The 70,969-nt window shown below is 47.5% G+C and overlaps 2 protein-coding genes across 9 annotated transcripts; both read right to left on the bottom strand.

Moving 5' to 3' along the window:
• Nucleotides 1-8,093: 8,093 nt before the first annotated feature.
• Nucleotides 8,094-37,370, bottom strand: USP18 (ubiquitin specific peptidase 18). 7 transcript variants are annotated; one of them, XM_059934957.1, is made up of 11 exons: nt 37,314-37,370; nt 25,860-25,967; nt 24,612-24,708; nt 22,998-23,143; nt 17,701-17,780; nt 17,292-17,438; nt 16,839-16,934; nt 16,236-16,403; nt 11,412-11,543; nt 10,898-10,947; nt 8,102-9,029 (listed from the first exon to the last, which is right to left on the bottom strand). In XM_059934957.1, the coding sequence occupies exons 2-11, from the start codon at nt 25,861-25,863 to the stop codon at nt 8,984-8,986; spliced, it is 966 nt and encodes a 321-aa protein (XP_059790940.1). In that variant the 5' UTR covers nt 25,864-25,967; nt 37,314-37,370; the 3' UTR covers nt 8,102-8,983. The 7 variants fall into 7 exon arrangements, with proteins under 7 accessions (XP_059790947.1, XP_059790941.1, XP_059790940.1 ...); XM_059934958.1 differs by lacking the exon at nt 11,412-11,543 and having other exon boundaries at nt 8,099-9,029; XM_059934963.1 differs by lacking the exons at nt 25,860-25,967; nt 37,314-37,370 and adding an exon at nt 23,353-23,542 and having other exon boundaries at nt 24,612-24,686.
• Nucleotides 37,371-51,200: 13,830 nt separating this feature from the next.
• Nucleotides 51,201-67,708, bottom strand: TUBA8 (tubulin alpha 8). Of its 2 annotated transcripts, XM_059934966.1 has the most exons (5): nt 67,549-67,692; nt 58,025-58,247; nt 56,431-56,579; nt 54,394-55,074; nt 51,201-51,512 (listed from the first exon to the last, which is right to left on the bottom strand). In XM_059934966.1, exons 1-5 carry the CDS (start codon nt 67,549-67,551, stop codon nt 51,219-51,221), a joined length of 1,350 nt encoding a protein of 449 aa, XP_059790949.1. In that variant the 5' UTR covers nt 67,552-67,692; the 3' UTR covers nt 51,201-51,218. The 2 variants fall into 2 exon arrangements, with proteins under 2 accessions (XP_059790949.1, XP_059790948.1); XM_059934965.1 differs by lacking the exon at nt 58,025-58,247 and having other exon boundaries at nt 67,549-67,708.
• Between the last annotated feature and the right edge of the window lie 3,261 nt (nt 67,709-70,969).

Raw genomic sequence — 70,969 nt, forward strand, 5'->3', positions numbered from 1 at the left:
TGTCCACACAGGACTGGGGCTTCGGGGCCAGAATGTGGCAGGAAAGCCCCCAAGCCTCCCAAAGGGTGGGGAAGTGGGCAGTGACACTTGTGGCCCTTGACTTTTCCCCGTTACGATGCAGAGTGGAGCGCTGCCCCTCACCGCCCGCTGCCCTGGTGTGAAGCTGATGCAGCCAGTGGCCAGTGCTCGGAAAAGCCCGCTTATTCTGAGGAATTGCTGTTGTTCCTGATGGCGCTAGTGTTTTCATGCCAGTCGTGAGGCAGGTCTCTGACCTGCGGGGACAGGCACCCACAGAAACTGGACGCAGGCCCAGCACACATATTCTCCATGAGAAAGCTGACCTCTGCCTCGTGGACATCAGGAGGAGGCACGCTCGCTCCTGCTGGGGCGGAAGGCGCTGGGGCAGCACAAGCCAGGATGGCTTTTATGAGCTGTGGCCGCGAAGGAGGAGAGATGGGGGCCCCAGGCAGGCAGAGCATAAGAACAAAGGCCTGGGGCCTAAGAGGCAAAGGTGGTGAGAGGAACGCAGTCCGTCTGCCTGGGGGAGACTGGATAAGGCTCAGCGGGCCATTCCCAGTGGTGCCCTCCGGACTAGAGGGTGATGATGATCCGGCCGGGCCTTCTGTGCTGGCAAAGCTGTTTTCAACTCCAGCGAAGATCACAAGCATAGGGTAGACATGAGCCTGCCCACCCAAAAGGTGGGAACACAGAGGCCCAGGAGGATGGTGCGTGGGCAGTGCGGGGCTCTAGAGACTGGAGGCCGTTGGGGGGGCGCGGCGGGGGCTGTAGAAGCTGAGGTTCCCCGCTGCCAGGATCTGGCCAGGGCCGGCTGCAAAGCCAGTGGGCTGCTTGCTCCCTGACTGCCTTTCAGAGCAGCTCCTGCCTGCCAGCCAGGCTTCAAAACTCCCAGGCCAGAGCTGAGGGACTCTCCAACTCAGCAAGTAGGTGTCATTCAGTACGCCATCTATGATCGGCCATCCCTGGCAGCCTGAATGCCAAGCTAAGAAGGAGTCCAAAGCTGTATATGTGCTCAGCATTGAAGAGTGCTGCAATCCGTTAGTAATGTCTGTGGTGGAAGAGAAAGGGGAGACCTGTGTTATGCATGCCAACCATTTGTCATTCCCCGTGCAGCCTTTATTTTGCTTACGGGGAAACAGGCCCAGGGGGAGGAATGCCCTCATCCAGTTTCTGGTCCTTCCACTTCCTGAACCAACCTCCCCAAAGACCTCTGGGTCCCACTGTGACAAAGTGAAAATAAGGAACTGTGTGACAGGGAAATCGTACTGGATCTGTCTGGATCCACACATTGCTCCTCCTCTATAAAGGAAAATAAAACAACAAGCACCTGCGAACGCACCACTCAACTCCAGAACTAGAAGTTTCTCAATGGTTTGAATCTGTGTGTTTGCACCACTATCCTGAATTTTGCATTTCTCTTCTGGGTTTACTATATATGTCTATCCAATATACTGTTTTGTTTGTTCTTGAGTTTGATAAAAATGGTACACTCGATGTGGACTGCTAAGATTTCATTTTTTACTTGGTGTGTTCCTCTTTGGGTTGCTCCTGTTTGGGATTCTCTGTGCCTCTTGGACCTGAATGTCTGTTTCCTTTCCCAAGTTAGAGAACTTTTCAGCTATTACCGCTTCAAATAAGTTCTCTGCCCCTTTCTGTCTCTCTTCTTCTGGGACCCCTTTAATGTCAATAATAGTACACTTGATGTTATCCCAAAGGTCTCTTAAACTGTCATTTTTTTAAACATCTTTATTGGAGTATAATTGCTTTACAATGGTGTCTTAGTTTCTGCTGTATAACAAGGTGAATCAGCTATACGTTTACATATATCCGCATATCCCCTCCCTCTTGCGTCTCCCTCCCACCCTGCCTATCCCACCCCTCTAGGTGGTCACAAAGCACCAACCTGATCTCCCTGTGCTATGCAGCTCCTTCCCACCAGCCATCCATTCTACATTTGGTAGTGTATATATGTCAATGCTACTCTCTTGCTTCGTCCCAGCTTACCCTTCCCCCTCCCCCTGTCCTCAAGTCCATTTTCTACGTCTGTGTCTTTATTACTGTCCTGCCCCTAGGTTCTCCAGAACCATCTTTTTTTTATTGACTCCACATGTATGTGTTAGCATACGGTATTTGTTTTTCTCTTTCTGACTTACTTCACTCTGTAGGACAGACTCTAGGTCCATCCACCTCACTACAAATAACTCAATTTCGTTTCTTTTTATGGCTGAGTAATATTCCATTGTATATATATGCCACAACTTCTTTATCCATTCATCTATCGATGGACACTTAGGTTGCTTCCATGTCCTGGCTATCATAAATAGTGCTGCAATGAATATTGTGGTACATGACTCTTTCTGAATTATGGTTTTCTCAAGGTATATGCCCAGTAGTGAGATTGCTAGATCATATGGTAGTTCTATTTTTAGTTTTTTAAGGAACCTCCATACTGTTCTCCATAGTGGCTGTATCAATTTACATTCCCACCAACAGTGCAAGAGGGTTCGCTTTTCTCCATACCCTCTCCAGTATTTACTGTTTACAGATTTTTTGATGATGGCCATTCTGGCTCGTGTGAGGTGATACCGCATTGTAGTTTTGATTTGCATTTCTCTAATGATTAGTGATGTTGAGCATCCTTTCACTTGTTTGTTGGCAATCTGTATATCTTCTTTAGAGAAATGTCTGTTGAGGTCTTCTGCCCGTTTTTGGATTGGGTTGTTTGATTTTTTGATATTGAGCTGCATGAGTTGCTTGTATATTTTGGAGATTAATCCTTTGTCGGTTGCTTCGTTAAACTGTCATTTTTAAAATTTATTTTTTCTGTGCAGCTTGGGTGACTCCCACTACTGTCTTCCAGCTCACTTATCCATTCCTCTGTATCATCTAATTTGCTGTTGTTTCCTTCGAGTGTATTTCCTATTTCAGTCATTGTAATCTTCAACTCTGTTTGCTTCTTCTTCTCTTTGTTAAACTTCTCATTGTGTGCATCCAGTCTCCTCCCGAGTTCATTAAGCATCTTTATGATCACTACTTTGAACTCTATTGGGTAGATTGCTTATCTCCACTTCACTTAGTTCTGGGTTTTATCTTGTTGCATTGTTTGGAACATATTCCTTTGTTGCCTCATTTTGCCTAATTCTCTGTATGTATTAGTTAGGTTGGTTATGCTTCCCTATTATGGAGAAGCAGCCTTATATAGGAGACACCCTATGGGGCCCAGCAGCACTCTCTTCTGGTCACCAGTAATAGAGCTATATGATCTATGGGTGCCCCTGTGTGGGCTGAGTGGGGCCTCTGTTGTGTTGGGGCCTACTCTTGTGGGCACTCTGGTAGGCAGGACTTGTCCCTGGCCTGGGTGGCTGCCAAGCCCTGCCTTGTGGCAGGACTAGCTATGGGGCCTGGGGGGCCTGGGGCTGGTGCCGGCCCACTGGTGGGTGGGACAAGGCATGGCTTCTCTGCCCTATTCTTTAAATATTTATTTATTTATTTGGTTGCACTGGGTGTTAGTTGCAGCAGGTGGGCTCCTTAGTTGTGGCTCCAGGGCTCCTTAGCTGTGGCACATGGGCTCCTTAGTTGCAGCATGCGTGTGGGATCTAGTTCCCTGACCAGGGATTGAACCTGGGCCCCCTCCATTGGGAGAGCAGGGTTTTATCCACTGTGCCCTATTCTTTAAAGTAGTCCTTTTTTTTTTTTTTTTTGGCCACGCTGCATGGCCTGCAGGATCCCAATTCCCTGACCAGGGATCAAACCCGCACCCTCAGCAATGAAAGCACAGAGTCCCAACCACTGGACCACCGGGGAATTCCTTAAAGTAGTCCTTTTAAGAAAAAAAAAAAAAAACAAGGGGATGAAGGTACTGGGTGTACGTGCTGAAGAGGTCTGGGGCAACAGACAGCAGGGGTATATGGGGGTAAAATTACAGTAGACCCCAACCCCTCAAAACAAGAACACAGCCAAGTTCACACCAGGTTTGGGCACCAGGCATCACTGTGAATTTTTGATTTTTGGACAAATGGATATATGGATGAATATGTAGCTCTTTAGAGAAGAAACAAAATAGTTAGAAATCAGCTACTTCTAGAAATTCAGTCAGTTGATTCCTTTTCCTTCTCCTTGAATCCAGGACATTAAAAATTATCTGTTATCGCTGTTCCTCTTAATTCGGAGTCCATATGTAACTTCTCCCACCTCCTGCTGCTCTTCTGTCTCTGTGTCCCACTCCTTGCTACCCTCGCTTCCAAGATAATTCTACCACCTGTGCTCTTCATCACTTTTCCTCTTGTCTCCTCCAAGTCCCTCGTTTCAGTAATTAGAGTCCATTTTCTTCCTTCTTCTATTCCTCCTTTTTAAGGGGTCCTTACCTTGTTACAAACTGACTATGGTTCTCCCTCCTATAAAAGTATTCCTTTGACACTATTTCCATCGAATGTAATAAAAATAACAGGATTTTTATTCAAAAGGGTAAAGGGTGATATTTTGATGGTATTTGACCAGAGACTCAAGAATATCTGCATCCAGCTCAATATCAAAAAAACAAACAACCCAATCCAAAAATGGGCAGAAGACCTCAATAGACATTTCTCCAAAGAAGATATACAGATTGCCAACAAACACATGAAAGGATGCTCAACATCACTAATCATTAGAGAAATGCAAATCAAAACTACAATGGGGTATCACCTCACACCAGTCAGAATGGCCATCATCAAAAAATCTATAAACAATTAATACTGGAGAGGGTGTGGAGAAAAGGGAACCCTCTTGCACTGTTGCTGGGAATGTAAATTGATACAGCCACTATGGAGAACAGTATGGAGGTTCCTTAAAAAACTAAAAATAGAACTACCATACGACCCAGCAATCCCACTACTGGGCATATACCCTGAGAAAACCATAATTCAAAAGGAGTCATGTAGCACAATGTTCATTGCAGCTCTATTTACAATAGCCAGGACATGGAAGAAACCTAAGTGTCCATCGATAGATGAATGGATAAAGAAGTTGTGGCATATATATACAACGGAATATTACTCAGCCATAAAAAGAAACGAAATTGAGTTATTTGTAGTGAGGTAGATGGACCTAGAGTCTGTCCTACAGAGTGAAGTAAGTCAGAAAGAGAAAAACAAATACCGTATGCTAACACATATATATAAGGAATCAAAAAAAATGGTTCTGGAGAACCTTGGGTCAGGACAAGAATAAAGACGCAGATGTAGAGAATGGACTTGAGGACACAGGGAGGGGGAAGGGTAAGCTGGAACAAAGTGAGTTGAGTGGCATGGACTTATATATACTACCAAATGTAAAATAGATAGCTAGTGGGAAGCAGCCGCATAGCACAGGGAGATCAGCTCAGTGCTTTGTGACCACCTAGAGGGGTGGGATAGGGAGGGCCGGAGGGAGATGCAAGAGGGAGGAGATATGGGGATATATGTATATGTATAGCTGATTCACTTTGTTATAAAGCAGAAATTAACACACCATCGTAAAGCAATTATACTCCAGTTAAGATGTTAAAAAAAATAGAATATAAAAAATTTAAATAAATAAATAAAATTGTTCCCTTGATTAAAAATAAATAAATAAATAAAAGAATATCTGCATCCAGCCAGTTCTCTTCAAGGAAACCAGAAGAGATTTATATAAAGTATACAAAGCAAGCAAGGTAACATTTCACTACGAGCTGGAGCTTTGACCCCAAATGCCAGTACCGAACTCCAGTGGCTAAGCCAAGCTAAGTGGAGGACTCATTTTTCCAATATCAGACAGGCCTCTGTATCCTCTGTTCAAAGAAGATCACAAGCCACTCTGTTATTTCCACCCTGAAGTCCAATCAAGGTCTTATCTATCAGAGCCAAAGGAAAGAAAGAGAGAAAAACAGAGCAAGTTTGCCCCAAACCTGGTATGAAAGGACAGAACTCCCAGATGGGAACCACCTCCAACATCTTACCTAACCATGGAATTGTCCAAAAAGACTGTATTCACATGCACACCAGCTTTTCACTCCCCACAGTTACTCCACCCACTAGCAGATATAACTAGGTAGAAATGTTACATTTCTGCAACCTAAAGTAATAATACTAACGAATAAATTAAAGTCAAGCAACAGACTGGGGAGAAATATTTGCCACATATGTAATAGATAAAATTATTATCCTGTATGAATCAATAACAAAAAAGTAAAATACTACAACAAGGACAAAGTATATAATAGGAAATTCATAGAAGAGATACAGATGGTTAATAAACATATGGAAAGATACTCAACTGTATTAATCTGTAAATTAAATCTGATCTAATTTAATCAATAATGAGATTTTTAAGGCTTCCCTTGTGGCGCAGTGCTTAAGAATCCGCCTGCCAACGCAGGGGACACGAGTTCGAGCCCTGGTCCGGGAAGATCCCACGTGCCGTGGAGCAACTAAGCCCGTGCACCACAGCTACTGAGCCTGTGCTCTAAAGCCCACAAGCCACAACAACTGAGTCCACGTGCCACGACTACTGAGCCCGTGTGCCACAACTACTGGGCCCGCAAGCCACAACTACTGAAGCCCGCGCACCTAGAGCCCATGCTCTGCAACGAGAAGCCACTGCAATGAGAAGCCCGCGCACCGCAACGAAGAGTAGCCCCCACTCGCTGCAACTAGAGAAAGCCCACGCGCAACAACAAAGACCCAACGCAGCCAAAGATAAATAAATAAATAAGTAAATAAATAAATTTATTTTTTAAAAATGAGATTTTTAAAAATCTATCAGACTGACAAAAATTAAAACTTAGTAAGTAATTGGTGTTAATTGGAGTCAACTTGGCAGTACCTACCACAGTTTTAGACACTCATGCCCTTTGATCCAGTACTTTCACCTCTCAGTACCTGCAGAATATTTACTCATGCACAAAAATACATCTAAAGGTGTTCATTCACTCTGCATTTTAAATAGTGAAAAAATGGGAATGCCCTCAATATTTACCAATATGGGAATGGAAAAAATATAGTATATCTATTTATGGGTTAAATGTAACAATTTAAAATATTATCCATCTGTATGCAGACTTGGAAATTTTCCTAAGACATTATTAAGTGAAAAAAAACGAGCAGAATAATTTGTACAGTAGAATTTATGATGTAAAAATTATTTGTATCTGTTATATACACGTATGCAAATGCCTAGAAAGAGGCCTAGAGGGATATACACATTTTACTACTCTGAATAGTATGCCCCTAAAATTCCTATCCACTTGGAATCTCAGAATGTGAACTTATTTGGAAATAGAGTCTTTGCAGATGTAATCAGCCAAGTGAAAACGAGGCCACGCCGGATTAGGATATGGGCCCTAAGTTGTGGCTGGTGTCCTTACACTAAAACACACAGGGAAGACGGACAAGGGAAGACGGAGGTAGAGACCAGAGTGACCCAGCGACACGCAAGAAATGACAGGTAGGGCCGTACCACCAGCCGCCAGGAGAGAGGCCAGCCAGACTCTCTTTCAACAGCCTCCAGAAGGAACCAGCCCTGTGGCACCTCGAGTTCACACTTCTGGCCTCCAGACTGTGAGAGAATAAAATTCCTCTTGTTTTTAGCCAAGCACTTTGTGATAATTTGTTACGGCAGTGCTGGGAAACGAATACACACCTGTTTAACAATGTTTACGTCTAAGGAAGAGGTTCTATCAATATATTTTACAGTGAGAATTTATTCTTGCATGGCTAATTTTTTGCCAATAAAAATAAAATAACAAACCACTCACATTTCACATTGGAAGTTTCGGCCCCTGCCACTTACCAAGTATGAAACCTGGAGCAGGTCGTTAAACATGTGAAGGACTCAGTCACTTCATCTGTAAGACGAGGGTGTCCACATACTCACCTCCCAGGTTGGTATGGAGTCTCCCGGGACCGCCCCTCACCGTCCACGTTCTTCCTCTAACGTGGCTCCAGAGACTGTGAACGCCCTTCCACCCGCTCTGCCATCCTGTCTCTAATCCATGTCGCCAGCCCTGGCAAATCCATTTTACGAAAACACCACTAACTGTTCCTTTCCTTTTTGAACCCTTTCCGAAAAAAAAAAGAAATTCCTCATTACTTATTAAATTAAACCCAAATTTCTGAGCCTAGATCAAGACCTTCTACATTCCGAGCCCCACTTCCCTTCCATCCAGGTGTGTGGATGATCTTTGGACCTTGAACCTTGCCCTTTCAAGCATGCCACTGGGTATGCTTCTCCCTGTAAACTAGCTGTCCTCACTCTAAGCCCCTTTTCAGCCTTCAGTCTTCTCCCATGACCCCAAAACAGGAGCAATTTCACTTTCCTTTGAATTCCTGTAGCATTAACCCTTAGTATAACCCCCATTAAACTAAAAACTCCTTTTGAGAGAAAGAACTTTATTCATTATTGTGTCTGGCACACCATCTCATGGAGAGTAGGTGATCAATACATATTTGCCAAATAAATGAATAACAATTACAAAGCACTTGAGTTTTATGTAATTGATACAGGTTCTAAAATTTTTTAAATTATAAACAGAAATGATATACAGCCAGTACCAACCAGTACAGTAACCTTAGCTGGAAAATATGGAAATAGTTCCCTACCACTGCCCCTTGCCACCTGACTGCCCCCTGCTACCAGTGCTGGCCTGGTCTCTACTGCCCTGGGAGCCCCTGGGCTCCGCAATCTCCCAGCTAAAGGACTACCCCTTGCACAGCAGGAGTACTCTGGACGTGATGCAGCCATGGGGCCAGGGTCCACTGGTGGAAGTATCCACTCTGACTGATCCAAACATGCACAGTGTCACTGTTAAATATTTTGATGATCATCACTGATTATAAATAAAGTTTAATTAAACAATTTCAAAACGGTGCCTCTCCTCACTGCAGAATATCTTAAAAGAGTCTGCAGATCCAGGAACAGAAAAGGAAAATGATACTCTGTAGGTCTCTGAAGGTTTAGGGTACATCCATTAGGACTCAATCTTCATGTAAACCAGAAGATATGCAGTTTCCCGCCTAGGAAGAAAACAATTGCAACAGTGTCACAGAAATGAAACATTCATAGTTAATTAATACATTATTAATTCACGATAGGACACCCGTCAGAAAACTTTCCAGGTTATTGGATCAAGTAAGTCTTCATATCCACCACCTCAGAGGGGACAAAACTGGTGACCTGGGAAAATAACTACTATTAAGCTGCTAGTTAACGTCTCAATCAGGGGTTGACAAACTATGAGCCCGTGAGCCAAATCCAACCCTGTTTTTGCAAATAAACATAACTGGAACAAAGCCATGTTTATTCACTCACATATCATCTGTGGCTGCTTTTGTGCTGCAGAGGCAGAGTTGAGGAGTTGCAACAGAGATTGTGTGTCCCAGAGGCTGAAACATTCACTCTCTGGCCTTTTACAGAGAAAGTCTGCCAAACCCTGTTCTAAATAATGGGTTATCGGGACCTCCCTGGTGGTCTAGTAGTTAAGAATCCACCTTCCACACAGCGGTTAAGAATCCGCCTGCCAGTGCAGGGGATACGGGTTCGAGCCCTGGTCTGGGAAGATCCCACATGCCATGGAGCAACTAAGCCCATGCACCACAACTACTGAAGCCTGCGTGCCTAGAGCCCGTGCTCCGCAACGAGAGGGCACCACGATGAGAAGTCCACGCACTGCAACAAAGAGCAGCCCCTGCTCGCCACAACTAGAGAAAGCCCACGGGCAGCAAGGAAGATCCAATGCAGCCAAAAATAAAAGTAATTAATTAAAAAAAAAAGAATCCGCTTTCCAATGCAGGGGACATGGGTTCGATCCCTGGTCAGGTAACTAAGATCCCACATGCCGCGGAGCAACTAAGCCTGCGCGCTGCAACTGCTGAGCCCGCGTGCTCTGGAGCCTGCATGCCACAACTAGAAAGAAGCCCGTGCGCTGCAATGAAAATCCCTCGTGCCACAACTAAGATGCCACGCAGCCAAATAAATAAATAAATATTTTTAAAAATAATAATAATAATGGGGGATCACTGACAACCAAAAGGTGACAAAGAGTGGGCATCTAAGGGAGATGCTTAGAAGAAAAGGAAGAGAAGACGAAAGGTACAAGGTGGAGGCGGGGAGGATTTCAAGCACGAATTTCACCTAATTCATTAGTTTCCAAGTGAAGGCCTGCGTGTGCAGCTGGGGTCATCTCGCACATCATACTTAGTGTACAATGTCACCTCTAAGCCAGAAGCTTAGCAGGAAAGACTTACAAAGTCTCTGCTTTACCTTCACCCAGTTTTTTTCTCTCCAGCTTCCCCTCTGTAGTTATTGATTTTTAACAATTTAGTTATCGTTATTTACTACATGCAAGCCACTGTACCAGACAAAGAAGGAGGAAAAGAGTGATCCTTGCCTCCAAAGAGTTCACGGTTAATGTGAAAGAATGTTATGCAGGCGAACAATTACAGAGCAGTGGGATCCTTGCTGTAAAGGAGGTGAGCTCCAAATGCAGGGAAAGCATCTGAGAAGCTCCTACAAACCTGCCCGGATGCTGCTGGGAAGGCTTTACAGAGCAGGCGGGCACGAGCGGACGTACCGAAGCACGAGAGGGGCTTTGCCGCAGTGACAAATTAGGAAAAGGCAGCACAGGCCGGGAACAGCATGCGCAAAGCCACAGACAGCGTGATATTCGGGAGCCACTTATACTTTAGTACTGTTGGAGTCTAAACTGCAGGAAGAGCAGTGTGGTGGGTGGTACTGAAAGATGAGGCTGAGCAGTATTCACTAGGGGGCCATCCAAAGGCGAGTGGCAGCTGAGTCCGTGAGCGCTTCATAGAGCAGCTAGCGCCCTATGCTGCTCAGGGTGTGTGAGCGCGTTGGGACCCCACCACCCCAGTGCTTCTCTCACCAGCGGTAGCTGTGATCTCCATAGGTACACTGGACGTCTTCCCAGGACACCTGGAAGCACACAGACAGACAAGGTGAAGCGGCCCTCCCTCACTCACCCAGACAAACCCACCCCCGTTACGCCCGTGACCTGGATCACCTAGTGACAGGTGCCATGTGTATGAAGTCTCTTTAGTACACTGTCCCTCTGTTTAAACTTGGTGTTGCCAAGCCAAGATTTTCTAACTCCTTCTGACTCTTCTTGCTTTCAGTAAGCTTCCCCCAGAGCACGAGGCTGCAGGGCACTGAGCCTAGAATCCCAAAAACCTAGACACTGAGCTAAGTGGAGTAGCAGAGCGCTGTAAACCAGACAGGGGCTCCATGAAGAAAAGGGCTTCAAACCCCACGAAAGGCCCCCCACACAGAGAACAGGACCACAGGGTGTCTGGGCCTTGAGGGCCCATCTAGTCCTGGCTCAGAACTTATTAGAGATGGAGAATCCAGGGCAAGAGGCAATTCTGGAGGATGTTTCTCACCCAGCAAACATTGGAGTCGTTGAAGCAGAACCATTTTCCATTCACAGAACTCCGGACATAAGCACAGTAGTGACCGAAGTCAGCCTTCCCCACATGGGCAATCACAGCGAAGAGTTCATACTGTCCCCCATGCTGAAGGACACAAGGACAAAGAGACCCCCATCATCCCTCCTCTTCTGACCCTCGTCTAGAAGGAGGAAACTATTTCATCGCGCCTTTGCTTATTCAGTGCCTTTCTCTGCCAGGCACTGGTGCTTCCAGGGCACTAGAAAACCGTCTTTGACCACAAGGCTCACAGCTAATTATGCCAGAGCTGTAATGCCATGTTTTATACCAGATGCATTTGGAGGTAAATTTGGGAAGAACCACTTTTTGCCCCAAAAAGGAGAAGGAATGACCAGCTGAGGAAAGCTCCCAGAGAAGACGTGCTTGAACTGATCCTGAAGGGCCATCATGGCACACGCGTGATGGGGTATGGACCAGGAACTGCGGAGGCCCGGTGGGAACAGAACAGTGCACCCGGAAACGCAGCTGGGGGTGCTGGGAGCCATGGGATTAACGTCCACAAAGGCCCAGTCAGGAATCAGAACTTTATCCCGAGCAGGGAGAGCCGTCGGAAGGCTTTACGCAGGGGAGCAACGTCATCGGATTTGTGTTTGAGAAACACTGAAATAACGTGGCGCGAAAAACGGACTGAGAGTTCAAGTGAGGCAGCGCCAACGAGACAAGTCAGGGAACCACAAGGGCACGAGGAAGAAGTGGTGAGAGCCCAGCCATTACTACCGGGAGCAGTCCCTAAATGATAATAAGCATTAATAACACGGCAATTACTAGCTGACTGCCAGCACCCGGCTCAGTCTTCACATGCATTGTTACATTTAACATCCACAGCAAACCTGTAAACTGGGTGCCAGCATAAATCCTACCTGGCAGACGTGGAATCTGAGCTCAGGGAGCAGAGTAATTTACGCAAGGGTCAGAGCTTACAAAGAGAAGAGGCGGGACTTCAACCCGGGCCCGCCCGGCTTCGAAGCCCAAGCTCTCGACCCCTATACTGAGTAAGTGAGGGCAAACGTAGAGACGAGAGGACAGATTTGTGCAAAGTTAAGGAAAAATAATAAGTTCCTTTGCAACTGATGGATATGGGAGTGGGGGAGCAAGTAGGGGGCACTACAAGGATGAACCCCAGATTTTTGGCTTGGAAATTAGGAAGACGCTGCTGCTATAAAGTCACACATGGAACAGAGGTGTTTGGGGATGAAGACAGTGCATTTGGGGACCGTGTGACAACACTGAGTAGGAGGTGGACACACCGTTTGGAGGTCAAGAGTGAGACCTGGGCAGGAGACAGGGGTTGGAAGTCTTCAGTTTGAGGTGATTGAAACCATGAGAATTAATGAGATGACATTCAACAAATGGGAAGAAAAAGGAATGTAATTAAAACTAAATACCAATAAAAATGGGCAGTAAAGGATCCAGCAATGGAGAAAGAAACCCCAGGTGAGAGGCCTAGAGTAGGCAGATTTTGAAGGAGAATAGGATCAATAACAGAATATCACAAAAAGATCAAGTAAGGGAAAGACCAAAAAGTATTCACTAGGTTTGGCAGTAAGTCTTTCTACTCCCTCAAATCTTAGCAAGTCAAGATAAGAGAGAATTCTCTGTGAAAAGAGACCAGTGGCAAGACAAAGAGTTTTCACTGACTGTGAGCAAGATCTCCACATGAGTCGGGAAAACTGTACTTGTTTTCTCAACACAGTCAAATAATATCCCTAACCTGAGACTTTGAAACAGGATCGTGAAAGGGACAGGATGAGGGTAGGACAAACGAAGCTTAGTCCCCCAAAAGGGAGGGCTAAAATCATTCTCTATTCTCATGTGGGGATGTTACACTGGATTTTTTTTTTTACATCTTTATTGGAGTATAACTGCTTTACAATGGTGTGTTAGTTGCTGCTGTATAACAAAGTGAATCAGCTATACATATACATATATCCCCATATCCCCTCCCTCTTGCATCTCCCTCCCACCCTCCCTATCCCACCCCTCTAGGTGGTCACAAAGCACCAAGCTGATCTCCCTGTGCTATGCGGCTGCTTCCCACTAGCTATCTATTTTACATTTGGTAGTGTATATATGTCCATGCCACTCTCTCACTTCGTCCCAGCTCACCCTTTCCCCTCCCCGTGTCCTCAAGTCCATTCTCTACGTCTGCCTCTTTATTCCTGTCCTGCCCCTAGGTTCATCAGAACCTTTTTTTTTTTTTTAGATTCCATATATATATGTGTTAGCATATGGTATTTGATTTTCTCTTTCTGACTTACTTCACTCTGTATGACAAGACCCTAGGTCCATCCACCTCACTACAAATAACTCAATTTCATTTCTTTTTATGGCTGAGTAATATTCCACTGTATATACGTGCCCCATCTTCTTTATCCATTCATCTGTCGATGGACACTTAGCTTGCTTCCATGTCCTGGCTATTATAAATAGTGCTTCAATGAACACTGTGGTACATGACTCTTTTTGAATTATGGTTTTCTCAGGGTATTTGCCCAGCAGTGGGATTGCCGGGTCATATGGTAGTTCTATTTTTAGCTTTTTTTTTTAAAATTATTTATTTATTTATTTATTTTTGGCTGCGTTGGGTCTTCATTTCTGTGCGAGGGCTTTCTCTAGTTGCGGCGAGCAGGGGCCACTCTTCATCGCGGTGCGCGGGCCTCTTACTGTCGCGGCCTCTCTTGTTGCGGAGCACAGGCTCCAGACGCGCAGGCTCAGTAGTTGTGGCTCACGGGCCCAGTTGCTCCGCGGCATGTGGGATCTTCCCAGACCAGGGCTCGAACCTGTGTCCCCTGCATTGGCAGGCAGATTCTCAACCACTGCGCCACCAGGGAAGCCCCCTATTTTTAGCTTTTTAAGGAACCTCCATACTGTTCTCCATAGTGGCTGTATCAGTTTACATTCCCACCAACAGTGCAAGAGGGTTCCCTTTCCTCCACACCCTCTCCAGCATTTGTTGTTTGTAGATTTTTTGATGATGGCCATTCTGACTGGTGTGAGGTGATACCCCATTGTGGTTTTGATTTGCATTTCTCTAATGATTAGTGATGTTGAGCATCCTTTCATGTATTTGTTGGCAATCTGTATATCTTCTTTGGAGAAATGTCTATTTAGGTCTTCTGCCCATTTTTTGATTGGGTTGTTTGTTTTTTTGATATTGAGCTGCATGAGCTGCCTGTATATTTTAGAGATTAATCCTTTGTCAGTTGCTTCATTTGCAAATATTTTCTCCCATTCTGAGGGTTGTCTTTTTGTCTTGTTTATGGTTTCCTTTGCTGTGCAAAAAGTGCGGGGCAATCTCTGGATCTAACTCTCAGTTCACAAGAAATACCAGGGCTAGAGGAATATGTCAAATAAGACCTGCCAGCCAATTCTGGATATACATTAAAAAAAACCTCCAACCAAATAAATTTCAAGGAAAAGAAAAGGAGGGGAAACATCAAAGAAACTTAATCTGAAGAAGAAAGAAAGGCAAGGGGGAGGGAGGAGGGAAAACAAAGGTAAGCAAATACAAGTGTAGACTTTACTTGGCTCTATATTCAAACAAAGCAAACAACTTACAGGACAGTCAGGGAAATCCAAATATTTACCAGCTATTAGAGGATATTAAAGAATCATAAGATGGAATTGGTCATGTTTAGAAAAAGAGTGCTTATTCTTTAGAGAGACATAATGAAATGCTTACAAATGACATGTATGGTGTCTGGGATTTGCGTCAAAATCATCCAGTAGAGGTTTGGAGAAAGAAGAGGATGGGGTGTAGGTAAAGCAAGACTGGCCATGAGTTTGGGTAACTGTTTAAGCCGTTGGTGGATGTGGAGATTCATTATATAATTCCTCACAAGTCTTTTCAAGAGGAAAAAAATTTTAAGATACATTTCATTAGGTAGGCTGTGCAAGTGGAAATAAGGAAACTAGAAGGAAAGAAACTGAGAATCCTATGAAATGTACATGCCCTGAACAGGGAAGGAGCCACTATAACACGTTGTCAGGCCTCAATTTTTAAAAAACCATGGTTCTAGAGCATGGATAGTAAACAGCCCAGTGGAACAAAACAGAAAGTCCAAAAATGGACTTATGTATGGGAATAAATGTAGCATTTTAAACCTATGGAGAAAAGACATTTATGTCACTTTTTTCTCAGAATTTCCCAACAATTTATTAGCTCAAGACAACTGAATCCAACTTTACTCTGAATCAGTTTGGCCCAACGTGCTGGCTGCTTTCTTATTATCCCCAAGGTAAGCATAAGCTGCCTGAAGTAGAACGTTAGGCTGAGGCTCTATTTAGAACCCAGGGTGCCGTGGTTACCTGTGGCTACATAAGCACTGCACATCCTATTTAAAAGGAAGGTTCTGACTTATGGGTTCCTTCCCTCATTGCTGTGAGGTAGATGAGTGCAAATCCAATCATCAGAAATAAAGTCTTTTGAATCTTAAAGGAAATGCAACTGCCAACAGCAAATGTTGGTGGCAATGTGAGGCTAACAGCCCATCGCTGTTATTCGAGAGACTCAGGTTCCCATCATTAAACTCCTTTTTAGAGAAACAAGTGTTTCTCGAGTGTATGAATATGTTTCTATGAATCATACCAAGCCGTTGGTGAGCGTCCCTCCGTGTCCTGAGCTCGGCCACCAGAGGAAAGAAGGATGCTCAAAATGCATCTCCGGTGATCTTGATGCCAATCAGCTCGGGGGAGGGAAGACAAACAAAGGACGGGCTGTCTTACGTGGTGGGTGGAAGGGACACGAGGGGCCCTCACCTGCTCCTCAGCAGCGCAGGGCTCGCCCTCCATCTCAAGGAGCTTATTTAGATCCAAGTTCTGGGGGAAACACAGTGAGTGGCAGATTTTTTCTGTCCGCAGATTTTTGCTGGAGAAACGCATGAGGTGGATGGTCAATGTCTGGGGCAGGTGGGTCAGCGTCAAGACCTGGAAAAAGCAAAGTCACCGTGGAGACGAGTCCCAGGCACTTGAAACAGGTCGATTCCGAGAAACACCAGGGCCGACGGTATGTTCTTCTTCCAAAAAAGAAGGGAGCGGAATGGAATCACACGGTAAGGGTCCCACCTGCTGGATCTGCTGGGCCTCCCACAGAAGGCTCAAGAAGCCCAGGGCTCCACCCAGGAACCCAGAAGAACTACGGGGTCTGCTCCCCTCCCAGGGGAGTCTGGCCCTGAGGGGAAAACAGCCCCCGCTCTTGTGCCTTCCCCCGTCCGTCTCAGTGATGGGGTCCGAGGAGCGTATCCACAGCCCTGGAAGTCACAAGCCCCAGGATCCCCAGCCTGAAGGGATTCCCTCCCTCAGCAGGAGGCCCCCAAGGGGAACCCCAGACGGGCCAGAAGCATTCGGTTTGGGAGCAAGTACCTGCTTCCAGCAGGTCTTCTTCTCACAGTTCCCACAGAAGCACTTGTCCGCGCTGGACAGCTCCCTGGGCTGGAAGAAACAGCGGAGGGCGTCCTCCTGTCCCAGGGGAGCAAGGGAAAGGCAGGGTTATTTCCTTCTGGGTACAACCCCTCACCCTGCCAATGAGCTTAAGCTTCTCTCCTGGTTTTCCCCAGGTCCCCTAACATCCAGCCCAGCGTGGTACATGTGCCAGGGTCTCAGGAAAGACCTACGTTTTGGAGGAAGCAGTGAGGATAAGGGGCCGTAGGAAGAGAAACGTTTTTTCCCCCCGCAAATGAAAGGAGAACTTAGCCAGAGCCATGCAAAGGAAACGGAAATGATTTTTTAAAAGCCAAGGGTGGATTAAAGAAGCAAGGGGGCACCAGCAGCGTTGGGCTGTGCGGGAACAGCAAACTCCCCACAAGGACCCCTCACCAGTGTTTTCAGGGGCTTTGAATCCATGTCGAAAAGAGAGACGGGGAGGGTCAGCATGCTGCTGCTTCTGTCACTCTCCACGGTACATCCAAGGCAAACGAGGGACTCCCTCACGCGCATGGCATAGAGGCCCTGCAGCCTCGCTACCTGCAAAAGGGAGGGGGAGGAGGATGAAGGTGCAGAGAAAGCCGCGAGTAAGCAGGTCCGGCCAAGCTCCAGCGCAGCGGCCGCCGCACACAGCTCCAGAAGGGCAGCCGCTCTCCGCTCGCTCACAAAGGCGTAGAGAAATCACAGCAACTGCACTATGCAATCGTGATAAGCATTTTACATGCATTTCCCCTTTCAATCCTCTCTACACGTCACACAGACAGCATGCTCACCTTCTGAGCTCTCTCGTTCTAGGACTTACCAAGTCCACATCTGTGATTTGGTCTTTAATCAGGTTCCAGACTGTGAGGTAGAGCTGGGCAGCATCATGCTGGACAAACACTGGCCAAAGAGAAAAGCAACGCCCAGGGTGAGGACCCAGGGACACCTGTCATGCCCTCCTGCCCCAGCTACCTAGATGCATGCGAACACTCGTCACGTTGTCTTTCCCCGCTTTCAGGCTAAGTTTCCACAGGATGTTCGGTCATAAAAATGAAAGATCAGCTTGGTATTGATTTTGAGAACTCCTTTTAAAACTCAAAGTCCAGCCCCACCGCATCACACAAGTCTTCTGTCCTCTGAGTTGCCACCCACCCCTGCTGGCCTCCGCTGGGGAATCCAGCTACACAAAACCAATAGTCAGCGGTGGATTCTCTCCTATGTCCCTGCCAAGCCTCCAACTGGACTCCTGTGGCCACTGACTTCTCTATGCCTCTCCATATTTTCTTTATTCACTCCCCTAAAAATTGAGCAGTTTCCCAACACTAATACCTGACCCAGGTCTTCCCCAAAGGTGTCCGGGAGAACAAGAAGGGAAATAACCTTCTCAGTGTTAGAGGGTGCTGGCGGAGAGGAAGCAGGAATAGGCCATGAATCCTACACACGTGAACATCAGGCTACAAGCGGTGCACAGGGGTGAATGAATCCATGTTCCCGAGTCGCAAAGACGTTGCAAGAAAAGGTATTAAACATTCATATCCGCTTTCTCAACACAATTTCCTTCGTGATACTTATCACAATCTGTACTTAATGTTTTGGGGTTGTATTTTGTTTTGGTCTGTGTCTCTCCTCTAAACTGTCAGCTCCATGGAGGCAAATACTCTGTCAGTCTAATTCCCTTACCAGCTCAGTAACTGGCACATAATAGGTGAACATTACATATTTGTTGAATGGTTAATTAATCCACATTCCAAGCTAATAATCCCAAACCGTAGACAAGCAGGCTGGTAGCAGGCTGCACTGATGCAGTCTCCAGGGAATTATTTTCAGAAGGCTGCCCACCACACAGGACATAAAGGGAGTCGCGTCAGCTTGCCACGTAGAGCCACCTTGCCGCACCTGACCATCCCAGAACCAGGAATCCCGATTCATCTAAGAAATACAGGGATGCTTGCCCAACCCATAACTTCCTTCACACCTGCTACGTGCAAGGCATTGCACAGGCCAGAGAAAGTTCCTGTCCCCAAGAAACCTATAGTCTAGTGGGAGGCAAGTATCCATGTACTCACAATTCAAAGAAGAATAAGGCCACCAGGCCTTCCCTGGTGGCGCAGTGGTTAAGAATCCGCCTGCCAATGCAGGGAACATGGGTTCGAGCCCTGGTCTGGGAAGATCCCACATGCCGTGGAGCAACTTAGCCTGTGCGCCACAACTACTGAGCCCACGTGCCACAACTACTGAAGCCTGCATGCCTAGAGCCCGTGCTCTGCAACAAGAGAAGCCACTGCAATGAGAAGCCTGCGCACCACAAGGAAGAGTAGCCCCTGCTTGCCGCAACTAGAGAAAGCCCGCACACAGGAACGAAGACCCAACTCAGCCAAAAAAAAAATTAATAAATAAATGTATTTTTTTTAAAAAAAGAAGAAGAATGAGAAAAATTCCCCAGGTGTACAAACTGCTATGGAAAGCTAAAGAAAGGTGACATACAACTGGGACAGTGGAGTGCGGGTCTCTGTAAAAGCAGGATGCCTGCTTTCACCACTTCTATTCAACACAGTACTGGAAGTTCTAGCCAGAGCAATTAGATAAGAAAAGAAATAAAATGCATCCACATTGGAAAGGAAGAAGTAAAATTACCGTTGTTTGCAGATGATATGATCTCATATATTAAAAGACTCCACGAAACAAAGCTTTTAGATCTAATAAATGAAATTTAAAATATGATACAAAGTCAACACACAAAAGTCAATTGTATTTCTATACATACATGAACAATAAACAATTTGAAAATGAAATAACACAAACAAATCCATCTATAATAGCTTCAAAAACAATAAAATACCTAGGAATTAACTTAACCAAATTGGTAAAAGACTTGTATTATGAAAACTACAAAACACTGCTGAAAGAAATTAAAGAAGACGTAAATAAATGGAAACACATTCCATGTACATGGACTAGAATATTTAGTATTATTTAAAAGTCAATACTACTCAAAGCAATCTACATATTCAATGCAATCCCTAACAAAATCCTAATAAGATATTTGCTGAAATAGAAAAACTCATCTTAAAATTCATATAGGGGCTTCCCTGGTGGCGCAGTAGTTGAGAGTCTGCCTGCCGATGCAGGGGACACGGGTTCGAGCCCTGGTCTGGGAAGATCCCACATGCCACGGAGCGACTACGCCCGTGAGCCACAATTGCTGAGCCTGCGCATCTGGAGCCTGTGCTCCGCAACAAGAGAGGCCGCGATGGTGAGAGGCCCGTGCACCGCGATGAAGAGTGGCCCCCGCTTGCCGCAACTAGAGAAAGCCCTTGCACAGAAACGAAGACCCAACACAGCCAAAGATAAAAATGGATAAATAAATAAATAAACTATACTCTCCACTCACTCCTCTAGCTATAAGCAAAATTGTTAAAAAAAAAAATTTCATATAGAATCTCAAGGGACCCCAAAGTGCCAAAACAATTCTGAAAAAGAGTAACAAACTGGAGGACTCACACTTCCTCATTTCAAAACTTACTACACAGCTACAGTAACCAAAACAGTGTGGTACTGGCATAAGGACAGACATACAGATTGATGCAATAGAATAAAGAGTCCAGAAATGAATCCTCACATGTATGGTCCAATAATTTTTGACAAGGGATCCAAGAGTATACAGTGGGGAAAGGATAGTCTCTTCAACAAATGATGCTGGGGAAACTGGATATCCACACGCAAAGAAATGAAGTTGAACGCTTCTAACTGCATATACAAAAATTAATTCAAAACAGATCAAGGACCTAAATGTAAGACCCTAAACAATAAAATGCTTAGAAGAACACATAGGACAAAAGCACATGACCTTGGATTTGGCAATTACTTCTTGGATGTGACACCAAAGGCACAGGTAACAAAAGAAAACATAGAAAATTTCGACTTCACGAAAATTTTTAAAATGTATGCATCAAAAGACAGTATCCCCAGAGTAAAAAGGCACCCCACAGAATGAGAGAATATATTTGCAAAGCATATATCTGATAAGGGATTAACATCCAGAATATATAGAACTTTTAAACTCAACAACAAAAATAATCCAATTCAAAAATGGGCAAAGAACTGGAATATTTTTCCAAAGAAGACATACAAATGGCAGTAAGCACATGAAAAGATGCCCAGCATCACTAATCATTAGGGAAATACAAATCAAAACTACAATGAAATACTACCTCACAGCCCTTGCAGCTACTTCAGACCCCCTGCAGCTCTCTCCAAGGATGGCACAGTTATCGAGGTCGTGGACCCCAGCAGCCTGAGCCAATGAGATATCACACCCACCCAGACCCAGAACCACCACAAGCCTCACAGCACTACACCTGGATCACAGCACACCCCAGCTGCAGGTGAAGGTCCTTCTTAGCAAAGTCCCTACACAAGTCTACAGGGATCATGGACAATCAGGGAAACATGATACCACCAAAAGAAAACAGTAAACTTCCAGTAACTGATCCCAAAGAAATGGAGATACCAAATTGCCTGAAAAATAATTCTAAATAATTGTTCTAAAGATGCTCGGAGAGCTACCAGAGAACACAGATTAACAATTTAAATAAATCAGGAAAACAATACAATTAAAACAGAAGTTTGACAAAGAGATAGAAAACATAAAAAAGAACCAAAGAATATCGAACTGAAGAATTCAACAGAGAGCTTCAAAAGCAGACTGGACCAAGCAGAAGGAATCAGTGAACTAGAAGGCAGGTCATTTGAAACTGTCCAGTCAAAGGAGCAAAAAGACTGAGAAGGATTGAAGAAAGTCTATGGGACTCCATTAAGAGAAACAACCTACACTTTAATGGAGTCCCAGAAGAAGAGAGGGGAAAGGGGGCCGGAAACTCATCTAAAGAAATAGTGGCTGGGACTTCCCAAATCTGGTTAGAGATTTAGACATTGAAGCTCATGAAGCTCACTGGTCCCCAAACATATTCCCTTTGAACAGATGTTCTCCAAGACACATCATAATACTGTCAAAACTACTGTCGAAAATCAAAGACAAAGAGAGATCTTAAAAGCAAGAGAAAGGAAGTTTATCACCTACAAGGGAACCCCCATAAGACTATCAGCACATTTCTCAGCACAAACCTTACAGACCATGGGAAAGTGGGATGATATATTCAAAGTGATGAAAGGGAAAACTGCTGATAAAGAAAACTGTATCCAGCAACACTATCCTTCAGAAATGAAGGAGAGACAAAGGCTTTCCCAGACAAGGAAACACTGAGAGCTCATCACCACTAGACCTACCTTACAAGGACGGCTGAGAGGAGTTTGTCAAGCTGAAATGAAAGGATGCTCGTTGTAACAAGGAAAGAGACTAAATCAATTCAGTGGGAAAAGAGTAGCATTTTCAACAAATGGTGCTGGAACAACTGGATGCCCACATGCAAGAGAATGAAGTTGGACTCCTATCTCACACCATTCACAAAATTTAGCTCTAAGTGAAACATGGATCTAATGTAAGAGCTAAAAGTATAAAACCTAGAAGAAAACAAAGGAGAATGACTGCTAATGGGTATGGGGTTTCTTTGGGGGGTGATGAAAATTTGCTAAATTTAGTTTGTGATGATAATTGCACAACTCTGTGAAATACTAAAAACCTCTGAATTGTACATTTTTAAATGACTGAATTTTACAGTATGTGATGTATATCTCATTAAGGCTGTTTTTTAAAAAAACTAAGCTATTTAAGAGTTTCCTTTTGTAGAACATGGTTTCTCCTTACGAAGCCTTTATTCTGTTTCCCTAGAATCCTTTACCGGCAGTTGAATCAGCTTTGAGGAGATTCTTAGGCTTACTTACTCCACCGAGAGGCAGAAAAAGAGTGAGTGTGGAAGTAATACATGCATAAATAACACCAGTGCTGCACCTGGAAGATGGGGGCTCCTTAAGATATCTCACATCCACACACGCGCCTCCGACACAAGGGTTTCCTTCCTGTTCACTCACTGAGCATCCGTCCCCCTCCTCTCCTCTCCTCTCCTCTCCTCCGCTGCCCCCTCTCGCGTCCCCTCCCCCTCGCGCTCCCCTCCCTCTCAGAGCGCCAGGCCGGGAGCCCGAGCAGGAGGACCGCCTTACGTGGTACACTGTAGGTCTGGAGACAGTAGGCCAGCCCCATGGGTTGCACCGCTTTCTCCCGGCTGTCCTGCATCTTCTCCAGCAGCAAGAGCAGCTGGAAGGGGACACTTCTCCTCCGCTCCTCAGCTCCCCTGGGCACCGTTATCCTGACGAGTGAGAACAGCCACGACCCTCCCTGTCGCCACGGTTCTCAGTGCCGGGGGCACACCAGAAGCACCTGGGAGAACTTTCAAAAATCTCACATCCAGGCCACTCTGCAGATTAACTACATCAGAATTTCTGGGGGTGGGCCCAGTTCCCAGGATTTTTAAGTTTCCCAGATGATTTAAACATATAGACAAGGATGAAGAGCTACCGTGTTAGCAAATCAGCTACAGGGGAGTATCCTCTCGAGAGGGGGATCAGCACAGCGGCGGCCTCACCCCTCTCCCCACCCTGCACGGCAGTCACACCAAAACGAAGGGCAGGTGCAACAGGTCCTGCGTCCACAGCAAAATGGCCAGCCTGAAGTTCTCCAAAGGCCAAAAGCAAATATGATCTAGGTTCTGGGAAGGACACATGAAGGAATGTCAGTGAATCTTGGCAATGATTTGTTTAATCACTGGCATCTCTCAACTGCCCATGCCCATGGAAGGGGAAAAGGAGAAAGCAAAAGGCAGAAAAGAATGAGTGATAAAGTTTATGTATGTGAATATATACATATGGGCGTGGTGCTTGGGTTCCCAAGGAAATTTGCCAGTCAGTCCTGGCAGAGTCTCAGCATCTCTCTGCAGAACCGGTTGAGAAGAAGGGTTCTCGGGCTTCCCTGGTGGCACAGTGGTTAAGAATCCGCCTGCCAACGCAGGGGACAGGGGTTCGAGCCCTGGTCCGGGAAGATCCCACATGCCGCGGAGCAGCTAAGCCTGTGCACCACAACTACCGAGCCTGTGCTCTGAAGCCCACAAGCCACAACTACTGACCCCGCGCGCCACAATTACTGAAGCCCGTGCGCCTAGAGCCCGTGCTCCGCAACAAGAGAAGCCACCGCAGTGAGAAGCTCGCGCACCGCAACGAAGAGCAGCCCCCGCTCGCCGCAACTAGAGAAAGCCCGCGCACAGCAACGAAGACCCAACGCAGCCAAAACTAAATAAAAATAAAATAAAAATTTTTTAAAAATCATTAAAAAAAAAAAAAGAAAGAAGGGTTCTCATGGTGTGTATACTGTGTGAATGTGGATGTGTTTCGTTTGAGAAAAATCAATAGACTCATAGACCTGCCCGTTGATTTGACACTGGCAGGGTCCCCACTTCCTTTTAACCCAATCAGTGGCTGCCAATCTGGCTACACTTTAGGATCACCTGGGGAGTCTTCTGAAAAGTACGAATGCTTGGGCCCCACCCTAGACACCCACCTAGGCCCCAAGTGAAACCAAATATCTGGGTGTGGGATCAGCATTTACATTTTTTAAAAATCATCTTAGATGATTATAGTATATAGTCCAGATTGTGCAAAACAAGATCTTTTCTCTGTTAGCTTTTGGAAGTAGACTTCTAAAAGTCCAAACCACTGTGAATAACTGAATAATTGAAAACATAAAATAATATACACATTTATCTGCCCGAACAATTGCCTTACCTCTTCAATATCTTGGTGAATTCCATGTTCATAACGAACACCTGGATCAGGGAGTTAAGGCAGCAGGTCTGTCCAATGTTGTGTAAACCGACCGGGCCTATGAGGAGCAGAGGGAAGATACTGAGGGAAAGCCCTGCCACAGAATTCAACAAACACCAAACATTTCTCTGGACCCTCCTAAGGACATGAAATTCTATAAGGTACTCCCAGAGGCACAAAGAATTCACTAAGGAGCTTGGAAACAAATTGGAAAGGAGAGAGAAACACGAGCCTCTGCAAAGTGAAATAGCAGCAGAAGTTTTAACAGTCCGTTAGGAAAGGAGAGGCCACAAGGAGGTGTATCACTCGTTGTCAAACTGGTAACCCAAGCAACAGTAAGAGCAAAGGAAGAGAAACCTTACAGACAGCGCATCGGGGAGAACTAGGGGCCCTGCCCACCCAAGCTGCCCCTACAGAGCTGGCTCACAGCGGGCATCTACGGGCTCAGGGGCGAGAGTCATCTCCCAGGCAATCTACTCTGGGCCCTGGGGGTAAGGCCCCTGCCCAGGCCCTACCAGGTGGTGGAAGGGAATCAGAAGAAAGCTCTGGGAGAGATCCACCTCATCTAAACTCACCTTGAGAGGCTGGAAGCCACAAGGAACTTATGAGGATGTGAGAAAACCAAAAGGTAGTATTTCTCTGACCCACTAGCAACCAACCTCCCCTTTCCCACCCAACCTTGGGCTCCGCAGACCCCACAAGGTGCATAATTTAAGAGGGAGGGAGTCCACTAATCTCAGAGCTCCCGGGGAAAGGGCTCTGGTGTACGAACTGGGGCAGTAAGAACGTAAGAATCCGTGGTCAGCAGGAACCCGATCAGCAGAAGCACTTTGTCACCAGACACACTAGCACCCGGGGGAAGGCTGGGGGCCACGACATGCCAAGCACAGGATTAAAGCAGCTTCCACAACAACCTCATTATTCTTCCCAACAATCCTATGGGCTCAGGATCATAATCATCCCCGTTTCACAGATGCAGAAGTGGAGGCACAGAGAGCAGCAACCGTCAACCACAAAGCTCTACGGTCCAGCGGACGAACAAAGCATTTCTGCGCAGTCAAGAGAGAAGACTGGGGTTCTCAGCCCATTGGGAGCCCGGGCTCGGGGCTCCCTGTGCCTCTTCCCATTGCTGCTCCCTTCCTTCTCCTAATGGGCTCTGCTGAGAAACGCTGAGACAGCCAAGACCGGCCTAGGGACCCGGCACCTTACCCATCAGCGGTCACTCCAAGACCCCCGGATGGCAGCTGCAGGGCGTCTTCAGGACGGCACGACCTCACTTCCGGGAAGAGCTCTCATGAGCTGGCCTTGGCGGGACCTCTGTGAAAGCACACCGCAGAGGAAAGGATGAGAGAAGGGGAAGCACGTCCAAGTGATCAGTTCTGATCCCCAAGAGCCAGGCTTGGGGGGAGACCACAGTCTGGGGAGACTGGCCTGCAAAGCTCTAGGGCGAGAAACGACAACTCGGCGAGACTCCGTCCCCTTGGTCCCTCATTCCCACAGTGTCCTCATAGGGACCCACGGCCCCAGCCTCTGCCCTGGGCCCTCTGTTCTGGCAAATGGCTCGATGTTCACCAAGGGGTCCAGACCAGACACCTGGGTCTCCCTGCTCCTCACTCCCAGGCCCTCCACTGCCTGAAGGCTGCTCAAAGCCCTCTCCTTGCCGTCCACACTCTGGCCCCAAGGAAGCCTGTCCTGGATCCCAGGGCTGGGGTTGCTGCGAACGCCCACGCGTGTTGTACACAGGGCCGTTCAAGTAACTGCGGCGGGGAACAGCTATGTCTGCCTGTAGCGGAAGGTGGTGACCACTCACACTCCGGCGGGACAGGAGCCCTTCCCCAGGCCGCCGGGTGTTGGTGGTCGACGGCCCCCAGCTGAGGCCCCCTCCAGAATTCACCCCAGTGAAGAAAGCTGGCCGGGTACCTATCCAGAGTCTGGACGATGAGGGGGCCTAAGGGCCTTACCACCTGCCTGAAGGGTTGCCCGGCCCCCGAGCTACCCTTAGCATTGGCTGAGGCCTCTGTCGCAAATTTTGGGAGTTCAAGTCCTCCGTTTGCCCACCTGCTGTGCTCACCCCTGGGTGTCGTTCCCAAGCGTGCTCCCCAGGAAACCTTCCCCACGCACAGCTCGGCTGGGACTACACCGTCAAAGGAGGGCAAATCAATGGCGGGGCCTTGAGTCTATTGAGCTTTCTCAGACAAAACACACACACACAGGGTATAGAGACTTCTTCTCAACGGGCTCCATCAAGAAACGCTGAGACTCAGCCAGGACTGGCTGGCAAATGTCCTTGGGCACCCAAACACCACGCCCATATGTATACATTCACATATATAAACTTTCTGACACATTCTTTTCTGCCCTGGGCTTTCTCCTTTTTCCCTTGCATGGGCACAAGCAATTGAGAGAGACTTGTAATCAAATATTCTTGTTATAATGTGAAATGGAAAAAGCAGTATATTTTCAACCATTTCACAGAGATGCCTGATATAGCAACAAAACATTGCAGAATATTCTGGCTGTTTTCAATTTTTTGCAGTTATAAAAAAAACTGCAGTGAACATTTTTAGGTATAAAACCTTTTTCTACCTATGTGATGTTTCCTCAGGCAAACCAAAGGTCATGGACACAACAAAACTGCAGCTGTGAACCAGGTCATGTTAACCAGAACCCACGTCTTCCTGGCAACACAGGCTTCAGCCACCTGTAAATTCTCCCCAGGTGTGTGGGAATCTCAGGAGTCTCTTGTGTTTCGGAGCGAGGTCACAACCACCATACCCTGTCCCTACCTGCCCTGGAGCGCCCACTGGTGTCTGCAGGGCACTGCCCGACACAGCAATCCATGCACAAAGGTTCCCTCGTATCTACAAGCAGGGCCTTCATGTGGAAGTGGGATCCGAGCCCAGTCCTCCCACTGCCTCGTGCCTTTTCATTTCACCAAGTTCTTCAGCTTTGGGGGCAGCCATATCTCCCCAGGGCTCAGGTCTGCCCCCGGGTCTAAGCTCGGGCACAACCCATGCTGTTTCCTCAATCGCTCCGCTGTCCCCGTGCAAATAAACCTGTGGCCTTCAGATACAACCAGACGCTAAATCAATGTCTAGGAGGGGGGCCTCCCTGGCGGTCCAGTGGTTACGACTTCGCCTTCCAATGCAGGTGGTGCGGGTTCGATCCCTGGTCGGGGAGCTAAGATCCCACATGCCTCGCGGCCAAAAAACCAAAACGTAAAACAGAAGCAATATTGCAACAAATTCAATAAGGACTTTAAAAATGGTCCACTTCAAAAAAGAATCCTTAAATACCTAGGAGATATTCTTTTTTCTTAATAAATTTATTTATTTATATTTTTATTTTTGGCTGCATTGGGTCTTTGTTGCTGAGCGTCTGCTTTCTCTAGTTGCGGTGAGCGGGGGCTACTCTTCGCTGCGGTGCACGGGCTTCTCATTGCGGTGGCTTCTCTTGCTGCGGAGCACGGGCTCTAGGCACGTGGGCTTCAGTAGTTGTGGCATATGGGTTCAGTAGTTGTGGCTCACGGGCTCTAGAGCACAGGCTCAGTAGTTGTGGCACACGGGTTTAGTTGCTCCGCGGCATGTGGGATCTTCCCGGACCAGGGCTTGAACCCGTGTCCCCTGCATTGGCAGGCGGATTCTTAACCGCTGTGCCACCAGGGAAGCCCTAGGAGATATTCTTAAAAATAGAATTACAAGGTCACAGTGTACGAAGTTTAAGCCTCTTAATATACGTGGCTAAATGACTTGCCCCCGTCTGTACTCTAGCCAGTGGCTCAGAGGCCTGTCAGGACTCAGTGGTTTAATGAAGTAACCTAAGTTCACTGATGTTCACGAGGGTAGGGTTCGTGGGAAAAGTGAGTCTGGATCTGAGTTTATTAAAGAGGAAAGGCTATGGTTTAAAATAAGGGGCACCTTGAGGCAGGGCAGGTGTTGTGCAAAAAAGCCCAGGGGTTTGGGGGAGAAGCATGTGGGAAAGAGTGTGCAAAGGAGAAGACCTGCACGGGTGCATCCAAGCCGGGACTGGAATAAAATGTAGACGTTCCAGAATTTTAGTTTTTATAAAAAGTAAGTGGTCACTAGTGGCCAGGGAAGTGCAAACCTTGACCATAATGAGATACCATTTTACACTATTCAACTGGCAACAGTTAAGAATTCTGATGGAACCAAGTGTTGGAGGGGATGTAGATAAATAGGGTCTTTTATATACTACTAGGGGAGGGTGTAGAATGGTACAGTCGCTTGGGAAAACAACCTGGCATCATCTTGTAAAGTTAAACATTCACTTAACTTCAACCCAAAAATTCAAAAGAGAAATTCTTACATGTGTCCCTGGAGACATAAACAAGAATGTTCATAGCAGTGCTGTTTGTGCAGCAAAAACATGGAAACAATCCAAGCGCTCGACCCAAATGTCAGAAGAATGGGTACATGAGCTGTAATAAATTTACACAATGAAATAATATTCCTCAGTTGCACCTGACTGAACATGTCACAATAGGGTGAATCTTAGAAACACAATGCTGAGTCAAAAGGCAATTCTTAGAGGATAATATCTAATATTTCTTTTTGTAGATTCAAACTCAAGGAAAATGAGACATTATGCTGTTTAGGCATCAACGTGCATGTGTGACAAAGATTTTTAAATGGATAACGAAGATCAAAAAGACCAGGTCAAGGACTTCCCTGGTGGCACAGTGGTTACGACTCTGTGCTCCCAATGCAGGGGGCCCGGGTTCAATCCCTGGTCAGGGAACTAGGTCCCACGTGCATGCTGCAGCTAAGAGTTCGCATGCCGCAACTAAGGAGCCCGTGAGCTGCAACTAAGGAGCCCGCCTGCCGCAACTAAGACCCGGAGCAGCCAAATAAATAATAAATAAATAAATAAATATTAAAAAAACAAAAAAAGACCAGGTCATTACCTCCAATGGGCAGGCAGAGGGATGAGATAAGTAGAGAGCATGTAATCTCCAGTAATGTTCTAGTTTGGGGGGAAGGGTTTCATAAGTGTTTATTTTATCATTAACTAGTTAATTAATTAATTGGAACTTGGAGTCAAGGCCAGTGGTCTGAGGCAAACAGACATGGTCTGATGCGGGTGTGGAGTCATTCTCCGCAAAGAGCACACACACAGCCCAGCAGTGAAGGCACAGCTAACTCAACTGCTGACAGATCCGAACCACAAATCACTTCCAGGACTCCCCCCAACAAGCTCAGTTTTAATTGACTAGAGAAGTCCTTAAAGGCAGATGCCCTTAGATCTCTCTCTCCAGTGAGAAAAGCAGAAGCCAAACCAGGCGTGGGAGTGTCGGCATTGCCCCCTAGTGGATACATGGGAATGTCCCGGTGGACGTGGGCTGAAGACAGACTGCCAAGGCTGGTACCAACTAAACAGACAGGAGCACACACCCAAGGACAGATAATAAAAGACCTAATACGAAAACCCTGAATCATACCGAAAGACCAGTCGTTCCCACCTACTGCCAGAGCACTTAATGATAGTGGCACTGCATCCAAATGCATGCTAAACGTTGTGTGAAGACTTACGATTTTCAGATGAAGTAGGAAAGTACCAAAGCGTGGCTTCACTTTATTATTATTCTTCATCTGAGATCTGCTCCTTGGCCTCAGCCTTTGAAAGGCCATCCACCAAACGCCCACCTCAGTCCCCTTCTGGTGTCCCTGCGCTGGTACACAATCAAGTGATCACTTTGGTTACCACCCCATGTGACCAGTGTAACAAAAAGGGGGGGGGGGGTCACTTGGATTAACTGTTAATATCCAGTTGCAAATGATCCACACAACTTAGGGTAGAAAATCTCATATATTGTACTTCGTATGTTGAGATACAAAAGCATAATTTTCACTGCAAAAGAAAGATGCTATAACAGTGAATGGTCTGGGCCATTATATGCATAAAATTATTTTAAAATCTTAAAAAAGGAAAAGAAATTAATACATATAGTAAAGAGAATAAATTTGCTAAATAGTTTATAGAGGATATTATATCTTTTTTGGCTTACAACTTTATTAAATTTTAAAAGTAATTGAGAATAACAGAGTTAGACTGTATCAAGTCTAACAGAGTTAGACTTTGCAAAATTGTTTGGTATGCCAGCCTTCTCATAATATTAAACAAAATAATCTTTAAGAATTGTATTTAAATTTTAATTATTTAATCCCAATTAAGCCATGAGTCTTTCAAGAAAAAAACCCTATTTGCGGGCTTCCCTGGTGGTGCAGTGGTTGAGAATCTGCCTGCCAATGCACGGGACACGGGTTCGAGCCCTGGTCTGGGAAGATCCCACATGCCGCAGAGCAACTAGGCCCGTGAGCCACAATTACTGAGCCTGCACGTCTGGAGCCTGTGCTCCGCAACAAGAGAGGCCGCGATAGTGAGAGGCCCGCGCACCACGATGAAGAGTGGCCCCCGCTTGTCGCAACTAGGGAAAGCCCTCGCACAGAAATGAAGACCCAACACAGCCATAAATAAATAAATTAAAAACAAAAACAAAAAAACCCTATTTGCAAATTCTTCACATCGTGTGAAGATGAATTAAAACCAGAACATCAACTTTACCACTTATCATGAGGAGGAAAAACTCCAAACATATCTACAAAAAAATCAATAATTAAATCATCATTCAATCCAGGTGTGATAAAGAATATAAAAAATCTGAAAAGAACCAAAGCACCCAAAACACAGTTTGTTCTCACTAGTCAAACTTCAAAAACCACAGACTACACACATGAATCAAGCACACTGCTCTTTGTAATGTCTGGTCTACTTATGGAGGCTAAAAACTGTTGTTCAAATGATGGCTTTAGATTGTCACTCAGTTTAATAGATGGAAATAAAACTCTCAACTTTTGACAGTTACCCAAACTATGAATCCTAGGGACAATATTGCTCTGGAAAATACATTCCTAAAAATAATTTTCCTGAATTATATTCTGCTGTGAGCACCAAAAAAAAACAGTGATAATTTTAAATGTGCTACTTCTATATCATGTATATCAGGCATCTGAACAGGCAGAAACAACCAGAGCCTCTTTTAAACAGCACGGTGGGTTAATGGTGAGTTCGGTCAGATTCTCTCCTTCCAAGTCTGATTGAAGAAATATTTATAGACTGGAAAACCCGTTTTTTAAATGTCAACACCATACAGTTGTCATCAACAGTGGAACAAAGAAGATGCAGGCTATGAGTGGTTTGGGAATCACGGACTTAGTCAGGGCTGACTTGGTGAGTACACAACCTGTGTAGCTGCACAGACTTGCACTCAGAAGAGCCCGGCTTGGTTTAATGCTCTCCTGTTGCAGTCCTGAAATTCTTCACAATTGTTTAATAAGGAGCCCCACGTTTTTAATTTACTGGGGGACCTGCAAGTTATGTAGACTGTCTTGTATATAGTGTTTTGTTCACATCCTTCAGTATGCATACAGGAGGGTAATTATAGCACAGAAGAATGTAACAAGAAATCCTGGTCAGAGGAGAAAGATGGGGAGACGGTTTCATCATCCTTTGTCAGAGACTTTGGAATAGTCTCCTCAAGTACTTATGTGAGATGTTCAAACACTATGGGGTAGCAGACACTATGTGTTTAAAAAGCTACTGAGACAGTAAGGACCACAAGGGGAGGGGGGGAAAGCCCTAATGCTGTAGTTTTCAGAACTTAGCACCTGCAGTTTGTTCACTAGAAACTACGCTGAAAGTCTTCTTGAGAATCCAAATATTTCTCATGCGATACCTCCTGTAAGAGCCTCCCGTTCTTCGTCCCAGTGATGTGCTGAAATTGGTGTGCGTTTAAGCAAAGGTGAGGGGCAAATGGCCTCAACTGTAACCAAATACTGAGTCTAACACTCAGCCCTTCAGTGTTCTGCCAAAAGGTGTAAAAGCTTTCCTGAATGCACAGAGATGTTCAGTGTGTTTTCTCAATTAATGGCTACTAAGAGTTCAGTTCTTATCTGAAGGGGAGCTGGGGCCTCAATTTTTTTCTTTTGTTCTGCTAAAATATTGGCATCCACTGGTCCAGCATCTCGGAAGCAGGTAGGCAGGTCTCTGGACCAGCAGCAGCAGCATCACCTGAAGTTTGTTACAAAGGCAGGATTGGAATCTGCCTTTTGACAAGATTGCTAGGTGACCTACGCAAGCATTAAGGTTGAGAAGCTGTTCTAGACAAGCACTGACCAAGCTCAGGCTGCAGGGGACTGGCCACCGGCATAGAGGATTTCCTGCAGACCAGCTACCTTCAGGTCATTTCACGAAGACTGTTTTCAATTCAGTCCCAGCGTTGCTCTCCCTAAAGGTGCATGATTCCCGGCTGCTCTATTTCGATTTAAGGGGTCACCAGTGAAGACCTCCCGGTGTTACTTGTGCAGAGAGATCGTTCAGTCCGGGTGCACAGCAGCAGCGAGCTTCTTATTCACACACTGCTACTGGGAGTGGACACTGCCACAGCCAGCCTGGACGACCACTTGGCAACGTGTACCGCGACCTTGAAAATGACCCCAGTGGACGCCTGTCATTTCTGCCAGCCCAGTGCCCCACCTTGTGGTAGCATACTCACCTTTTCTTTACAAACACTATCTCCACTTTCAGACTATGAGGATTGGGTGGAGCCCACACGCTGCCTGGCTCAAAGGCCTGGCCACTCAGGGCCCAAGGGGACTGTTTCAGCAATGGTCACGTGACCCACTCAGGGCTGATCATACTCAGCCTCTTACAAGGCGTTTTAAGCCAGAAGAACATAAATCAGACCATCTTTTCCACCACAGGAAGAAAAACCACCAGCCAAGGAAAAGAGCCAATGACAGGAAACAGAACCAAGAGATGGAGAAAGAGACAGAACCCTGAGGCTGCCAGCTGAAGCCCTGGATCCAACCCAGCCCCCAGCTGCCTGCCACTCACAGTCGCCTCTGCTGTTCTTAACATCAGTTTGAAATGGGTTCCTGTCACTTGTAGCTGAAAGACTACTGATTAACACTGATTCTACCTTAGGATTCTATCTTCAAGAAACAAAGACACAAAGATCTATGTAAAAGACTGTTCACCAAAATTCATTTTTACAGCCTGTTTTCTTTATGTGTTTTACAAATTGTATAGTCTGAACACAATTTTATAAAACATAAATCTAACTACATATACACACAGAAAAAGGACTGGGACAAAACATAACAAAAATGTCATTAAAGGATAACTCTAATTGGTGGGATTACAAATCATTTTTGTCTTTTTCTGGATTATTTCTCTTAATTTCCAAATTTCCTGTAATTAATTAATATGTGATTTAAAATAAGCAATAATTCATTTAAGGCACAGATTTAATTTCTTTTAAGGGAGGCTTTGTTTGGCAATAGTGTTCCTATTCCAAGATCCAAAAAATTAATGAATTGGGGATGTGAAGTCTTAGAATTTTTTTTCTCAATTCTGTTATAAAATGTGAAAGAAGGAGAACATCTGAAGTTGGGAAACAGCTAAATATAAGTGGCATAATTAACAGATTCATGTTAAATGGCTCAGATAACAAAATCTCTTTTCTTAGTAAATATTAACTTTCAACAGTCATAAACAGCTGTTCCTCTTACGAGGCTCAGCCTAGGGAAGTCAAACTGAGAGAGAAATGATGGCAGTTGACAACTCCATGAGCGAAAAATAGGACTTTGAGACCACACTGAGGGAAATCTGATGAAACAGTAGAAAGGGACCAGCCTGTTTTCCAGAGACATTATTCTGCACTGTGCCAAAACCTCGAAAATACGACAGTAAAACCCAGGAGGCATCATTTGGGCCGGCTGGCAGGCCAGATCCCAAAGAGCAACAGAAAAAGGCAGGAAACTTCAGCGCTGATCACAGATGAGAGACAGGTTAAGTGGGGCAAAAAAGGAAGGAAAATAACAGAAGCATTCTCTATGAGCAGGGATGCACTTCAACCAGTTGGCCAGTAATCACCCCCAGAGTTTCTTGTCCTGAAGCCTTTGTGGTGTAAACAGAGCAAATAATGAGAGCTGTGTCCTTTGTCCTCTCTTCCAAGGAAAGAGTGTAAAAGTTGTTTTAAAGGAAGTCTGAATTTTGTGGTATCACTCGGTTTTGGCCCTGTGTCCATTTAGATTTTAGCCTGGGATTCTTTGGGAAACTGCACCCCTGGAAGAAAATGAGGATTTCTAAAAGAATTGTTTCAGCAGCTGTTAATGTTAGTAAGAACACAGCAATGTCTTTGAAGATTCTTTAGACAGCAACAGCATGCGGGATTTCACTTTTGCGACGTTAGTCTCTTTCACTGAGAGACTGATTTGAATTATATTAGTCAAATAGCGTCCAGTTTTAAATTATTTTATAATTTTGTATTGTTGGAAAACACTCAAACTTTGATTCCTGGGTGTTATCATGTGTTTTTAGTTTTAGGCATCAAATTAAGATCTTTGCATTTAAATGGTTGAAGAAAGCAAATTTTAATTTGTTTTCAAAATATTATCATTAATAAATAGTGATCCTATCAAAAAAAAAAAAAAAAAAAAAGGAAGGAAAGTGAAACTTAAAGATCTGAGAAGGATGGGGAAAGGCAAAGTGACCTAAGCAGCTGGTGACAGGGAAAAAGAGAATGGATATATCCCAAGGAAGCTGAATTTTCAAACTCAACCCCTGACTCAGAAAATGGGGTCCAACACAGGATTCTTAGGGCAGTGAAACTATTCTGATACTATAGTGGTGGATACATGTCACTGTACATTTGTCAGAACTCACAGAATGCAGAGAACAATGAACCCTAACACGAAGAATGGACTTTGGATGATGATGACCTAGGTTCATCAGCTGTAACAAACGGTTAAAGGTGGAGGCCGCTGTGGAGTCAAAGGAGGCAGCAGGGCATATACAGGAACTCTCTGCACTCACTCAATTTTGCCATGAACCTAAAATTGCTCTGAAAAGTGAAGTCTAGTATTAAAGTCTATTATTTAAACAAAATTTTTGGTTCCAAAGAACTAAACTAACATAGCTCCCACCCTTCCAAAAATTTTTGCCCTTAAAATAAATGGGAGGGGCTTCCCTGGTGGCGCAGTGGTTGAGAATCTGCCTGCTAATGCAGGGAACACGGGTTCGAGCCCTGGTATGGGAAGATCCCACATGCCGCGGAGCAACTAGGCCCGTGAGCCACAACTACTGAGCCTGCGCGTCTGGAGCCTGTGATCCGCAGCAAGAGAGGCCGAGATAGTGAAAGGCCCGCGCACCGCGATGAGGAGTGGCCCCCTCTTGCCACAACTAGAGAAAGCCCTCGCACAGAAACGAAGACCCAACACAGCCAAAAATAAATTAATTTTTTAAAAAACACACAAATGTTCAAGTACAATTGGTGTCTTTAAAAAAATAAAATAAATAAAATTAAAAAAATAATAAATGGGAGACGTGAATGATAGAAACAGCTGGCTTAGACTGGCCATCACTGTAGTCACAGAAACAACTGGGGTCTTCGGAGAAACAACATAAGACACGATGGAAACCTGGGCTGGCCCTGGTCTCTAGCTGGGCTCTTCACTCACCACTAGATTCTCTACAAGGAGGACTGACTCCATCCTTAAATGCTCAAAGAGGAACAAAATCATCATGCCCGGAACATGACACAAGCCTCACAGTCTTCTAAATCCAACCCATCATGGCAACGACAGATTCAGACCTCATTCTTAATCATTCGTGTGTGTTTCTCAAGTGATGGTAATGTGCTGGGCACACAGATTAGAACACTCCACATGAAACCCATTTTCCCCTCTGCAAGCTCATCATTGTGTAAAAGTGCCCAAACTGTGCAACGCATTTTTCTTTAGTGAAAATACAAAAAGCGGTTTTTTTTTCTTCAGTTATTTGATAGTGATCCAAAAACCAAGATGGATCTGTGCACCTATATTAGTCCGATTTGTATGAGCACATTAGACCACCTGGATGACTAGGTCTGAACCCTCCGCCTCACTCTCACAATATAACACCACAAAGAAATGTTTTAAGTATTTGCCTCTTTTTTGAACAGTTTCAAAGTATAACTACCTCAATGCTGTAAAGCATGAAGTTAAAGGCTCTGCTTTAGTTTTCAAAACACTTTGAACCCACATTTTTCAGGGGTCATAGAATAGAGTTTTAGGTTTAAAGGTCTAAATTTAGCTTTCTTCCAGGAAAAGAGGGAGACGGTAGGAGGCGGATTTTGCAATTTCTTTAATTAAAAACAGCCGTGCAAAAAAAGTCCAAATAAATATATCAGCGTGGGAAAATTTCACTGATCTAATATACGTATTAACGAATACAGACCATTATTATAATTCGCTCAGCCCAAAAGAATCCCATAATTATCCACGTGGCATCTGAGCACAGCCCCGTTGTGCCTTCCCTGGAAAGAAAGCTTCCAAAAGTATCACCAAACTTGCCTCAGGTGCAGCGAAGCGTCAGACCCGCGCTGCTAAATTGGATGAGGGAGAAACTCAGCAACCGCGTCCGGTCCTCCAGGCAGCGGCGTGGCGGGCGCTGCGGGCGGGGTGAGCGGGGCCCCGTCTGTCCCCACCTAGGTCTCCAAGTCTCGGTCCCCAAGCCTGTCCCCGCGTCTGCCTCCGCGCCTCTGTCCCCACCTCGGCCCCCGCGTCTGTCCCTGCGACTCTGTCCCTGCGCCTGTGTCCCCACCTCGGTCCGCGCGCCTCTGTCCCCAAGCGCCGAGCACCTCTGTGCCAGCACCTCTGTCCCCGCCTACCTCCCCGCCCCGCTCCGCCCCGCCGCCCAGCTTTCGTTTCCTGCGAACCGAAAGCGAAACTCAACCGAGGCTTCGCCTCAAGGGCCCGCGTTTCGCCCCCGCGCGCGGAGCAGGTGCAGCCGAAACTGGTTTCGCGCTTAAACGTGCGCGCACTTTGCGTTACATGCCCTTTCCCAGCGGTTCCTAGAAGAAGCGCTTCTTTTGACATTAGAAGATCCTCGTAGTAATTAGGGGGCGTCTTACAATCGTTTGGCATTTCGTAGTACACGTGGCAGCATGTTTTTCTTTTTTAAAGCCATAATATAATTTCTTAAATTGGGTACCTTAAAATCGATGGCTTGTAGATTCGATGAAATACGGCACATGGGTACCAAGCCGTTATCACACCGTTCTGCTCGGAGGGGAGGACCCACTGTGATGCAGAGCAGTTGGGGAAAAGAAAGTGAACTGCCTCTTCCTGCTTAGAACCTAACATACACTGGATCCCAGAGAAATGCCAGGCTCGCTTCTAAACTCTAAACCTAATTCAATCTATGCAACAGTCTCCTGATGTAGGCCCTATTTTTATCCCAATTCTATAGGAGGGAATATTAAATTTCAAAGAGGTTAAGTGACCTGCCCAAGGTCACGAGATTACAAGTGGTAGAGCCAGGATTCCAGAGGGGTCTTAACCTTCGGTCTTAACCCCCCACTGCCACCGCCTTGACTTTAATTTCACCCCTTCATATGAAATGCCAGATCTGTGAAATCAGGGGCTCACCGGGTGGGCATGCAGATAGGTTAAGGTTCAAAAAGGGATGGACAACTTGCACGCGTGAAACTCTTGTTACCTCTTTAGAATGCACTTCACGTGTGTAGACCCGTGGGTTGGCAGCAGAAGGGTTGTCTGCCAGGGGCCTCAGATACCCTGCTGGACAGTGGTAGACTTGTGCAGGGAAGCAGAATGGAATCTCCTCACAAGTGCTCAGCCTTTCGGAAAGCCATCCACTGGCCAGGTGTGAGGGTGAGAGGCTTCAGAAACCCAAAGCCGCCAGGGCCTCACTGAGGCTGCGGCGGGTTTGCAGTGAGGTATTCTGTTCACATCGTCCTGGTGTGGAGATACACGTAGCATAACGTGTCTGTTAGAAGCTTGAGCAAGGCACATGTATCCATGCTGCATATACCTGTCGGTGTGCATGAATGCACATATACCCTGCACATAAGCTAAGGCTCCCCTTCCCTGCTGCCGGAATGGAAAGCAGGAGAGTGCACCGCAGGGCACATCCTCTCCAGACTGGGGGTGAGTGTATGCAGCCCGTGCTTACACAGGTGCAGTGAATGCAGAGCAATCAATATAACCAACATCACCCGTCAGTAAACAGGAGCCTCACGCCCCTGAGGTGAGGGCATGGGGAGAGGGTGTTGTAAATTAGGTATAATTTCTAAGTACTTTAAGTCAGTAGAATTCTAAGGAACAGTTGTATCTGCCTCCAGTGATTCTTAGCAGATGCTACTTGGAGTCAATCACTTCATTCTATTTGAATCTTGGTAACGCGGTGGAGCAAAGGAATTGGCATTGCTGCCCCGGTGTAGCATGGTCAGGGTCAGTCTCGGGGCTGGAGACTGGACTACACAATGTAAGAATCCATAACAATTATTATGAGGCCTGAGCAAGGGTGTTGGCCCCCAAGTAGGGTGAGAAGGATAATTGGAACCAGATTTGTCACCATCAGAGAGGCAGATGGGAGAATGAACCCTACCGTGTTGAACTGGAATGGGAGTTAGTGTGGACTCATGATTTCAGAATGTTTAGAGAGACAGGCAAAGAAACAAATAGAGCAGTAACTGTGTGTATGCATACCTGTGTCCCCAACTCTGTCCACTGAGAAGGCCTGGACCAGTGAGAGCCTGATAGCACTGTGCCCATCGAGCGCCCAGATTTTGGCTTCTAATTGCCGTTCTCTAGTTACAGGAGCCAGAGTGCTTAGAGAAACTGTTGTTTTCAGGGTTAAGTACAAGATGAGCCTAGGACGCCTCGTTCTGTTGGAAAGTAAGAAAATGCTCAAAGAATGATGAGGACATGTCAAAAGGACATGGAAGCCAGCTGGAAGGCACTCCCACTGGCCCAACCTAGAACAATTTGAGCATCAAAATAAGTGACAAAACGGACAGATTATAACTCACTAGATAAAATAGGAACTCATCGTCCACACCAATAAAAATAAATAATTGAATAAGCTCCAAGTTTCATGAGGAACAGAATATTTACACAATTTTAAAACACTTTCCCACCAAACACATATTATTAATTACTAATATTATGCATATGTAATATACATTCTACTTACAATTAATGTAAATGTTAATTACAAATGGGAAAAGAAGTACTTTCACTGGACACCATCAGTGATGGGAAATTGAGTTATGTGCCATCTGTTAGGATGAAATTGGAGGAACACAGCATCACTTCTGAGATGCTCCTGTAAAAGTACACAACCTGAATCCATCCATGAGGAAGCACCTGACTAACCCTAGCTGAGGAACAGTCTACAGAACAGCTGGCCTGTAATTCTCAAAAGTGTCAAGGTCATAAAAATTTTTTAAAAGAGGCTTGAGAAACTATTCCAGACCAAAGAGATAATTACAAGTAGACGCAACAGGAGACCCTGAACGGGATCCTTTTGCTATAAAGTACAATATTGGGTCAGCTGGTATAACCTGAATGGGGTCAGGGTACTAGGTAGGTAGCAGCAGCCTCACACTAAGGCATTAGGAGAAATGAAGCACCATGCGGAAACTTACTCTCAAATAGTTCAAGGAAAAAAAGGTTTGTCCTTTTCTGTAAGTTCAGCATTGTTTCAACATTTTTTAGTGTAAAAAAGTAGTATGGGTTGGTAGTGGTTTTTTCTGAAGTCTCCTAAAAAGATTGTGCTCTTGGAGAGCATTAGTTGAAAGATTTCTGAAAACCTTGCCAGAAAGAGTTTAAATTGAAACTGCATAACACCTGTTTCAAAAGAAAGTTTGGGCCCCGAGTAGCTCACACAGTATTTCTGCCTATTTAGAAATTTTTTTTGGGTGGCGGGGGACCGCGCCCCGCAGCATGTGGGATCTTCCCCCATCAGGGATGGAACCCGGGGCCCCTGCATTGGGAGTGCAGAGTCTTAACCACTGGACCACCAGGGAAGTCCTGGGATATTTTTAACGTCACTGAAATTCTCAGCAGCTGGATTTCTTTCTCTTTATCCTTTTTTTTTTTTGTAATTGGATGTATGAGGCAAGAAGCCACACCTACTGCCTCTCTTGAAAATTCTGCCTAAAAACTTGCTCACCGGAGAAGGCGCTTGACGGCTTTATGGGATAACCTAGTTCTCCTTCACGGTGGAAGCTGCTTTAGAGAAGTTATGTGTCCAAGGTGAGGAGCAATTTATAGAACCTGACACTAATTTTTGCTCTATGAAAAGGGAAAGTGGTGTTTTAAGAAAAAGAAAAGGAAAACAATGACTAATAAAGTTCACTTCTCTGCAAACAGGTGGTTGTGTGTGACCTGTCCGCCTCTTCCCTCTGCACAACTCCTGCCCATTTTCCTCTCTGCATTTTGTCAAGATATGCCTTTTTATTTTAAATTTTACTTTATTTTGTAGGGTTCAAAAACAACTAATAAATTTGCCTTTAAGGTGTGTAGATGGAACCTCCCCCACAGGATTCATCTGGGTGAACAGACTCCTGAGGAGGAGGGCTGGGAGTAAATGGAGCAAACAGGTCTCAAGGCAGCACCGAAACAGCCTGTGGCTTGGTGTCCCTTACCATCCCTGGTCATTCTCTGTCCTCTGGTGATTTGTTGCCTTAATGGAGAACTTTTTTTAAATTAAATAGTTTATTTTGGGACTTCCCTGGTGGCGCAGTAGTTAAGAATCCACCTGCCAATGCAGGGGACTGGGGTTCGAGCCCTGGTCTGGGAAGATCCCACGTGCTGCGGAGCAACTAAGCCCACAAGCCACAACTACTGAGCCCTCGCACCACAACTACTGAAGCCCGCGTGCCTAGAGCCCGTGCTCCGCAACAAGAGAAGCCACCGCAATGAGAAGCCTGTGCACCACAATGAAGAGTAGCCCCTGCTCGCCACAACTAGAGAAAGCCCGCGCACAGCAACGAAGACCCAACGCAGCCAAAAAAATAAATAAATAAATTTATGTAAATAAATAAATAGTTTATTTTGGGAAATAAATTTTAGGGACTTCCCTGGTGGCACAATGGCTAAGACTCCACACTCCCAATGCTGGGGGTCTGGGTTCCATCCCTGATCAGGGAGCTAGATCCCACATGCCTGCTGCAACTAAGAGTTTGCATGCTGCAACTAGGAGCCGAGAGCTGCAACTAAGACCTGGGGCAACCAAATAAATAAGTAAATAAATAAAATATTTTTAAAAAATTTAAACGTACAGAAAGGTTACAAAAATATCCCAGTGACACCATATACTCTTCACTCATTATTAACATTTTGGCACACTTTATTACTTTTCTCTCTTATACACACCCACACACCCTATATCGATATATATTAAATCAGCTTTTTCGTTTTTTGTTTTTGCTGGGCTATTTGAGAGGAAATAGCAATCAAGATTCGTCAGCCCCAAATAATCTAATATATCTGCTAGGGCCAAAAACATGTTCTTATATAACTCCAGTGTAATTATTATCAAGTTCAGGGAATTTAACACTAATACAATATTACTGATATTTTCTAACATACACAGTCAATATTCAAACTTTGCCAGTTATCCCAGTACTGTCTTTTATATCAACTCTTTTTTCCAATACAGATTCTAAGCCATAATCTCATTCATGTAGGTTTTTTATTATTAAACTTTTTATTCTGAGATAATTGTAACAAATAACACAGAGAGATTCGAGTTTTCCCATCTTGTAGAACTGTGGCACACATCACAACCAGGATATTGACGCCAGTGCAGCCAACGTCAATACAGAACATTTCCATAGACTCAAGAATCCCGGGACTTCCCTGGTGGTCCAGTGGTTAAGAATCGCCTTCCAATGCAGGGGACGCCAGTTCGATCCCTGGTCAGGGAACTAAGATCCCACGTGCCACGGGGCAGCTAAGCCTGCGTGCCACAACTAGAGAGAAGCCCACGCACCACAGCAAAATATCCCACGTGCCGCAAAGACCCGAGGCAGCAAGCAAGAAAGAACGAGAGAAAGAGAGAAAAGAAAGAATCTCGCAGGTTGCCCTTCATAGACACACCTACTTCCTTCCTGCCCATCCCCCTCCTTAACCTCCGGCAACCACTAATCTGTTCTCCATTTGTATAACTTTGTTATTTCAAAAATGTTATATAGGGGGACTTCCCTGGTGGCACAGTGGTTAAGAATCCGCCTGCCAATGCAGGGGACATGGGTTCGAGCTCTGGTCCGGGAAGATCCCACATGCCTCGGAGCAACTAAGCCCATGTGCCACAACTACTGAGCCTGCGCTCTAGAGCCCATGAGCCACAACTACGGAGCCCACATGCCACAACTACTGAAGCCTTGAGCCCATGCTCCATAGCAAAGAGAAGCCCCCTCAATGAGAAGCCCACGCACCTCAACAAAGGATAGCCCCCGCTCGGCACAACTAGAGAAAGCCTGCGCTCAGCAACGAAGACCCAATGCAGCCAAAAATAAAAAATAAATAAAATTTTAAAAAAACGTTGTATAGGGGAATTCCCTGGTCGTCCAGTGGTTAGGACTCCGTGCTTCCACTGCAGGGGTCACTGGTTTGGTCCCTGATGGAGGAACTAAGATGTCACAAGCAGTGGGGTATGGCCAAAAAAAAAAAAAAAGAAAGTTATACAAATGGAGTGACACAATATGTAGCCTTTGGGGACTGGCTTTTTTTCACTCAGTTTAGCTCTCTAGAAATCCATCCAGGTTGTTGAGTGTATCAAGAGTTTGCTCCTTTTTATTTTAATGGACCACAGTTTGTTTATCCATTCATCTGTTGAAGAATATCTGGGTTATTTCCAGTTTTTGTCTATTACAAATAAAGCTGCTATTAATAATCATATGTGAGTTTTTTGCATGGACATAAGTTTTTATTTTTCTGGCATAGTTGCCCAGGAGAGCAATTTCTATGTGGTAGGATGGTGCATGCTTAATTTTTTAAGAAATTGTCAAATTCTTTTCCAGAGTGGCTATACCATTTCACATCCCCACCAGCAGTCTGTAAGTGATCCAATTTCCCTGCATATCTGCCAGGATTTAGTGTTATCAGTGTTTTTCATTTTAGCCATTCTGATGGGTTTATAGTAATATCTCATTGGGGTTTTTCATCTAGTTTTAATGTCTCTTTAGTTTCCTTTCCTCTGGGGTTGACCTTTTACTGTCTTACATGACACTGGCATTTTTAAAAAGTACAGGCCTCTTGTTTTCCAGAATGTTCCTTAATTTGGGGTTGTTGGCTTGTTTCCTAGTAATATGATTCAGGTTGCACATGACTGACGGCAGTGCCGTGTACACGACATAACCTCTGTGCCTAAGTCAGGAGCCACCCGATGGCCATTTGTCTTGTTATTGGTGATGATAGCTTCCATCACTTAAGATGGTGTCCACCAGATTTCTCCACTATAAAGGTAATCTCCCTCCCTTTAATTAACGAGTAATCTGAGGACAGATACACTTTGAGAATGTGTAAATATTCTTTAACCCATGAGAACTCTAAAAACTTTGCACACGAACACTCCACCCAAACCCCTGAACAAAGAGACTTGATCAAAGGAAAAAAAAAAAAAGGGTAGAAGTGGGGGGAAAAAAACCAGAGACATGACCAACCTTTAACACAGCTTCTAGCAGCAAAGCCACATCCTTGGGACACCCAGCCCTCTCTTGAGTTCCTGTCTGGAAAAGCCTCAGGGCTGTCAAAATAATTTACTGTTTGTTCTGATACCGGAGAATAGGCCCCGACCTCCGTTTCTCAGAGCATTTACTCAAAAGGGCTCACAATTGTGAATCCTTTCTGTGTCCCTCCAAGATGTATTTGTATCTCCTTCAATTCAGGAGCAATCCTTTCTCAAGGACCTGAAAGCCATTCCTTTGCGATGCGGGCCTCTGTCCCCAGTCTCTGTGGGGACAGAACCCTCCCTGGGAGCACTGCCAGCTGCAGACACAGCTGGCCTGGTCACATTTACACTGACCAACCCTCTGTGACTTTTCATTTGAGCCCCCTCCCTACACCCTCATTCTCCCCTTGAAATGCCCAGTCACCTCTGTGCCAATCAGAATGGAGTTCAGCTCTTTCCCCTACTGTCAGTAGTTACTGAATAAAATCTGTTTTCACCTCTTAAACTAATAGCTGGCTTTGTTTATCTTTGATACCCAAGAACCTTTCACCTAATGGTTTTAGCTTCCCCTAGTGATTCTGTCATGGTTCTTCTTTATTAGTTGGCATTCTACTAAAAAAGAAGAGCTTTCTCTTCTCCCCCTCCTCTTTACTTCTTTGTTTCTTCATATTATAAATGCAAAAATTCATTTATACTCAATGTGTACTGCCTTTATGAATTTTGGTGCTCAACTGGCCAGTAGGAGCTCTGTCAAACTGGCTCCTGTGTCTTTATGACATGTTTTCCATCCTTTTTTGAGCACTTCTTTACCTTCTGGCACAAGATGTTCCAGGTTCATCTTGTACTTTTCCTGACTCAGCCCTGAAATCAGCCAGTTCTCCAATGAGTCATAATTCCTTTTAGAGGGGAATGGTATTTAGAAACCAAGATACAAGCACTAGATGTTCTCATTGCTATGCTATGGGGTGTCATTGCTGCTAGGTCCTTTCAAGGGCAGAGCTAAAGAAAAAAAAAAAAAACCAAAGAAGCAAACATGAGGGACTTCCCTGGTGGTCCAGTGGATAAGACTCCGTCTTCCAATGCAGGGGACACAGGTTCAATCCCTGGTAGGGGAAATAAGATCCCACATGCCACAGGGCAACTAGGCCCACTCGCCGCAACTAGAGAGCCCAAGTGCCACAACTACTGAGCCCATGCGCTCTGGAGCCGGCGCACCACAACTAGAGAAGCCTGTGACCTGCAACTAGAGAAGCCTGCACGCCACAACTAGAGAGAAGCCCGCACACCGCAACAAAGAGCCCACGCACTGCAACGAAGACCCAGTGCAGCCAAAATTAAAAAAAAAAAAAGAAAAGACGCAAACATGAGTTCATACTGAAGACTCCAACTTCACAATATGATCCACTATCACAGGGTTGTTCTTTGCTCTATCCCATTCTGTAATTGTATATTCCTTCTTCCACAGTGAGAACTCTGGTTCCCATTAATATGACTCTATTTCTTTCTTTGCTCAATCTGAGAACACATACACGGTAGTTTGAGAATAGCTACACTACCTACCAACAGCAAACTTACTAAGTTCAAGATATTTTTTCCATTCTTTATATCTTTACACAGAAGATATATCGTCAAAATACTGTGTTCAGTACTGTGGATTATATTTTCTTCTATGTGGTTATGGTGTCCATTTGATACACAGTTCAATGTATTTGTTTCTGGTGATGTAGTTTCAGGATGCCAGTGGTATCCTAGGTGTCTCTGCTATGGATAAGAGTAATATAAGGAAAATAGAACAAGATTACCATCAAAAAATGACAAGGGCCATTTGAGCAAAGAACACATTGAGCTTATGGTCCAAAAGCTGAGAAGTACAAAGCTGAATATGAGAAGCAGAGGAAGAGATGGCTTCCAGAAATCCACTTGAATTCTGTGCATTCAACATGAAAGCAAAGGTTGAAGATGAGAGGCTCAAAGGCAAGATCAAAGATGAGGACAAACAGAAGATTCTTGACAAGTATAATGAAATCATCAACTGGCTTGATAAGAATCTGACTGCAGAAAAGGAAGAACTTGAACTTTGGCAGAAAGAGCTGGAGAAGATTTGCAACATCATCATTATCAAGTTGTAGCAGAGTGAGAGGAAGGCCTGGGGCTTCCCGGGTGACGGAGCTCCTCTTCTGGGCCCACCCTTGAAGATGTAAGTGAAGCCAACCTGAGCATAGATAATTTAGTACTGTTCCACAGTAAAAAAAAAAAAAAAAAAAAAAAAAAAAAAAAATTGAAGGAGCCAAATTCACAACAAATCCAGTGACAGTCTTAAGGTTGAGCTATTGAGTAATTCAATACTGTACTGAATTACTGGCTTTCTCATTACTTAGGGAATATGTGCACAGGGAAAGGAAATAACATTGTATTTTATTAACGTGTCGTAAAATGCAATGTATTAAATAAAATCTGTATTTACAATCAGTGCCCATAAAAGCTTATTAAAAAAGAAAAAATTGTTTGGTCATGCCAAAGTTTCAAAAGGAAAAAATCGCTGGGTGATCTCAACAGAAGAGAGATGACAGGAGAAAGAATCAGTGAATTTGAGGATTGAACAATTGAAATTATCTAATATTAACAACAGAGAGAAAACAGACTGAAAAATGTTAACAGAGCCTCAGTGGCCTGTGGTACTATAATGAAAGATCTAACATTCACTGAGCTCCAAAGAAGGGAAGAAAGTGTGAGGCTGAAAACCATTCAAAGATATGACAAGCTGAAAATTTCCCAAATTTGGCAAAAGACATAAATCTGCAGACTTAAGAAACTGGGTGGACTCCCTAGATAAGGCCAAAGAAACCCACATCAATATACATTATAGGACTTACCAGGTGGTGCAGTGGTTAAGAATCTGCCTGCCAACGCAGGGGACACGGGTTCGATCCCTGGTCCGGGAAGATCCCACATGCCACAGAGCAACCAAGACCATGCGCCACAACTACTGAGCCTGCACTACAGAGCCCGCGAGCCACAACTACTGAGCCCGTGAGCCACAATTTCTGAGCCCGTGTGCTGCAACTACTGAAGCCTGTGTGCTGAGAGCCTATGCTCTGCAACAAGAGAAGCCACCACAATGAGAAGCCCGCGCAACGCAACAAAGAGAAGCCCCTGCTTGCCGTAACTAGAGAGAACGCCCACGTAGAGCAACGAAGACCCAGCACAGCCAAAAAATAAATAAATAGATAAAATAAAATTACTTAAAAAAAAATACACTGATGAAATTCCTAATAACTGAACCACGGTTGAATTCCTGGAATAAATCCTTCTTGGTTGTGCTATATTTTTTAACATGGTATGGACTCTGCTGATATTTTACTAATGGTTTTTGCATTGGCATTAATACAAATCTTGGGGTTTTGGGGATTTTTTTTTGTATTTTGGGATGTTTTTTGGCCACACCACGTGTCATGTGGGATCTTAGTTCCCCAACCAGAGATGGAACCCATCCCCCCTGCACTGGGAGTGCGGAGTCTTAACCGCTGGACCGCCAGGAAAGTCCCTGGCATTAATACAAAAGATCACTTCACGTGTTTTTATTTCTCCCCACTGCAAGATAATAGAACCTGCTTGGAGAGACAATGTCCTGTCTCATTAACCATGAGCCAAACAAACAGCCTTATATTTTAGACTTCAGTGTCTAAGCCCCAAATATATGTAGAAGGTCACGTAAGGAGTTTCATTCTGCATATTCATGAAAAAAATGTGGATAAGTGAGGACTCACCTTAGCTCTTGGGGGTTCTGTGTATATGGGAAGGAAGGATGAAATAAACTCTACAAAATTTAACAGTATCCGTATTGATATCTTCCCCTCTTGCCCCACTCACTCTTTCACCTTCATCCCTAAAGTGGTCGACATCATAAATTTGTCACAAGACCTAAAAATAAAAAACTAATTATAGCACTGGTTTCTTCGTTTTTTGTTTTTTTAATGTAGACGGTTTAGACTGAGAACTTAAAAAGGGAAGTTTTGGGGAATTCCTTGGCGGTCCAGTGGTTAGGACTCTGCTTCCACTGCAGGGAGCATGGGTTCGATCCCTGGTCGGGGAACTAAGATCCCTCATGCTGCGCAGTGTGGCCAAAAAAATTTAAAAAATTTTAAAAAGGGAAGTTTTTGATCCCTTTAGTAGATTAGCATTGTAATAGGAAAGACAATTGCATGGCATTGACCCAGTGACCCTTAAAAATTCAGAATAGTGGGGTTAGTGGCAATTTTGTATTAAAGTTAAATGTCGATCAAATCACTGATAGAATCAGAAGTTTGGAGAAAATAGATATATAAACATACTATCTTTTTCCTCAGTAGGTTCTTTTTGGAACCTAAGCTGACTGCGGTCAAAGGCTGGAGATCTGTCCCTCTTGCTGAGAAGGACCCAGACTGCAAACACTGGGGTGAGGAGTACATATGAATATGCATGTGGATTTCACTAGATATTACGTTAACTACGGGCTCTCCTAATTCCTGGGGTAAAATAGTAAAAAGTAAAAAAGACTTTTTTTTTATCGGTAGAAATTACTTAGGAATCCTTCAGAGATGGCATTAGGATTCAAGAAACTGGATAACCCAGGCTAAAGTCCAATGAGCTAAACAAGCTGCCTACCACAGGCCGTGGCCCAATTCTGGCATCTGCCAAACTTACTTTACCGTCTTAAGAAGCCTCTAGCCAATCCCATGCTGGAGAATTATGAAGCTGCCTTTTCTTGGGGGACGCTAGAGAATCATCCACTTTCCTATTCACCCTCTTTCTAGGGATGCATTACTCCAGTTCTAAAATTCAATACTCCTGCTTCGTGAACAGAGATAAAAGCCAGCAGGGCTAGACGGGCCCAACCCCATGATCAGACAGGGACTCAACAAAACAAGGGAAAATGGAAGAGAAGAAACTGGGGGGAAATACATCCAAGGCCCTAAAATATCATCCCTCAAACTCCCCCTTACCCATACCTCTCAGACATCACCTCTGTGACTTTGCCATTCATATTTTTTTTTTTTTAACTTTTGGGTTTATTTTATTTATTTATTTATTTATTTATTTATTTATTTATTTATTTATTTATTGCTGTGTTGGGTCTTCGTTTCTGTGCGAGAGCTTTCTCTAGTTGTGACAAGTGGGGGCCACTCTTCATCATGGTGCACGGGCCTCTCATTATCGCGGCCTCTCTTGTTGCGGAGCACAGGCCCCAGACGCGCAGGCTCAGTAGTTGTGGCTCACGGGCCTAGTTGCTCCGTGGCATGTGGGATCTTCCCAGACCAGGGCTCGAACCCGTGTCCCCTGCATTAGCAGGCAGACTCTCAACCGCTGCGTCACCAGGGAAGCCCCCACCATTCGTATTTATTTTAACCTAATTCACATAAATCCAGAGGGAAGGAAGACACTGTAGGTGATTTCCCCTAAACCCTGGCCTCGGGGGTCTGTCACTCTCTCCCTAATTAGGTCCTAGTTACACACTCGGGAAGTCCTTCGAGGCTTATCTGAAACCCGTGGGTAGGTCTCTCACTTCTGTCAGAGGGGAAATGCCCCTTCCTGAGATGGGCCACAGCTCCTGACCCCAATTCTCTGCACAGCTGGGTCTGTCCCTGCAGCCCCTGTGGGACTTGGTGAGGCGTGACCTCGGGCAAGGGGGTCCTGATGGGCAGAGATCTGTACTCCTCCTCAGCACCATGATCTCCTTCACAGAAGAGCAAGAAAGTGTGGTCTCTCCGCAAACAGGCCTCAGCAAGTGGTCAGCGTCACTTCCTGCCTGGTCTTCCTTTCCCTGGAACATTTTATTCTATTTTTCTCGGGGCCTCCAAGGAATACAGCGTAGAAATATGTAGGGCAAGTCCACAATTGACGAGCTGTACATTTAACGCACAGCGACCTGCTATGGGCCCAACCCTGGGTGTCTTATCAGTAGTTCAATCAGAGCAGCCTTTTGATTTCTCCCAAAATCCTACCGGAGCTGCCAACTTCAGGGAAGAGATGCATTAATTTGTCCTCTCCCTTGTAATAAATGGACTTTGCTTCTCCCCACCCTTCATTTTATGAGGCAGCGGTTGGAACCGGACACAAACACCAACGGTGGAAAGAGTGCGGGGTAGCCGAGAGAACAGACTCTTGGCCCCGCCCTTTTGTATCTCCAACACATAAACTCCTTACACCTCAGCTTCTCCATCCATAAAATGAGAAGAATATCCATTTTGAGATGGTTGGGGGTTAGAGATAAGGTATATGTGTATATAAAGCATAGTAGGTATTCTGCTTAAAGCCTTCCAAATTCCAAAGAGAAATGTTGTGTTTCACTTAGAGAAAACCTAAACTCCTTACGTCCTCTGCAGGATTAGCCTAAGTGTGCCCTGCACCCCGTGTGGCTCTTGGTCGCATCCCTCACCTCCATCCTCCGGGGACCCTGGCCTCCTCCCTGCTCTTCACACACCCACCCGGCGTCTCTAACTCCAGAACCTCCGGGGTGGCTCCGAGCTGCACCCGGGTCTCCACGAGGCCTTTTCTGACCTCACCACCCACTTCTCCCATCACTGCTTTTTCGCTTCACAGCACTGAACACTGTCTGGAATGATCCCACTCGTTTATCGGTGTATTTACAAGGGCAGGAAATGGGCTCTTGCTTCTAACTCTAACTCTGAGAACACTCCCTTTCCAGAATCTTCCCCGCGCCCAGATCTCACCTTTCTGCTCCCCAGCCAGCAGGCTGTGTTTGGGGTGAGCCCAGCCTAATAGAGAATTTTAAATCCCGCTTAGGTCTCCGCACAGGTGTGACTGGCCTGCACCCTAACCCAGAGACAGTGACTCTCGTTTCCTTTGGTGACACGGAGCTGCGCTCCCCCACGGGAGGGTCTGGCAGAGCTCAGCGTCCGTGCTGGCCCCGTCACCCACAGGTACTGGTGTCGGGACCCAGGCTGGGGTCTGCTGCTCTAGGAAAAGTTAAACGTGCTTGGAGGGGCAGCAGGAATAAAGAGACACAGCCACGAGGAACGTTTGTATTTAAAATTCCTCCCCTTCGTTTTCTTCTTCAAAAGAATCAGTCCCCACTTCCTCATAATCCTTCTCCAGGGCAGCCAGGTCCTCCCGGGCCTCGGAAAATTCTCCTTCTTCCATCCCCTCTCCGACGTACCAGTGCACGAAGGCGCGCTTGGCGTACATGAGGTCGAACTTGTGGTCCAGGCGGGCCCAGGCCTCGGCGATGGCCGTGGTGTTGCTCAGCATGCAGACGGCCCGCTGCACCTTGGCCAGGTCTCCCCCGGGGACGACCGTGGGGGGCTGGTAGTTGATGCCCACCTGGGGAACAGAGGGTGAAGATGCGGCAGTCAGCGGATAACGCAAGCTGGGGCACCTTGGTCACATGGTGGGTGGGGCAGCAGGCCTGGATGTGAAGAGGGGGATCAGGAGGTGGGAAGGCGGGTGGGTAGAGAGGTGCATGTGGGAGAGAAAGCAAAAGCAAGCGGCATTGGGCCGGGAAGCTCAAGGGGAGGGGAAGGGCTGGTAGAAACCCCAGTGGGAGACTCAAGCAGACAAATGAGGGGGGTCAAGCAGGGTGGGTGTGCAGTGCCAGTAGATGGAGATTATTATAAATTCAGTCCTTCCAATGGGATCTCGGGTTCCTCTTAGTTATGCTGTCAACGGGTTTAGGGCAGTTTCTCTGCCAAGGGTGAAGGGCTGTTTAAAAGATCAGGGAGAGGACTTCCCTGGTGTCACAGTGGTTAAGAATCCACCTGCCAATGCAGGGGACACGGGTTCGAGCTCTGGTTCAAGAAGATCCCACATGCCGTGGAGCAACTAAGCCCGTGCGCCACAATTACTGAGCCTGTGCTCTAGAGCCTGCGAGCCACAACTACTGAAGCCCGCGTGCCACAACTACTGAAGCCCTCGCGCCTAGAGCCCGTGCTCAGCAAAAAGAGAAGCCACCGCAATGAGAAGCCGGCGCACCGCAACGAAGAGTAGCCCCCGCTCGCCGCAACTAGAGAAAGCTCGCGCATAGCAACGAAGACCCAACGCAGCCAAAACTAAATTAATTAATTAATCAATTTTTTAAAAAGATCAGGGAGATATTCTCAAGCAATAAATAAAGAGATGCAAAAGGTTCTGGGGATGGTGTCAGCATTTACCAGGCCCTCTATCTCTGGGGAGTGGGGTTTCTTGGAAGAAAAGCATGGAAATCAAAGAAAGTCAGTTAAAACTCTTGCTGGATGAGCCAATCCCCCAAGCTCTGGCAGCATGGAGGGTCCTCCAAGTTGATCCAGCCCAATCTGACGAGGGGGCTACTATCCCGGAAATCTCCCTTCTCCCCACACATACCCCAAACTGGAGCCGACCCCAGGAACTCTAGGAACCTGGAAGGGGCCTCAGGTGACGACTGTGATAATACTCATGGGACACTGAGAACCATGGAGCTGGCCCCAAAATGCCTCTCCACCAGGCCACCAGGTCTTAACTGCCAATCTCTTCAATTCATAGCTTTAAAATGCATGTCCTCTGAGAAGTGGAGGTGGGAGTGGCAGCAGGCTGTACAGCCAAGGTGGGTAACCCACTAAATGAATTCACAATGATCTATCATTCCTCTTAAACAAAAGTGGCATCTTGGGGGTGGAGGTGATGCTGAGACAGGGGCAAAGGACCAAAGTGAGAAGGGAGAAGGCAATGCCACGTGACATATTTCACTAGACCAGCCAACTCTGCTCTCTTTTCAGCAGTAGCATCCCTAGACCCTGGGGAGGATGCTACAGGGTGAAGTTCAACACCATCCACCCCCACGGCATGTGCTTTTCTGAGAAGCAGCTAAAGGTTCTAGCACTGCCTTATCTTTCTGGTCATAACCCCAGAGCTTCAGCTTAAAATAAACGGGCGAGAATACAGGGGCATCTCCTTTTTGTTAATTTCTCCACCACCCTCATATCTCATTCTTTTTTTTTTTTTTTTTTTTTTTTGCCTATTCATTTTACTACTAGCTTGTTTTGTTGCTTGTTTCCATTTAAAAGAAAAAAACCCAACAACTTGGGGGAAGATCCTGAATGTTTTCGCAAGAGTGACCAGAACTGCCACATAAAAATAGGCACAGTCCAGGGGAAAGGATTCTGTACGTGGCTGGGAGCAGAGCAGGGTGGGGAACGCTCCCCACCGTCAGCCTCTCGGCCGAGAAGCCAGCATGAGGTGTCTTGTTTCCGTAAGTCCCAGCAGGGAAAACTGAGATGTGCTCATCTCTGTCTCGAGCAACTGTCACAACCACCTCTGGTGTTCAGCAAACCTCTAAATTATTAAAGGCCTGCCAGGGATCTAATAACATGAATGGTGGCAGCTGCTTTGATGGTGGACTCGGATGAGGCCGTGGGACACAGGACAAAGCAGTCAAGCAGGCACGAGTGCAGGGGCAGCTGCCTGCCTGGCCAGGGCGACTCGGGGGGGTGGCTTCCAATGCTCGACATCTTCTGGTCCTGGGAGCTGGGGGCCTTCCCTGGCTATTCTGTACCCACACCAACCCTCAGAGTCTGGTGTTCCCCAGACTGCAGACCTACAACAGGCTCCCAGCTCACTCCCGGTTAGTGGAAATGTCAGGGCTTCATAATGTGAATCACAACCATATGATAACCAGAAAATTTCTTATCCTTACTCTAAATTGATGAAAACTTACTTACAAGGCGAATAATTTTTCAAAATAAACTGGGGAGAGAAGAACACATCTTTTGTTGGAGGAGGGAGTTACACCTCTCCGGCAGCTTGAATAATCTGGTTGCTGCATTCTCTGATCTACTGTCGGATCAGAGCCACTCCCACCCCATCATCCTCTTCATCCCACTTGCACACAAGTTTGTCCTAGCCCCGTTCACTCCTCCCTGTAAGAGAAAAGTCCTTTCTGCCTGACCTTTGAGATGTTTGCAGATCTCAGGGCAGGAGCAGGTGGAGCCCTTCTCCCTACTGCACTAGCGCCCTCCCCCTCTTCCAATAATCCTCTCAGAATCTCTCCTGACCTAAAATAAGTGAATGAACGAATTAATGAATGAAATCAGTGTTACATTTGGCTGAAGCCCCTCTTCCCATCTCACCCCAAAGCTCCCAGGGAATGTGTATCAGTCCAAGACCCTGAGTTTCCACCTCTTTCTCCCCATCCTTGGTCTCTCCCTCTGCTTCTCTAGTTGTCTGTCTCCACTGAGTCACCAGCTCTCACCTTGAAGCCTGTGGGACACCAGTCTACAAACTGGATGGTCCTCTTGGTCTTGATGGCGGCAATGGCGACGTTCACATCCTTGGGCACCACGTCCCCCCGGTAGAGCATGCAGCAGGCCATGTACTTGCCGTGACGGGGGTCACACTTCACCATCTGGCTGTTGGGCTCGAAGCAGGAGCTGGTGATCTCGGCCACGGAGAGCTGCTCGTGGTAGGCCTTCTCAGCAGAGATGATGGGCGCGTAGGTGACCAGGGGGAAGTGGATGCGGGGGTAGGGCACCAGGTTGGTCTGGAACTCGGTGAGGTCCACATTGAGGGCACCGTCGAAGCGCAGGGAGGCCGTGATGGAGGACACGATCTGGCTGATGAGGCGGTTGAGGTTGGTGTACGTGGGCCGCTCGATGTCCAGGTTGCGCCGGCAGATGTCGTAGATGGCCTCGTTGTCCACCATGAAGGCGCAGTCCGAGTGCTCCAGGGTCGTGTGCGTGGTCAGGATGGAGTTGTAGGGCTCCACCACGGCCGTGGACACCTGCGGGGCCGGGTAGATGGCGAACTCCAGCTTGGACTTCTTGCCGTAATCCAGGGAGAGGCGCTCCATCAGCAGAGAAGTGAAGCCGGAGCCGGTGCCGCCCCCGAAGCTGTGGAAGATGAGGAAGCCCTGCAGGCCTGAGCAGGCATCTGTCTGGGAGTGGAGGACACGAGACAAGGCTCTGAGGACTCCCTCACGGGCCTCTCTGTCTGCCCCACTCTACCCCTCAACATTGTCAAGTGGGTGAAATCAAAACAGCCTTGAAGGAGTAAGGAAACACAAAGGAGCCTCGGCGGGCTTGGGAGGAACCGCTAAAATACGGGCAGCAAACCTGCACACACCTCCGGGTCCATGAAGCTTCCAGCCCAGTGGCCTGGTTGGACCAGGAATGAGCTTCCAGAACCACGGTGGTTAATGACTTTGCCCCATGAGGGCCCCAGCTCCTTGCCCACTTCCCCAGCCCTAGTCATTTGATCTTGCGGGAACTGCAGACCTACACATCCTAGCCCAACCTTGGAAGGTGGCTCAGGAAGATAAGTGGGTCAGAGAACCTGAGATTTAACATCAACTTTGCCACTTCCGAGTTGTAAAAATTCGAGCAAGTTACTGAACCCTCCAGACTCGTGTTTCTTCTTGGTTAAAGTGAGGACAATAAAAAATGTTCATCTCATGAGGTTACTGTGATAATTAAGCAAGGACCTGACAGTTAGCTCTCAGCAGAACTAAGAGAATTCATAGGTCACAGAACCTCCCCATTGGCCGTGATCTATGACTGTGTTCAGTCCTGTGGTTCTGAACTTTGGGGGTCACAGACGGCTCTGAGACTGATGAACCCTACTAGCCCTCCTCTAAACAGAAAATTCGGCATTCTTAGCTCCCAAGTAAAGAACCCCTGATCAAGCCCAACCTTTTCCGTTGTACAGATTAGGAAAGGGGGCTCAAGTAGACAAGTGACCCACCCTGAGCTTTCTAGTCAAACCAACCCAGTTCAGATCCTGACTTGGCCACTTTCTAGCTGTGGGACCCAGACCAAGTTATTGAACCATCCTGGCCCTCAATCTCCCCATCTGTAAAGTTCAAGGACAAGACCTCCTTTGTATCATTATTTAGGGGATTAAACGAAGGAACGTATTTGACACTGGTAATGGCGTTTGTAAGCGCTGAAATAGATCAACGATCTTCCTCTTCTCTTCCAAGTTAAATGCTTTGTTAACCTGTGCTGCCAGGAAGCAAAGAGCTTCGCCTTTCTCACACCTGGAATTTCCCCAGACACCACCGTAGAGCATCTGTAAGTGCTACTGGGGCATCACCTGGAGGGCAGCCCACAATGTCCAGCCAGAGGAAGGGGCGCCAGCCCTGTGAATGCCTCTTACAGAACATAAGCAGAAATTCCCAAATCTTAGGCGTTTATCCTGCAGCCGGGGGGTCACATGCCTCCACCCAGCCTGTTCAGAGAGGTGGATCCCAGCACGTCCAGCTCAGCAGCTCCCTGCCCTTGTAAACACGCACCAGCTTGCGAATGCGGTCCAGCACCAGGTCGATGCTCTCCTTGCCCACCGTGTAGTGGCCCCGCGCGTAGTTGTTAGCTGCGTCCTCTTTTCCTGTGATCAGTTGCTCTGGATGGAACAGCTGGCGGTAGGTTCCTGCCCGAACCTCATCTACCAAGAGAGCGGACCATCAGTCTTACTACCTGGTTCCCAGAAGAGACGGCTCCCTCCCCTCTAGAATACACATGGCACCCCTACCTACTGAACTCCATTGGGGTGGAACCAGACAACCCTATCATACATCTGCGAGGCTAAGAGAATTCCAGGGTAACACAGGCACTAACAGAGCCAGAAGCCTGGGACTCAAGCAGCAATGAGAAGCCAGCTGCTCTACTGGCTGGACCTTAAAAAGCCTTGGGTTTACAAAGCTGGCCAAACACCAAAGTTGACTGACTCTTCCCCCTGGACCCACAAGGCTTCCCTCTTGTTTTTCATTCATGCTGCAAAATTCACCCCAGAATTTAACCCGATTTCACTTGCATCCAAATGTTCCAGGGACACAGAGAAAGATTCAGAATGATATGCCTGGCTCCTAGGCTCTCCCAGAATTGTCCCAGCTCTAACCTCCATCTCTGGTGGCAACAATACATGTCAGGCATTAGAGATACTGCAGAACAACTCTGAAGCAAAGCTATGTTCCAGGCTCCAGAAGAGCCAGAGCCCAAGAGAGGCTGCGGGGCCGGGGGCTCTGCTCACCTCCAAGGTCCACACAAAGTGGACACACGGCAGACCAAGGTGCCTCAGGCCCCAGCTACAGCCCCTCTCCTCTACAGGGTCCCTCTGCTCCCCCAGGGAAAGCACCCATCTATGCAGTGGCCCGGGAAGCTCATCTGCCCTTTCTGTATTTGTACAAGTGTCCGTGGGATAGAGGGCCTGGGGTCTGTGGCCCTAGAAACAGTGTTCAGGCACCGCAGGCAGTGCCCAGACATCCCTGGGGGACTTGTCCACCTTCGCTGGTGAGCAGACTTTGAAGATGAGAAAATCCTGATGAAGAGCGAGGACTGACCCAGGGGGTCCTGGGGCCGGGGGAGCTGGGAGAGCAAGAATCCTGCCCCAACACAAGTCAGAATTCCTGTTCCCTAAGATCCAGATGAGGTTCATTCTAACCTACGGCAGCCTCTGGCTGTAAGAGAGAGTGCCTGCTGCGATTTCGTCTCGTGTGCAAGATGCTGCAAGGTTCTACCAGGCCGCCGGGACAGACCGTAATTACCATAGGATCGGAAACATACACTTTGGGAAACTGACTGTTTGAGGGCGTCTTATAATTTCTGAAATTATTTGTATTTTGACCCTTAGTATTTAATAAACAATCTCGGCAATGTCGGCCTGTCTCAGCAGATTTCAGCGGAGAGCACTAGGTTGGAGCTTTAATGGGGAGCAGAGATCTGTGATCCCCACTTGAGATCCCGAGACTGCGGAGAGCTCTAGGAGCCAAGAGTCATGTGGTGGGGGACTCCGGATGAGCCACCCCTTCCACGTGGAGATCTGCTTCCCCAGCCACCACAGCCTCTGCAGTCCGGTGCTGTCCCTGTGCGGGGACCCTGGCCCACACTCACCCACCACAGTGGGCTCCAGATCGACCATGACGGCCCGGGGCACGTGCTTCCCGTTGCCAGTCTCGCTGAAGAAGGTGGTGAAGGAGTCGTCGTCCTGGACCTTGCTGGCCTGCGTGCCAAAAGTGCCATCGGCCTGGATGCCGTGCTCCAGGCAGAAGAGCTCCCAGCAGGCATTGCCGATCTGGACCCCTGCTTGGCCCACGTGGACGGATATGCATTCCCGCTGCGGGGAGAGAGCAGCCCGGTCAGAGCCCCAGCCCGGCCGCGCCTCTGCCCCAGACCCCCAGGCCCCCAGGCCCCCAGGCCCCCACCTCTGAGGACTTGTCCATCCCTGGCACTCGACCGGCAGGACACCCATGCCTCCCGCCATGCCATGCCCCAGCCACGTGGGGTCTGGGCACCACAGCATCTGGATCAAGACTCGGTTCCAAAGAAGCACCACAGCTTTGTGGTTTGCTGTAAAGATTGCTTTCCAGGGTTAATCCTTTGTGTCAAGAAAAGGAAAAAGAGGGCAGCTGCGTAGAGGAAACTGGGCTAATTCCAAACCACGAGACTCTTGCACGGATGGAGCCGGTCAAAGGATGAACCAGTGAGAACAGCAGGAACCACCCCCAAATCCACTGCCGTGGCCGGCGCAGTGCTCACGTTCCTGCTGCAGCCTGAGTCTCCCAGACGCCGCCACACACACACGCACGCACACACACACACACACACGCACACACGCACGCTCCCCATCTCCGCATCACAGAACAGAGAAACACCCACGGGGGAATGTACTTTGGAGTCTGTATCATGGGTATCATTAGTGTTCTGGCTACAAATGTAGGAATAAGAAAGGATCAGTACGTCAGCAAGGGAGGGCTGGGAGGGGACAAAGTAGGCGCCTCCTGAACTCTAAGTGACTGGAAAGTTCCTCTGTGGCCACCATAATCTGCTCCTTCGCCCACGTCGGGCCAAGTGCTAAATAAAGTTGACCTTTAGAGTGTCCTTTTCTCCATGTTACTTTGGTGTGAAGCTGCAGTTACCTGATTGGTCCTGGTACTAACAGCTTAGGATGGGGAGGGGTGTGCGTGTTTGTGTTGTGTACATTCGTGTGGTGTGTGTGTGTGTATATATGTGTAAGTGTGTGTGTGTGAATGTGAGTGTGTGCGTGTGTGTTATGGTTCTGCTGGGACGGTGTACTCGTCACCCCCAACACCCCACCAGGGAAGCAGGGGTCCCGCAAGGAGACTGTGTGCTCGAGACGGAGCTGGGCAGGGAAGCACGTGCCTGTTGTGTGGGCTTCTATTCTTAACCGTGACGACCTGGCATTTTCCAGCTCCGGGGAACCCAAGCCAGGAGCAGAGCCTCCAGAGACCGTGGCTGGGCATGGGGTATGGGACTCCTGGGACCCTGGGGCTCCCTGGGTGTGGGCGCAGGGAAGCCAGCGGTGTCAGGAGCCGGTGCCCTAACACTTGTACAACGTGGCACTGCTCCACACCTGTCTCTGTGTCCTGGCCTCTGTGCTTCTGTGAGCCTGGTGGCCAGGAAAGGGCTTTGCTCACAGTCACCCACACCCCAGGGCACAAATCTTGCCTCTCAAGTTACGTGCTGTGCTGTGTGACCTGGGCTGAGTTACGTAAACCCCCTTCACCTGAAAAGCATAAGTGACCGTGATCGTTTTTGTTGCGGTTGTCCTTATCTTTATCCTTATCATTATGCATTTTCATTATTGGAGCTTCACTCCCCACCTGGAAGAGGCACACGTGGAAAGCCGGAGACCTCAGGCTACGTTCCCCTCACAATGAAAGGACTTTATCTTCAGACTCAATTCAGGCCTAAGGCAGCAGGGTTCTTCTCCCAGGAACCCCCCATAACCAGCAGCTACCAACCAGACCACACCTTCACATGCAGCTGTGGCTTCCTCGGGGGGGTGTGAACTGAGGGGACCCCGGAGAGACCTGAAAGGAGCAGGTGCCACATGTTGTCCTGTGACCCCACCCCCCAACCATCCTCCAGGCATCCCCTGGGCCCTTCTGGAAGGATACACGGGTATTTCAGGAAGATCAAGGGTCAGAGGAGGAAGAGTAAAGGATCTCAGGGTCCTGAAAACCAGCAACGTGGTGATACAGAGGTTTTCACACCCCTTTAACCTCATGCTAGTCAATGTGCCAGTCTCCACAGATGAAATCAGTCACACACACACACACACACACACACACACACACACACACTCCTTAGGAGGAGCAGTTTTCCCTGTTACACTAATTCACAAGAGTAACCGGAGGTATAAGATAGACTCAGAAGCAACTGATGGGTCCACAGGTGCCTCCAGAAGCGGCCTCTCAGTGCCATTCTCCACCAGCAGGAGCCAGGGCTCCCTGGAGGGTGGGGTTCCAGGTCTGGGGCCGGGTATGCACAGGATGACCTGGAACGTCTTTGGGGGCCTGAGAGAATCGACGCCGGAAGGTCTCAGACACCAACCAGAAGAGGCTCCCATGGCCAAAGGTGAAACAATCTGAGGGTCAAAAAGAGGAACAGCGGCAGTCGACTGAAACAGGATGGACACGTAAAAATCTCCATGTCCTTCGCGTTATTAAGAAAGAAAACTCCCACTAAAGAAACTCATTTGTCCCCATCCAAACAGCCCTTTTGAGGAGGGAAAGCTCTTTTTTTAAAACAGAAGACTCCCAGCTAGTCAGTGTAGTAAGAATGATATATTAAGAAATATTGCATGTTAGAGTTTCTGATTACATAACTGATTTGGACAAGGATTGATGGGGAACTAGATATTCACACAGTGCCAAAGAATCACTGTTACTTAGGTTACTTGTGTGTCACAAGGGGAAAATAACTGCAACGGTCACCAGCCTCTGACACTGGGTTGGATCATAAACCCCACAATAGTGAGATAACCTCATGTGATGCAGTAGGACACACATGACACCTCCCATGAAGGCTTCTTGTCAAAAATACTCAGCCTTAATGTATTACACCCTTTATATGTAGCTCCCACTTTATAGAAAACACAGGGGTCAAAGGGATAAGGGACATCGCGAGAAAACAACATGAATCCAGAAGGTGAGACATTTTACAGGGAAATTGACCCAATCTTTTTAACTCATGAAAAACAAAGGTGAAGGAGGGACTGACCCACATCAAGAGGAACTTAAGACACATAACATCCACATGGAGTATGTGAATTTTAACTGAATTCTGGTTTGAACAAATCAAAATATGGCGTGGGGGGGACTTCCCTGGCAGCGCAGTGGTTAAGAATGAATCTGCCTGCCAATGCAGGGGACGCGGGTTCAAGCCCTGGTCCGGGAAAATCCCACATTCCGCGGAGCAACTAAGCCCGTGCGCCACAACTACTGAGCCTGCGCTCTAGAGTCCCCGAGCCACAACTACTGAGCCTGCATGCCACAACTACTGAACACAAACACAGCAGGTAAAGTAAATATGGCAGAAAAATAGTAATTATTAAATCTAGATGATGGATACATGGGTGGCGATACACTACCGTACTTCTCTGAAGGTTTGACGGTTTTCATACTAAAATGACAAAAATTAAAGAAAGGAAACAGAGTAAGAGCCAAGTGAGGGCTCCCCTCACCCTAATGACCCATCGCAAAGGGCCAGGCTCTTCCTGTCCCTTTTCACTTCGTCATTGATTCAACTAACAATGACCAAGAGCCCAGTTTGTTGGGGCAAATGACAACTTTAAAGTTACGTGAGGACGGAACTTCCCTGGCGGTCCAGTGGTTAGGACCTGGGTGCTCTCACTCTCGGGGCCAGGGTTCAATCCCTGGTTGGGGAACTAAGATCCCACAAGCCACGCAGCACGGCCTAAATAAATTAATTAATTACATAAAGTCATATGAGGAAATCATCAGTGAAATGAAAAGTTAGGTGAGCCCCCTCATTTAACGGTGCTAAGGTCTGTGCACCATTTGCACCTGCTGTGAGGGGACAAGGACCCCACGGTTCCTCTGGCCACTCTGCCTCATTGCCATCCCTCCTTCCTGCCTGGAGGTTCTACACGGGAAAACGCAAAGCACCCCCAGTGCTGACGGCCTGGGGGCCGGCCCTCATGCCCAAGACAGGTCACCCATCTGCCATGACCAGGGACATTATGTGAGCTCAGAGCCTTCAGGATTCTAGAGCTGGGCTGGCCTCACGGATCACCGAATATGATTCCCACCCCATTATTTTACAGGTGAAAAAGCTGAGGCTCAGAAAGGTAAAGGGGCAGACTGGAAATTTCACAGGGAAAGAGCCTGGCCCCAATCCAGGTCTTCTGACCTCGGCCAGAGTCCTCTCCTTGACACCACCCACCCCGCTGCCTCGTTTGCACTCTTAACCCCCAGGGCCCTGGTGGGCCACATCTACAGCAGCACAAGCCTGATAGCAGAGAGCAAGGCAAGCTTGGATGGCAAACCTCCAAACCAAAGAAAGCTCCATCGCAGAAACAGAAGGGCTCACGGTGGGAGCCTCTGAAAATGGGCCACCCTCCCTGGAAGACCAGGACTGTTTCTCCGGGTGGTGTGTGCCAAGGCCGGGGCCGGAGAGGAGGAGCTGACTCAGCAGAGGGTATTTACATCATGTGTTCGCTCCAAACTCATGTTTCAGATTCCCTCTCTGGCCGGGCAGAGCTCCTGCTTTCTCTCTCACACTGTTCCTCCCTCAGTTCTATTTTGACTCTGGGCTTGTAGGGCTCAGGCCAGCTTTCTGCTCCTGGGCCCCTGTGAGATGAAGGGGGTCCCGCCTGTGCTGCTGGAGCCTCCGGCCCAGCAGTCCAGGGGGTGAAGGTGAGGGAGCTGGAGAGACCTAACACAGGAGCGCCCTTCCTCGAGGAAAGCATGACACCCCTCCCCAGACCTAGTGCTGGGTGGCTACCAAAGTGACCTGCTCTGTTGGCTCCTGCAGCACAGAGCTACTGTCGTTGTCTGCAAGAAGGCATCAGGAGGGACTGGGCCAACTCCCACTCGCCCTTCAAGTCGCTCATTAATCATCCCCTCCTGCAGAAGGTCTGGAAGGTCCCACACCAGCCGGGGCCCCACGGCGCGCTCCCTCAGCCCCCGCCTCCCCATCACTGCTCTACTGCACGGCTCCTAGCCGCTCTTTTGCTTTTCTGACTTCCCCCGTGGAGAGCAAGGAGCCCCCATTTCCTGGCCAGATACCCAGCATCGAGTACAGGGCTCGAGTGCAGCAGGGGTGATTGGAAAGAAAACTCTGCCGAGACTTAGAGTCTATCTAACAAGGAGGGCAGTGGCCGGGGCCTGAGAGGCAACAGGAGCTCAAAGGAGAAAGGACAGCTTGCAGCTTGGTTTCCCCGAGCAGGAATATTTGCAGACATCTTGGAGAATGTAGATGTGCCAGCAGGTTTTTCAGCTGGATTTTGGAGCAGTGTGAACGAGACGCGGGAGAATTTAGGGCAGGTCCCACAAACTGCTTAGTTTGTCCGAAGCGCAGGTTTGTGAAGGCAGAGCGGAAGCAGCGTCAGAGCTGCCCACGAGCGTCCTCCCCGGGGAGGGTGCCCAGTTCTGCAGGATGGCAGAAGAAAGACACTCCAGAACCTGACAGTCCTCTTAGAACTCCACTGCCAGAAATCTCTCCTGAGGTCAACCTTACATTATTTCTGCTTTAATCGTTTCCTTTTCATTTGCTCTCAGAGGACTCAGATCAGCTCGCTGCAATCCTCTGCAGAAGGAGGCTTTGTAGCTTTAAAAATAGTTTTGAACTATCACAAAACAGTGAAATTGGCATATTATCTTGGAAGGGACCTGACAGTGCAGGCCAGTGAAAACCTGAGACCAGGCCACATACCCCGACCACCTGTGGGTCAAGGGCCACACAGTTGCCTTCAGGAAGCATATTTTTAGACCCAATTACTTCTAGCTGTCAGGCTAGGATAATAAATCACCTACACTTCAGGATCTAGGTCAGAGATGACAGGTAAAAAGTAGAGCCAGTGTTCCAGAGGGATAATTAAAGTAAGAACAATGTGGTTCACGAAAGATTGCACTACCTCTGCTCAAAATCCTTCAATTAGAGCATATTTGGACTCAAAGAATAGATAGCAAGCCAGAAACAGCAGGAACAGAGTCGACCTAAGTTAACAGCAGGCTGCAGGCACTGCAGCAGGGCAGCAACAGGGGTGGCAGAGACGGCCCTCGGGAGTGGCCGGGGCTGGTCGTAGACTCCTAGACTCTCTAGACCCTTCGAGGCCAAAGGCCCTTGAGCTTCAGCCGACACTGAGGTCAGGTGCCGGAGAGAGCGAGCAAGTGTTAATCCGCCGCACACGGTGCCCACTCTCCTCCTGGTCTCTTCATCTGGGAGAAATTCTAACAGGACGCCGCCGACGGGGGACGTCAGCCACAAAGGCCACAGACAGTCCTGTCAGTCCCTTGGTGGCCAAAGGGAAGGAGCAGTGGGTCTACTCTGCCCCCAAGAGCCACATCCTTCCACCCACCCCGTCACTAGCCCTGTACTCACTAGCTCTTTCCTCCTCAAAAATTACTGCAACTTTCCCTCTTCCTCTCAAGGTCACTGAGGTCACTGAGCCGCAGCACCACTCCCGGGCTCTGCGTGGGCCCGACCGTAGCCCAGACGCTCCCTGTGGACACGGTGCCTGGGGGTGGGGCCTCCGCTGCCACTCGGAGCATGTGCCCAGGGACCTCTGGGGACCCACACTTAGTGACCGCAGCCCCGGGGGGGCTCGGAGTCGGAAGATAAGCCCGGGCCCTGTGGGGCTCAGCCACGCCGCCCGCTCAGGGCATCTGCAGAGGCCTGTGGACTCGGAAGCAGCATCCACCTCGCACCCAGGACACTCTCCCTTCTAGCTGCCCATTTCTGCAGGAAGACAGGCTCTTTGTTGCCATCGGATGCCAGTTCCCACCTGAACTCACGGGCCCGCCCCACCAGGAGGAGTGCAGCGAGGAGGCTGTGCTCTCAACTCCCCCCGTGCACCACAGACACGTTCTCTGAGGCCTGGAATCACCGACACCAAAGAAGGTGTCACAGTCTCAGTTCCCAGGAGAACTGCTTACCAGAGGGACCCTGGGAGCAGATGGGAATGCTCAGTTACAGGGTTAGTTCTAAAATCCTCACCTAGAAACTACAGAAATGCTGCATCCATCCTCAACACGGGCAGCCTTCCCCAACCCTCAGGAGGGAAGCCCAGCCATTGCAGGAAGGCAAGTCCTTTCGGCAAGGGTGGAACTCTGGGTCCAGGTGTGCACACGTGTCAGCCTAGCCTTGCAGGAACGAGTCAAGGGGTTTTAAAAAAGAGGTTCTGGGGACTTCCCTGGTGGTGCAGTGGTTAAGAATCCTCCTGCCAATGCAGGGGACACGGGTTTGAGCCCTGGTCCAGGAAGATCCCACATGCCGCGGAGCAACTAAGCCCGTGTGCCACAACTGCTGAGCCCATGTGCCGCAACTACTGACGCCCACCCGCTCTAGGGCCTGCATGCCACAACTACTGAGCCCACGTGCTGCAATTACTGAAGCCTGAACGCCTAGAGCCCGTGCTCCGCGACAAGAGAAGCCACCGCAATGAGAAGCCCGCGCACCGCAAGGAAGAGTAGCCCCTGCTCGCCACAACTAGAGAAAGCCTGCGCACAGCAACGAAGACCCAACGCAGCCAAATAAATAAATATAAATAAATAAATAAATTTAGATTCTGTGAGTGTGAAATGGTCAATAAAAAATGTTTTCCCATCAAGACAGTGCTGCCCATGTAAATAAATATTCCAAATAGAACCTGCTATATAAAATTCAGTGTTTCAAAATAAAGATATTCTCTTTCCAAAATATTCAGCCATAGGTGTTCAGTTAAACATCTTTCAAATTCTTTAGCACATTTAAAATAAGGTTTTACTTTACATTTTTTGGTTTATTAGGTATTTTCAGAAACTGGCCTATTGAATGCACGTTGAAGTTTGCTCAGAGAGCTGGATTAGGATCATGGGATCCCCTCTAAGACTCACTACGGCTCTCAGGTCAGAATTAAAACATGCAAGAGACAGCGCTTTGAAAATTATAAAGCACTAGCTATGTGCTAGATATTATAAATATTAAATATCAAATCTTGAGTATGCTGCCTAGGATTTGCTTCAAAATAACAGGGAGAGAGGGGGAAGGGGAGTAAATGAAGCAAGACTCATCATAAGTAGATAACTGTTGAAATTGGATGAGGCATATACAGGGGTTCATTATAACACTCTTCTTTTGTATATGTTTGGAATTCTCTGTATAAAAAGGTTAAAATAGTAAAGCTAGGTGGAGCCTTGAAAATTTGAACCATAAGCCCTCTTCATTTTGTAGATGAGAAAAACCACTTCAGAGAGGTTAACTGACTTTCTTGAAGTCACACAGCTAGCTGCAGAGACAGGAGCCAAAACTCTGAACTCCCAGCTCAGCTCCTTCCACGGCTCCGCACCAGGGGCCTCAGGCAGGAGTGCATTCCTCTGGCCACACAAGGAGGCTGCTCTGGGGAGGGAGGGTGCCGGACAGACCTGGACTAGACTCAGCAGAGCTGGGGCCAGAGCCAGGGGCCCTGGGCACTCTCCAGAACGAACAGAGGCCGGGAGGAGGGCAGTCCTCACCTGTCCTGCTGGTCACTGACACCGGGGCAAGAGTGCGGAAAGCCTGACCTTGGCCTGTGAGACTGCTCGCTCCGCCCCCTTCCCCACCCAACCTTTCCACCCCCCTCCCAGTGGCCCAGACAGCCGGGCTCTGGACGAGGAGATTTCTGGGTTTCCAGGCGTCCGGGCAAATGTATTGGAGGCAAATTTTACCCAGCCCAGGGCGCAGGGGGTGAAGGGAGGAGGTGGGGGAGGTCCTCTCCAGCAAGTAAGTCCGCGAAGGAGATGGACAGACCAGAGGCCAGGGTAGGACACCACAGGTCTGAAGCCCACCCCACCCCCGGCCTTCCGGAGGGAGAGCCCTGTGGGTCAGAGTCCTCTGGCTTGGACCCCTGGAAAACCTGGGGAGTTGGAGCGGGTGCCGGGGGCCTGGGAAGCCCAAGCCAGATGGCCGGGGTAGAGAAAGGAGAACGAGGCCCCCAGGCGTGGGGCTGTGACGCCCTAAGTCCCCTGACACGTTCGGGGCTCTGTCACATTTGGCTGGGTGTAGGGACCTGACCGCCCACGACCCCAGCCGCCGGGAATCCCTGGACTGCCTGCCCCTCCCCCACTCGGATTCCTGAGTTGCCCCAAGGTGATGCCTCGGAGCCTCACCTCTTCTGCGCGGGGCCCCCATGTCCCCCTTCCCCTCACCTGAGCGCGAAAATCTCCCTTGGGTCCCTTTAAGGGGCGACTCGCCCCCGTCCCTACTTTCTCTCTACGAGAAGGGGCACTGGCACCGGCTTGTCCTCCGCCCGAGCGTACGAACCCCTCGACCCTGAACTGACACCCCCAGGAGACTTCGAACTCCGCAGATCCAAAGCGATGGCTGCTAGCCCCCGCGTAGACACGGCCCTGCGCTGGGCGCCTGCGTGCCCCCAACCCCCAGCGCACCGCGCCCCGGCCCGGCAGGCTCACCATCGCGGCCGCTCCCGTAGCCCGCTCGCTCCCGGCTGGGCCTGCCCACTCCAACTGCTCCAGATACAGCCGCCTCCGCTGTTGTGACACCAGGCGGGAGGGGGCCGGGGACAGACACGCTGGGCCAGCAGCTGCCCTGCAGCATCACAGTGCCGGCGAGGGAGGGACCGGGCAGGTCACAATCGCTCCTCCCCGCCCACCCGCGGCTCGGGTCCCCGGCGCCGCCCGCGCGGGGTTGCGCGGCTGGGCTCCAGGTTCCCACGCTATGCTCTGTGGGATCAGCCTGTGTAATTCCAGCCGCTTAGGAAAGAAATGTAAAGTGCTGTTAGAATAAACGTTCACGGTCCCCAAACTTTCATCCTCTTCCTGCGGCCAAACACTAGCTGCGCCAGGAAGGACCGGCCCAGGCAGGAAAGGCACCTGCTTGGGGCTCAGCTCGCGCAGTCACCCCCAACCCGGGGGAGTGCAGGAGTGGTGGGGCAGGGTACCCGGTGGGAGGGACAGGCTCCGAGCTCAGCTCTGCTGCCGCTCGTCAGCCTGTGCTGAGTGGGGGGTGGAGCCTCTGCTCCGAAGCCCGCTGCACCTCCATCAAGGCCGGCCTGGCTACTGGGGGATTAACTGAGATAAGAATTAGTGAGACCCTAGCAGGTGCTCAGGGCGTCCTCTGTTCCTGCTTCTACTCCTCCCTCCACCATTATTTTCAAGTTTCTTTCTTGATTCATTTCTCATCACTCCCTCTTCCTACTTTTAAGCCCAGAACGTGCACAACGATACCAGGATTCTGGCTGCCTCTTTGCTCAGTAATAAGCCTTCCTCTTGGTGGCCACAAGTGATGCTGAAGGGCCAGGGGCTTGCCCCGCTTCCCCTGGTTGGAGGGGGTGGGGACAATGGGTCTGGGCCTCTCTTCACACTTCAGATTTTGTCCACCTTACTGAACTTCCCTCACTCTCCCCTCCCCTCCCCAGTTTAGTGGTGGGCAGGGCCGACATTGATCCTTGGTCTCAGTGCAAACTTCCCCACCAGAGTCCATTCAGTGCTAAAGAGTAAAGGCACTTCTGCCTCCTCTCCCGCTCTCCTCAGGTCCCGACCACCAATCCCATGTCACTCCAGGCAAATCCGTGGCTTTTCTGCAAGGTATAACCACATAGAGCTGCTCTGGCCGGACGTGGCGACTCGCCAAGTGTCCAAGCACAAACACAGATTCACTTTCCCTTCCCTTCCCGACAGGTGCCTATCTCCGGCCAGCAGAGAGTGAGAACACTTTATTTTATTTTATAGCAATTTGTTCTGCTGAGCACCCATTCCTATAGTTTCCTATTTATACTATGAGTTTCTAGAGGACGGGACACGTGTCTTAATCATCTTTGCATTTGAGAGAGTCTCAGACACAATGCTTTACCCATCGATACATACAGTGCTTAGTAAACTATGAGTTGACTTTTGTCTATCTTATAATGCAAGATCCTAAAAATTGAGAATCATGATTAAGCTAACCGCCAAGCACATGGTAAATGCTCAATAAAGGATGATGACTATTATCAACTATGTATTTATCTCTCTTCCAAACTCCCAGAGTGTACATTTATCACTTTATCACTTCCATTACATTTATCACTTTCCACTTCGGATTCTTGGTATGTGTACGTGTGCATGTGTTTAAGTATTCCTACAAAACTGGTACACCTTGAAGGCAGGGGTTGTTATTCATCTTGGTTCCCTCCCCCTCAAAAGTAGCCAGTCAAGTGCATCAAAGATGCTCAATAAACATTGCTGAGTAAACTGATTTTTCGAGTTCTCTTTGTAAACCACCAAATATGTTATGAACAGGTTCTTAATGTCTTGGGATAAAAATGATAATGACAACAGTGGTAATTATGATGGCATTCAGCAGCCTTCATTATGATAATTCACTGAACCTCATCATCTTTCCTCTTTATGGGGTTAAGGGTTGGAAGGAGCCACGTCTACACCATAAATGCTGAATATGACATCTTTTGGTTCCAGGGAGGTAAAAAAATGGGTAGCTCCCCGCCCCCTCCAGTTTATATATGAAGCCTTAACCCTCAGTGTGACTGTACTTGGAGATGGGGCCTTTAGGGAGGTAATTACGGTTAAATGCAGTCATAAGAGTGGGGCTCTGACCCAATAGGACTGGTGTCCTTATGAGGAGAGGAAGAGACACCAGGAGTGTATGCACAGAGGGAGGCCAGGTGAGGACACAGCAAGAAGGTGGCCGTCTGCAAGCCAGGATGAGAGGCCTCACCAGAAACTAACCCTGCTGGACCTTGATCTGGGGCTACCTGTCTCCAAAACGGTGAGATGGTAAGTTTCTGTTGTTTAAGCCGCCTGGTGTGTGGTATTTTGTTATGGCAGCCCATTCAGACTCAGATAGTGAAAAAAAGACTCAGATAGTGGCCTGACCATCTTAAGAGTAAAAAACATCTACTCCTTTTTGGTTTTTAAGTCCTCTGTCTCACAATTATTTGATCTGTGGCAACCTGGACCCCACCTCCATCCTATGCCTTTCTCCCTGAGTAGAAGTTTGGCAAGGAGGAAGGACATGTGTCTTCAGTCCCCGTGATGGCTAATTTTATGTGTCAACTTGACTGGACCACGGGACACCCAGACATTCAGTCACACATTATTTTGGGTGTGTCTGTGAAGGTGTTTCTGAATGAGATGAACATTTGAATCAGTAGACTGAGGAAAGCAGATTGTCCTCCCCAGTGTGGGTGGGCCTCATCCAATCAGTTGAAGACTTGAATTAAACAAAAGGGCTGAGTAAAGGGACCAGCTGCCTGCCTGACCGTTGAGCGGAGACACTGGTCTTCTCCTGCCCTTGGGCTGGAACTCACACCAGCAGCTACTTTGGGTTCAGCTTGCAGACTCCAGATCTTGGGCTCCATGATCATGTGAGCCAATTCCTTATTTTCTCTCTCTCTCTCTCTCTCCCTGTGTGTGTGTATGTATGTGTGTGTGTGTGTGTGTGTGTGTCTCCATATATCCCATGGGTGCTCTCTCTCTGGAGAACCCTAACACAGTCCCCCTTTTTTGCAGGTGGAAAAACTGAAGTCAAATTCAGGCTGTTCACAGAGAAGAGCAGCATTGCTCTAATAGCTGTAAAGTTCCCTGCTCCCTGTAGAGATTTTTAAAAATCAGCCTCGAGGGCTTCCCTGGTGGAGCAGTGGTTAAGAATCCGCCTGCCAATGCAGGGGACACAGGTTCGAGCCCTGGTCAGGGAAGATCCCACATGCCGTGGAGCAACTAAGCCCGTGTGCCACAACTACTGAAGACCACGTGCCTAGAGCCCGTGCTCTGCAACAAGAGAAGCCACTGCAATGAGGAGCCCACGCACTGCAACAAAGAGTAGCCCCTGCTCGCTGCAACTAGAGAAAGCCCGTGCACAGCAACGAAGACCCAA

This window comes from Balaenoptera ricei, chromosome 10 (assembly GCF_028023285.1).
Source record: "Balaenoptera ricei isolate mBalRic1 chromosome 10, mBalRic1.hap2, whole genome shotgun sequence".
Taxonomy (NCBI): Eukaryota; Metazoa; Chordata; class Mammalia; order Artiodactyla; family Balaenopteridae; genus Balaenoptera; species Balaenoptera ricei.

Excerpts from the sequence above, each read along its gene's own strand:
- USP18 (XM_059934957.1), bottom strand. Across the intron at positions 23,144-24,611 it reads TTCACCAAGATATTGAAGAG|GATAACGGTGCCCAGGGGAG; the intron begins GTAAGGCAATTG and ends CTCACTCGTCAG. Across the intron at positions 9,030-10,897 it reads GGAGATCACAGCTACCGCTG|GCGGGAAACTGCATATCTTC; the intron begins GTGAGAGAAGCA and ends TTTTCTTCCTAG.
- TUBA8 (XM_059934966.1), bottom strand. Across the intron at positions 55,075-56,430 it reads TGGACCGCATTCGCAAGCTG|ACAGATGCCTGCTCAGGCCT; the intron begins GTGCGTGTTTAC and ends CTCCACTCCCAG. Across the intron at positions 51,513-54,393 it reads GGTGTCCCACAGGCTTCAAG|GTGGGCATCAACTACCAGCC; the intron begins GTGAGAGCTGGT and ends TCTGTTCCCCAG.